The 72,089-nt window shown below is 40.4% G+C and overlaps 1 non-coding gene and 3 pseudogenes across 1 annotated transcript; 1 reads left to right on the forward strand and 3 right to left on the reverse strand.

Moving 5' to 3' along the window:
* The first annotated feature begins 17,929 nt into the window (after positions 1–17,929).
* On the forward strand, positions 17,930–41,326 carry LOC145408496 (ATP synthase subunit a-like; annotated as a pseudogene).
* Positions 41,327–43,375: 2,049 nt separating this feature from the next.
* Positions 43,376–45,001, reverse strand: LOC145408497 (NADH-ubiquinone oxidoreductase chain 4 pseudogene; annotated as a pseudogene).
* A 1,980-nt stretch (positions 45,002–46,981) lies between these two features.
* LOC145408498 (NADH-ubiquinone oxidoreductase chain 1 pseudogene) lies at positions 46,982–50,462 on the reverse strand (annotated as a pseudogene).
* On the reverse strand, positions 49,320–50,119 carry LOC145408545 (small subunit ribosomal RNA). Its single transcript, XR_013898938.1, has one exon. It is a non-coding gene; the product is annotated as a small subunit ribosomal RNA (ribosomal RNA).
* Positions 50,463–72,089: the final 21,627 nt, after the last annotated feature.

The following is a 72,089-nucleotide window of genomic DNA, read 5'->3' on the forward strand; positions in this document are numbered from 1 at the left end:
GCCTTACACTATGCTGGACCACCAAAGAGACATAGCATACTGGATTTGGGGAGGCAGGAAATCTCGCCCAAAGGTAGTACACGTGAATCGTCTGTGGCAGTACCATGGGCCAGGACAGTACAACTGGGACATCACCGAGGATTCGTGCTCATCTGCAGCCGAGGATGTTGAGGAGGACCACGGTGCTGAAGTACAAGAGGATGGGGACAGTTTCACGAGGGAAGGAGTGAATCAGGAAGAGGACCAAGACATTCCAGGAGGAATGGGCTGTGTGGAGGAGCAGGGACATCGTTGGAAGCAGTATAGGAGGGGATCTGATAAGTTGAAGGATTATTTTGTATATAATTAAATGCTTATTTTGGATTAAGGATTATGTTTGTATACATTGTGCAGTTTTGTCGGGTTGACAAAAGACTAAGGAGGGGGTAGTGTTGAAAAGCGGGATTTGCTAGTTAGGTAGTGCTGGTATAATCCCAACGATTCTCGTATTATACAGGAAGCTTGCGCAGACATGGGAAAGGGACTAAATGAGCTCTTATTTCATTTTGAATTTATATCAGCATCAATTCAATGTCAGTGCAGTTTGTGAAGATTGTATAGCTCCGGTAGTTGCGAAAACAGTGAAGTGTAGTTGGCAAGCATTAAACGTAATTATTTGGAAATTAAAGACAACGAACGTGAGAAGCTTGTTTACTTTCAACGCCTGAGCTGATCTTGTGCTGTACACAGAAAGGTTGACCAGTGGAAGAACAGCTCAGCTGGGCGAAGTCCTTCCTGTACTGTACTACTGCTGTTGGAGCCTGTGGGAGTGTGGGATGGGGACATAACAATATGTTTTATCTTCAAGTTCTTCCACCTTCAGTTCCCTAATTTCTCTGTTCCATTTTATTCTGTATCTTCTTTATCTCTTTACATTTTTCTTCCTTCGTTTCCCCCATTGCCCCTCCTTTCCTTGCTTCTCTGTCTGATTCAATAGTCCCATATTTTTTTCTTTTTTCACACTTCCCTTCTCCATTATCTTTGTCCTTTTTATAAGTAATTTTTTCCCTTTCTTGTCTCTTCGATATTCTCAGTTTCCTTGCACCCTTTTACTCCTCACACGGTTTACATTTTCCCTCCACCCTATTATTTCTTTCCATTCCTTTCTTTGATCTACTTCCTTTTTCCTTCTCTTTCCAGCCTTCTGTTGTGTTTATCCTTCTCCTTAAATTTACTCTCGTATTTCTCTTCTCACATTGTTTCCTAATCCTATCTTTCAGTTTTCTGTTTTGTCTCCTTATATTCTCATTAATTACAATATGCTTCATATTTTGCACATTTTACCGTTCTTCCTTCTCCTATTCCCTTCCACTCATCGTCTTTCTCTCCTCCTCTCCCTCCATTAAAAATATGTTCGTTCTCTCTCTCTCTCTCTCTCTCTCTCTCTCTCTCTCTCTCTCTCTCTCTCGTTCCCTTCCCCCAGCTGCGTCGGAGTGGGCTGCTAGACTGTCTGTGAATAATTAATTATTCATAGACCTGGAGCCTCTGTTTCAATGCTCTTCTACCTATAAATCTATCTATTGCCAGACGCCTCAATCCCGTTTGGGGTGGCCACAAACAAATCGCCTCCAAGTGGCCCTATCCCCCGCCATTTCACTCCCCTGCTCCCAACTCACACTCCTCTCTGTCATATACCTCTCCACCCCATCCCTCCATCTCATCCTCGGCCTCCCCCTCCCTCTTCCCCCCTCCACCTCACTCACATACACTCTCTTCGTCAGTCTTTCACCCTCCATCCTCTCCACATGGCCAAACCACCTCAGTGTGTTCCTCATAACGCTTCCTATCACATCCACATCCACACCACAACTCTCCTTTATATCCTCATTCGTCAGCCTGTCTCTCCATGTGACTCCACAGGCTCCTCTTAAATAACTCATTTCCACTGCTCTCACTCTTGGCTTGTGTCCTTCCAACAACGTCCAAGCTTCACTTCCATACGTTAGAGTTGGTATTACATTACTGTCATGTAGTAACTTTTTCACTTCCATGATCACTTCCCTGTTTCTTATCACTGCTTTCAAAGAACCAGCAACCTTTCGTCCCTGCTGTACCCTTTCAAGCACTTCACCCTCCAAACCTCCATCCTTACTCATCACACTACCCAAGTACTTAAACGTACTCACATTTTCCAATTCCTCACCATCCAACCTTGCTGTACATTCACTGACTTCACGTCTCTCAAAGACCATCACTTTACTCTTCCCTTGCTGAGTGCTTTTATCTCTCCCACAGTCTCACTCTCTTGCACTATCTCACAAGCACTCACGCTCATTTATACTCGCACTCTTAGAAGGAAGAGGGTCATTCCATATCAAATCACCAGACTGTCCCAGGTTTCCCTCTCAGATTCCCCTGAAAAAATTCGCAGGAGCTCCTACACCAAACTTAAAGAGAAATCTCAAATATATATGTCAAATTTCCTTTTATATGAATACATAAATAACAAAAAGTGCATGCAATAGGGTATGCCTAGTAATATTAGGGTCTATGTTCAACTTTTCCATTTCCATGATATACTACTTTCTGCAGATCCCATGAAATTTCTGTCAAGTTTTTTAAACCCTGCGAAGTGCTGCTGCTCACTTTTCCTGTACGGCAAAGACTGCAGGGTCTGGAGAGTGCGGGAGACATCTGCTGTACTCTCCTTTTCTCCTACTTTTGTAACTTCAGTGCTTCATTAGTGTTAAGGCCGGACCGTCTCGTAGGGAAAGTAAGGTCTGTGTGCTCTGTGTATCTATGAAACTCTCTCTCTCTCTCTCTCTCTCTCATTTCTGCACTTTTAGGCGATTGTTACTGTAGGATTCTTCTCTTTAGTGTTGCTGCTGAGCACTTCGAAAACTGCCTCGAATGCATAATATATATTCGTGGTTAAAGGTGAAGGTATTAATTTTGTGTACAACTGTTACATACCTTAAAATCTGATTTTTCCTCGATATATTACATTTATGACACGGAAAATGTGGCGAAGTATTTCCGTGGAGTTTCATGTGTGTGTGTGTGTGTGTGTGTGTGTGTGTGTGTGTGTGTGTGTGTGTGTGTGCGTGGGCGCACACACACACACACACACACACATAGAGTCAGACAGACAGACAGAAACAGACAGAGACAGAGATGGGATTTGGGGGGGGGGGTTGTACAGTCAGGGAAAGTTCCGCATTACCCACTGTTCGGAGCATTGGTGGTCGACGACCAGTCACGAAGCAGCAGCCAAACCCCACATGTCTGGTAACTGTGAGTGGGAGGGAGGGTGGCCGGGGGTGGGAGGGTTTGGTGAGTTGCTCATTTCATAGTATCAATAGCCAATGATAATGCGTCTGACATATTCTCAAAGTGCAAAAGTGTATGTTGTTTTGTATGGTAACTGTTTTGTGAGTCTGGCTACATTGTTGCATATACTATATAATACATGTTTTTTGTCAAAGGTACCGGTATGCTTCTTTGCCTTCGTTTAGTAATGTTCGATAGGAGTCATTGTTACAGAGACTGATCTCAATTAGGGCTTCCCATGTCATTCTGTCTATCGGAAAACGAGAAGTCTGTTAAATCACTCATGTAGATTTATTATATATATATATATATATATATATATATATATATATATATATATATATATATATATATATATATATATATATATACATATATATATTATACCATTACTAATATCTCCTGGGAAAATGTCTCATGTTAAAGTCGAGAGGGAATGAAACCACTGAAACCTCTGTCCGAACCCAGCAAATTTCCATAACTTTCCTGACATCACTAACTCTACAGACATCAACGTAATTTTTAAAATAACACGCTAGCATCATGTCATCATCTATCCTTTTTAAATTAACTCAAACACTCCGTCTAAGTCATACATTGCAGACTGACACGTGATTCGCAACCTATCACCAAACCCTCCTCTGTCCCCAATCCCCTGCCTCACCCGCCTTCACACTCACAGTTACCATACACATGAGGTCTGCCGCTTCACGTTCACCCATCTCACACCACTGCTTCGAGAGGTGGGTAATGCGGAACTTTCCCTGACTGTACATCTACAGTCCGATGTTTGTTCTTCACTGATGCTACGAACAGACGATTTAACGCAGCAGAAAAGAGTTAATAGCTCTGGTGGTAGTGGTCGTCTTAGTGATGGTACTTGTGATGATGGTAGTGGTATTATCTGTGCTGGTGCTGATGGTGCTGATAATAGTGGTGGTAGCAATGATGATGGTGCATGTTTGTTTTGTATTAACCATAATTTCCTTTGTTTCATGCATTTAATTTTAGATACACAAAAGTACCTGCTCAAAGAAATTGCTTGCATATTACTGCACCAACCCTCAACAGTCCCAACCAGACCTTACCAGCCGCACCAGCCTCCACCGGCTGTATCAGGCTTCATTATTTCCCACTAGCCCTCTCTAGTCCTGACCAACCGTCTCCAGCCCTTACCCAACATTTACAAACCCTTGTTCAACCCTTACGTGCCCTAACCAAACCCTTGCCGTACTATACTCGATCCTTTCCCACCCAAAATCAACCTTCGCCTTCCCTTATCCAACACTTACCAACCCATATCTGACACTTACAACATAATACCCAACATCTGGAAACATGGCAATATCATCACTATCCCTAAACCCAACAAAGACCCCACGTTACCCTCCTCACATCGCCCCATCACACTCCTCTGCACCCCCTCTAAAGTCATTGAACGACTGATACTACAACTAGTCACACCTCACATTCCCCTAGCCCAGTCACAACATGGCTTTAGGCCACTACACTCCACAAACAACTTTCTTACAGACCTTACACAGAGAGTTTTCGATGGCATGAATTCAGCTAGGCCACCACACAGAACACTCCTAGTCACACTAGACATTAGCAAAGCTTTTGATGCCAACCCCCGCCACAACCTCACAAACAATATACTCAACACAAACATGCACAATAACACAAAAAGATGGCTGGCAAACTACTTAGCAGGCAGATGTGCACACGTAACATTTGCCGGTCAGTCTTCTAACATCAGAAACTTCACATACGGCGTCCCCCAAGGATCTGTTTTGTTCCCTACACTCTTTAATCTAAACATGCATGACGTACCCACACCCCACACACCACAGATACACATAGCTTCCTATGCAGATGATATAACACTTACATGTACACACCAAAACGCAAACACAACTGCACACATCATTCAACCTTACCACAACACACTACACGAATGGTTCACCACAAACAGGCTCAAAATAGCGTCAGCCAAATCTACAGTGACTTTTCTCACAAACTGGACAGCAGAACACGGTCACATCCCACACCTTACCATAAACAACACTCCCCTACCACACACACACACACCCAAAATCCTTGGTATAACATACAATACATCAATGTCATTTAAACAACACATCACAAACATTGAAAATAAAATAACACCAAGACTCATGCTTTGAGGTCACTTGCCCATACAACATTCGGACACAACAAAGAAACCAACACCACAGTATACAAACAATACATACGTTCAGTGATGAATTATGCAAGCCCTGCCTGGGCTTCTAACCTGACCAAAACACACTACAACACTCTACAGACCATACAGAACAAGGCTCTAAAAATAATCACAGGCTGCACAGCTACTACACCCACAGACCACCTACATCAAGAAACCAAAGTCCTCAAAGTCAAGGATCACCTAGACATGAGAGGCACCCAGTTTCTTGCTGCAGCCTCCACAAATCCACAACATCCACTACAGTACATGGCAGCACATCCACCCACACCAAGGAACATCAAAACAACGCCCAGCGCACGATACCATACACAAATACTGTCATCTCTCCCCCCTCGCCCACCTCAGACCAGCTTCCAGAAGCATATCCACACTCAGATCACTCGCCACTCCATTCAGTCACTTAAAGACAACACACAGCTGCATGCACGGCCTCCTGACATCCACCCTTCTGAATCCTATCTTCCTCGTGAGGACAGGGTCCACCTGGCCAGGCTGAGATGTGGGCACCATCCAGCCCTCTTAAGCTATCAGAAGAGGCTGGATGACTCCGTCGCTGATGCCTGTCCAGGATGCAACACAGCACCCCATACTGTTAAGCACATTATGGTAGACTCCATTGCACACAATCACCTACGCCAACAACACAACATACACTCTTTGAGAGCTCTGTGGGAAAGCCCGGTCTCGGCCATGGCCTTCCTAAGGGACTAGGGGCTGTTCGGCCAGACTGCCTAGGGAACAACTACTACTACAACTTACCAGCCCCTATCCGACACTTACCATGCCCTTAACAACACTTACCAGCCCTTAACAGATGCATATCTGCCCTCATTTTGCTCTTATCAGCCGTAATCGACCCTTACCAACCCTAACCAAACCCCTATGTGCCCTAGCCCGAACCTTCCGAACCCTAACCCAACACTTGCTAGCTCTTATTTGACACATAGCCTACCATCCCTTCTTATTCGATCCTCAAAAGGGCTTACTCTTCCCTTTACAGAACTTAATCAGACATTATTAGCATTCATATAATGGCCTTCTGCAGCGGCCTACACTAGTTTGGTCTGTTGCCGTTTCTTATGTATGAATAAATAATTATGTATGCATAAACTAGTTTAAGGTCAAGCTTGAGGAAAATGGACTTGGTCCCGGTTATAGAAAACAAACTTTTGAGGGGCAACTATTATGAATTCACAAATAAAATATTTTTCGGACCCTCGAAACCAAAAAAAAAGTTTATAAAAAAATCAGAGGCCCTAGGGAGTGTTCCAGAAAAGTTTCATCAAAACTGGTCCACACATATAGGAGCAGTATCTGGATAAACTCATATAGACAGACAACGATCCATTATTACAATGCTCTGCTCCTCCTTTTACAGGATGGCATATTATTCTTTTTGCTGAAATCTTGTGGTACAATTGATAAACATTTGCCGTGACATGTGTGTAAGAAATGTATAAGTTATTTTTATTTTTGCAAACAGATGATGAATGAAAACAAGTGTCAATTATACAGGACCGTGTAGCCTACATAAAGTAACAGTACTGATTTTTTTGGCATTCATATTAAATAAAAATCAAAATGTTCTTCCCAGAAAATAACTATATGTGACATTTTCACTGAAAAGTAGAAAAATTTTTAGGCTATCTGTTCTGAGGAACACAGGTTCTTAATGTCTGGTTCTGTTATAGAAAGACTCACACGAAGTTACTCGTCTATCAACTGAAGATACAATTTTTTTCTTTATACCATACATATTCATCTTGACAGCTTAAGCAGCACAAATATGCTGCTGCAAGTGACAATGGCACATCAAGAGCACACTGTTCTGTGTAACACAGGAGTTTTCTACTACGGTATCCCTTCTAAGTTAACAGTTCATTTTCAGATTAAACTCTTATTATAATAGTACTAGAACACACCAGCAACCAATGCTCCTACATGTCCAAAAGCCTTTGGGGGCAAGTCTCATCACACTGAATGACTCAAGCATGCACTGCTAATCGATTTACCCACGTCGGAACGAAACTTCCTGGCGACGGTTTCGTGACCTACTCGTGTTACAGAATTATATGAAAATGATTAGTGAATTTTAATACATCCGTTTTTTTTTTTTTTTTTTTCGAGTGTTAAATAATATTTAGTGTGCTGATTAATTTAAAAATCATTTCTCGTAACTGTTGTAGCCTAATATTGTTATAAACGAGAGGAGGGTAATGTACTGTACCACGGCACACCAGGAAGCTTTTGGCGGCACAGCAATGTGCCGGAGCACACTGATTGTAGAGCACTGCATTATTATATACATTTACCACCATTTATAGTCTTTATCAGACCTTCCCAGCCCGCACGAGCCCTCAGTATCCTTCACCAGCACTCACCATCCCCCTTCAGCCGTCACCACCCAGCATCAGGCCTCATCAGCCCCAACCAGCCCTTATCATCCCCCACCTGCCCTCACTATCCTCACCATCACTCTCCATCCTCCACCAGCCCTCACCTTTTCTCACCAGCCCATACCATCCCCCACCAAACTTCACCACCCTATCAGCCAACATCAGCTCCCTTTACCCCTTGCCAGAACACTACCAGGCTTCACCAGTCCCCACCAGCTCTCATCAGCCCTCGTCAGCTTTCACCAGCCTCCATCAGCCCACATCAGTCCCGACAAGCCCTTACCAGTCCCCACCATCACTCGCCAACCCCCACCAGTCCTCAACAATAACCACCAGCTCTCACTTGTCCTCACCAGCCTGAACCAGGCTTCACCACATTTACCAGTCCCCACCGTTCCCCAGCAGTTCTCACCAGCCCCATCAGCTCTCACCAGCATCCACCAGTCCCTACCAACCCCCACAAGCACCCACCAGCACCAAACAGCACCCACCAGCCTTCACCAGCACCCACCGACCCCCGCCAACTCCCACCAGCAACCACCAGCACCCACCACCACATCAGGCGAGCCATCTGAGCTACTTTGTGTCTCACCTTATCGCAGGGTTGGAGGAAAAGGGGGCGGTGTGGGATGGAGATGGTTGGAGGGGAGGGTTAATGGAGGGATAAATGGAGGTGAGGGAGGTAGGAAGGGGGAGGTAGGAGGGGCAGAAGTAATGAGGGGGAGGTGAGCAGGGTGGAGGTAATGAAGAGTAGATAGGAGAGGCGGAGGTAACGAAGGGGGGGGGCGGGTTGGAGGGGTGGAGGTAGGGAAGGCAGGGTGGGAAGGGAAAAGGTTACGATGGGGAGGTGGGAGTGAAGGAACTACGGAGAGAGAAATCTTGGGGATGGTGTTTGGGGGACAGAGGTAGGGAGGTGGTGATGTCGTGAAGTAAAGGCAAAGGTAGGGGAGCTAAAGGGGATGGGGGTAAGGGGGTGGATGTAGGGAAGGCATAGTGGATAGAGGTAGGAGAGGTAGAGCGGGTAGAGGGAGAGAGAGGGCGGAGGTAAAGGAATGGAAAGGGAGAGAGGTTGTGAGTGGCGGGATTGTAAGGTTGGAGAGAATGAATATTGGCTTTAAGAGGAAGGTGTGAATGTGGAAGAATCGATTAGGCTGAGAAGAGGTAGAGGGGAAAGAAACATATGAGGGAAGGGGAAAGAAAATATCAGAAAAAATATACGAAGGCGTGGATGGAAAAGAAGGCAAAGGGTAAGAAAGAAGGTTTAGATGGAGAAGAGAAGGGTGAAGGAAAACAGGGGCGCTGTGAGGGTAAGGAGAAGGAAAGACAGTGTAAGAAACTAATTAGGCAATGTGTGAATGAGGACGAGGGGAATAGGAGGTGAGAAAACCTTGAGAGAGGAGACGAAATTTGATGGGTGAAGAGAGAGGGAAGGAAAATGCAAGGGGTGAGGAAAGAGGAAGTGTAATGTTGGCAAGAAAGAAGATGAAGCCGTAGAAAAGGAAGAGCTGGTTACGAGGAATGCAATCGAGGTGGAAGAGGTAGAAATGTAAAAGGAGAGGAAAGGAGAGATTGGAGGGAAGGGGAGGGGAAGTATTAGGGGAAAAGGAAAAGGAAATTGGAGATGAGGAGAAGGAAAAAGCTAATGGGAGAGCGAGGGAAAATCATTTGGTAGAGGGATGGGTATAGGGTGGAAGTGCGAGAGAGAAAATGTGAGAGGGGAGGGAGAGGAAATGAGAAGCATGGAAGGGGAAATGCAAGGTCGGAGGAGAATGTAAGGGCAAAGGAATGGGGAATCTTACGGTAGAGGGCTGGGTTTGTGGTGAAACCGGGGAAGGAAATATGAGAGGGGACAGGTCACAGATAGAGGAAATGCAAGGAACATGGAAGGGGAAAATTAAAGGAAGAGGTTTAGAAATGTAAAGAAGGAAGAGGAGATGTGAGGGGATAGGGTGGAAAATGTGAGGGTTGAGGGAAAGTAAATCTTAGTGGAATGGGGCTGAGAGGAGGGAAGGAAGGAAAAATTAGGGGGCTGGGGAAAGGGAAAATGAGCGAAGAGTGGGAAAGGAAGTGGCAAGAGAGAGAGACGGGAAATTAGAAGAAAGGGGAAGGATGCTCCAAAAAATGAATGGAGTTAAGTTCACGAAAAAGAGGAGAAGAGGAGGTATGGTAGAGCAAGTCGGGGGGGAGAGAGAGAGAGAGAGAGAGAGAGAGAGACAGAGACAGAGAGACAGACAGACAGACAGACAGAGAAAAGCAGAACTGTTGAGGGAGAGGCAACAGGGAATTTGAGGGGAGAGGTAAGATAGCGTAGAAGTAAAGCTGAGGTTAGGTTGTGAATGAGACAGAGGGGAATAGGAGAGGATAGTGTTTTGGAAGGAATGGGTAAATAGGAGGGAAGAGGAAGGACAGTGTACTGAAGAAGAGAATACTGAAGTAGGGAAAGAGGTGACATAAAAACGTTTAGGTTATGGAGGCCGGAGTGGCAAATACTGTAGTATTAGTACTTCATGAGTATGGTATGGATATCAGATGTAACTTGACTATAAAAGTTTATTGAATTTTTAAGATAAAATAAATATAGCATGAAATTTTAATTGTTCTAACAGAACTAAGAGATTATCTCACCCAGTATGTTTTTTTGTTTTTTTCCCTCCTCCTTTCTTCCCTTGCTCCTCTTCTCTCCATCTTTTCATTTAAGGTCTTTTTCTTCTCTTTCCTCACCGCATCCCCAGCCACTTCCCACCCTTCTTCCCCAACTCTAATCCTGTTTCCTCCCCCTCCCCCCCCTCTCTCTCTCTCTCTCTCTCGATTCCATTTTCTCATCATTTATCCAATTAATTGCCCTCTTTCCCTTTCCTCCTCCCAGTTCCCTCCTTGTCTTCCCATTTGTCTCTCCCAACAGTTATTTCTTGGCATCCATTTTCTCTTATTGCCTTCTTTCGTCTTCTTCTCCCTCCCTCAGCCCCCACTCCTCTCCTCCACTCTCTTCCTTCTTTCCCTTGCTCTCAACATTTCTGTTTTCTTCTTAGGCATCTCTTACTTCTCTTTCTTGCTTTTAAGCCTTCCCTCACCCGTACTACTCTACGTTCCATCATCTCCCCAACTTCCTTTCCCCATTCCCTCACTATAATTTCATTCCCTCCCTCACCTTCCTTCACGTACAACTTCTTCCCCTGTCTGTCATCCACACCATTCTCTCTCCCTCTCTCATCCCTTTTTATTATCCCAAGCCTCTTTCATCTCCTTTCCTCTTTCCCATCATCACCCTTCACTCCTCTGCCTACCTCTCTCCTCCTACTTTCCCCCTTTTCAATTTCTTCCCCTCCCTTTTATTCTCCTCTTTCCTCCTCTCATCCTCCACATTCTTCCTCCCTCCCTTATTTCACCTTCTACCTCTCTCGCTGTCTTCCTCCACCTACTCCGGTAGCTTCACTGGATCCCTTTATACATTCCGCACCTTTGTTGCAGGATGTGCAAACTACGTCAAAATCTGGAAGACAAGTTCACCGAGGCTACACAAATAATTAACAGCCTGATCCGAGAAATCGATGTGCTGGAGAAGTTCACTGCGAGTAACGTCGGACGCATTGTGGAGGGTAGTGTCACTGCTCGGCCAGCTTGTGCTGTCCAGGTTGACCATCCTTCTCCCACTGTAGTTACTTCTCCCCCCACCGTACATAATGAGTTCCAGCCAATGTGGAATGGTGCAAGGTTTGCGAGAAAAAGGAGCATCATTCCAGTAATCACATACAATTAATTTCAGATTCTTACAGAAGCAGACGAAGAGAGCTCCATGAGGCCCGAGTTAGGGTGGGCTCCATCACCTGTGGTCATTTGGTGGAATTTTGAGGCAGGGCACCCTCTAAACAAAAGCCTTTCTGTATTCCAGGTGCTGGAGTAGATGACGTTGTGGATGACGTTTTAAAGAATGCGGAAAATGATAGCCTTGTTATTATTCATACAGGTACTAATGATTTTGTGCGAACCTAATCAGAGTAGGTGATGGAGAAATATAAAAAGATTATCCGGTGCTACGGGGAGAAAACTAACAATATTTTAATTCAAGCATACTCCGAAGGATCGATGCAGGGAATGCCTTCTTCAGTAAAGCAGCTAGGTGTGGAGCTCATTGACACATGTAACCACTTACGAGCAGCAAAAGCTATCTATGAATGATGGACTACGCTTGAATGGCATTGGTTCCGCCCATCTTGGTCGCCTACTCAGTGATGTGCAACATTGTTCCTGGAGAAAAAGCAAGCATCATGGGAGGTGAACGTAGATATTATATGATTGGATAAATCAATAGGTAATGGAAGTTCCCTGCATCAGGAGGGTAAATACATTAAAGCTCTTCTTGCAGGTGTCATAAACTTTCTGATATAGAGACCCTTCCCTTTACTGAAGATTATGATGTAATTGGTATAACAGAATCCTGGCAAAATACTGAGCAAAGAGATTTTCTAGCAGAGTCTAATTTACCAAGCTATCACATTTTCAGTAGTGAAAGGAAGAACAGAGCAGGAGGCGGTGTGTTGTTGTGTATTAAATCAGGAATTCATCCAGTCCTAGTTACCAAGCCATGTATTGAAAACACTGACACTATCTATATTGAACTTAGAAATGAATCTTGTCATAAAATCACACCTGGGTTAATTTATCATCCACCCAGTCAGCCACTCAACATTGACAATGAAATCTACAACCTAGTCACCAAAATCTCTTGTATACAAAGCACCATAACATTTGGTGATTTTTATTTACCAGCTCCAAAATGTGGAGAAGCCCCATCCTTGCAGAGTTAGACCTATATACAAACTTACCAGAAAGTTCATTGCATCAGTTTGTAAATTATCCAACACGTGAAGCCTGCATCAGTTTGTAAATTATCCAACACGTGAAGCCAACATCCTCAATCTTGTTTTAGCCACATCAGGAAATTTAGTGAGTAACATTATTGTAGGAGAAAAATTTAGTACAAATGATCATTGCATAGATACATTTAATATTAAATTCAGTGAAGACAATGTCAAGGCCATTTATGAGGAAGTGCCCAACTATAAGTGGAGCAACTTTAATAAATTAAAGGCAACTGTAGGTGCAAGTGACTGGCATCCCATTGTTGAACATTTATATATCAATGATGCACGGAAATTTTTAACAGAAACTCTCATCAACGCTGTCAGGTTATGTATTCCAATGCACAACAGAAGGCCTGCGAAAATTCTCAGCCCAAGTGCTCGAACTCCGATGTTAAATATTGTCTGATAGCAAAAAATCTTGCAAACAAACACTGTACTACCACAAAGAGTCAAAGTGATAAAAATAACTGTGATGTTCTTTGACGAAAAGTTTAAAAAATAAACGCCGTAAGAAAAACCTTTGGGCACATATTGCCAATATCAGTAAATCAAATCCTAATGATTTTTTTATGTACATAAGAAGCCAAAGGGTAATAACTCCAACAATTGGACCTTTACTCACACATAACAGAGAGCACACTGATGATGAACTAAGATGGTGAAAATTCTTATCCCCTAAAGTACTATGACTGATGACTGGCACTTTGCAAGTTTACCATGTAGAGTCCTGTGACTGACGATCGTAGAGGGTCTGTCATAAACTGCAGAGCATTAAGCCAGCCCCTTTTATGACATAAATTGTTCCTATCCAATCAGAAGTAGGGGATGAGGTGGTGAGAACGAAGATCCCGCCCCCTCACCAGATCTGTTGGAGGACCCCCCACCATCTGCTTCTCCACCTCCCCCAGGCACATTTGATACAGCCTGCTCTGTCCCCTCCCGCCCAAACTTCTCATCACTACCACATCTACATCGTATGCTGGGGGTGTCTCATGCCTGCTCACCCCTCCCCTCCGAGCACCCCCCCTCCACCACCACTTTATATCAAGTGACATGGCAATTTCCCTGGTATGATCTCTTGGTGTGTTTTCCTCCCGCCATAATACCCCCGCACCATCCCCATACTGAGGGTGTCTCATTCCCCCCTCATCCCCACCAGAGACCGCCCCACCCCACCTTCATCCTCCTCCCTCCCTATTCTTTGTCCAGAATATAACTCGATAATTTTCCTGCCATGATCAGTCTGTGTCTGTCTACTTTCACCAAAATGTTTTTGGCCTCTTTTTTTACTCTCATGCTGGCTCCTGCACCTAGTTTAATCAGTCAAAACATATTTTTTATTATATCGATTTTGGTAAGGTTCTGTAGCGAAAATTAGAGTTTTGCTAAATTTTTTCAGTTTGGGAACAAATTTATTTGCTTTCTTTTCTTACTCATATGCTCATCCCTACACCTAGCTTCATCAACAGAAACATATTTTACATTGATTTCATTGGTTTTGCTAAGGTTCTCTAGGGAAAATTAGGTTTCAGCTGATCATGTTTTTTCTCCTCCTACCAGGGGGAACTTTTATCATCTTTGATGGGCGGTTTTACAGTAACCATTAGGCCTAGGGAACTGAAATTGGCATTTGCATTTGTGTAAATTGAAGCTCTTCAAATCTGTAAAAAAAAAAAAAAAAAAAAAAAAAAAATGAACTTCGTAGAAGTTGAAAAATCGAACCCGAACTACGGCTGGGGTGAAACATAGCTTCAGAAAAATGTGGTCTTAAGGGGTTAATACTTTCTTTGCATCAGTATTTACAGTAGAAAATACACATACAATGCCGGCAGTTTCCCCAGTTCCTATCGAAATGGGCACCGAAATCGATTATATTACAATTAGCAGTTGTGATGTACTACTTGCAATTAGCATATTAAAAGAGAAAAAAACACCGGGACTGGATAAAATATCTCCACGCGTATTACTGGAACTACAGAATGAAATATCAAAGCCATTCTCTGAACTTTTTAATTTATCAGTAAAAAGCAGTAATGTGCCACACGAATGGAAGTTTGCAAATATAACCCAGTATTCAAAAAGGGCAACAGAGCACGACCAATTAGTTTTACATCAGTAATTTGCAAATTGCTTGAAACTATTATAAGAGACAAGTTTGTGAAACACTCAGAAACAAATTATATCATCAAAGACTTGCAAACATGGTTTTAAGAAAAATTGTTCATGCCTTACAAATCTGTTGGACTTTTTCATTAGCAAAGTGAACAGTGCTGGCAAGTTCCGCACACCTTTCACACCTCCACACATCTGCACTGTGCGGAAGTGCAAAATGGTGCACAAAGGTGCAGTGTGTGGTCATCTCAGTAAAATGGTGCAGAGGTGCAGGTGTGGAAGTGAGGATTCATACGCACACTCGTTCCTGTATTTAAAAATTTTAGAAATAAAAATTAACGTAAAGAGATATTGATCACACAGCATTTGCATGACTAATCATAGATGAAAAACAGTTTAAATGCTAACTCCTAATCACTGCAATCAGTGATCATGCAGGCGTGAGACATCCCAGATGCATATTTTCCATTTTCTCCAAATTGGATGGCAAATGCACCTAGATCACTCCATCAGCCAAGTCAGTCGAATAGACGAAATTTGGTTACTTTACTGTGTATATATATATATATATATATATATATATATATATATATATATATATATACACACACAAGAAAACCCCGATTTATGATACCCCTAGATGCGATTCCCCCAAATGGTGATGGGGGTTGAAATACCACCCTACCCAACCTATCGTAGGTCTACCCCCAGTTTTGCAAAAGGTTTTTATTTTATTTTTTTTACCGATTTTGATAATATTTTATACTTAAATTTTGTGTTTAAGTTGATTTATAAACTGTTCTTAGACACAGATTAATGTTTTTGTCACAGATGGAGTGAACACTGTCTTTTGGGGTACGGATTCTAGCCCATCAGACAAGGGACAAGACAGTGTGGACAACTAGGTTACTCAACAAAGATTATTTCGTGTTTGACCATTGAACTGTCACCTAACGTATCATGGAATACATAATAATAATTCTGAATTATTATTAATGATTATGAAAGCCCTATAGAGAGTAAATATTTCATGCATTGATGAAAACTGTGACATCGATAAATCGTGTGTTTACATTCAAGCTGTTCAAGGAAAAACGCTTTGAAAATACAAAGGAATTTTTAAATAAATGTTGGAAAACAATAGAGAAGAAATTAAAGCATCTCAGCAACCAGAACAGTAAGAAAAACGACCTAAAGAGGGGCCTTTGAACAGGCTGTCCCAATCGCATCATCGATCAATTAATCATATGTTTACATTCGGGCTGTTCAAGGGAAAATGCTTTGAAAATACAAAGGAATTTCGAAATAAATGTTGGAAAATAAGAGAAGAAAATAAAGGAGCTCAGCAACCAGAAAAGTAACAAAAACGACATAAGGAGGGGCCGTTGGAAAGACTGTCTCGATTGCATCATCAATCACATTCCCAGTCAAGAAAATTCCCCGTCAAAACTGACGCTTCTCCTTCACAACAATTCGCACATTGGATGATTCTGCATCATTCATACATTATTATTATTATGCATAACAGGTGTTTATTTAATTGCCCCGGGACCATTTGATGGCGGGATTGTATACAGTGCTGCTGCTTCTTCTCTATCGAGTTTCAATACGAGTCTGAGATCGCATTTTTCAGTGACCTTGACTGGGCACAGGCAAGACAGACACTGGTTTTAGGCTTAGGTTAGCTTCTTTTACAGCTGTTACGCCATTTAGATTCACTTAATTTTTGTTTTTGTTTTACTCATTTCTGTGTGTTTAGGACTTGGTTGGGGGGAAACCCAAGACTCAAAAACGCATCCCTTTACGTTACATGTTAAATAGGCCCGATTTACGATACCCTGCTTAACAATGGATTTTTACTTAACCAATTGCATCGTTAAACCAGGGTACGCCTGTGTGTGTATATATATATATATATATATATATATATATATATATATATATATATATATATATATATATATATATATATATATATATTTGTATGCGCGCCTCCACCGCCGGACCCCAACCCGCTACGGAGCCGCAGCCCCATCCCCACCCCAGGAGGACACCATGGCGGGCCAGGTGAGTGCAGAACTGGCCCAGAGCAAGATGGGTGCCAGGTTGCCCCTACCTTGTGTCCCTCTTCTCAACCGACCCAACTGCGACGTCGCAGGAATGCGACACTTCTCGGCCGGAGCAGCCCTCACCAGGATCGGGGTGGGACTGCTCCAGATACAGTCCCAAGCAACACCGCAGTAATGGCCACCATACATACTGGGGAGGGAGCAGCCACTGTACGCCCCTCAGTTGCTTCCCCTTGTAGCTCTGCAGTAATGGCCACCATACATACCAGGGAGGGAGCGACCACCGTACGCCCCTCAGCTACAGCCACACCTGGAGACCACCTCGGTGTGCTAGCTATTGAGCACACACAGACAGGCAAAGGCAGGAAGAGTGGAACGCGATAACGGCCACTGTACTTGTCAGGAGGGAATGGCCACCGTATGTCCCTCATCCACCTCCTTCTCCTCCTACGGGAGTAGCCCCGCGGTAACGACCACCTTACGTACCAAGGAGGGAACAGCCACCATACGTCCCTCACCTACTTCCTGTTGGGCAGGGTGACCCGCACCAATGGCCACCGTATGTGCCGGGGAGGGAACGGCCACCGTAGTCCCTCATCTACCTCTTCCTCTTTCAGGAGCAGCTCCACGGTAATGCCCACCGTACATACTGGGGAAGGAACGGCCACCATACATCCTTCTGCTGCTGCTCTTAGAGACTGTGGAACTGCAACAACAGCCATCATACATGTTGGGGAAGCGACAGCCACCGTACGCCCTTTGTCTCTCGAGGGTTCTCCCGGAGAGGAAGGCCCTTTGTGCGGCCAGCTCACTACCTCTCGAATGTGCGGGATGCCCTTTTCTCTCTCTCTCCAGGTGTGGTTCCCCGGGGGTGCTGCTGTTCCAGGAGTGGTGGCGAGGTCCTGTTCCTGCCCTGCAGCCGGTCCCTGGATGATGCCGGCCCCTGACGGACACCCTGCAGAAGAGGTGCCTCAGCCAGCCCCTGACGGCACCCCACTCTGTAGGCGACTGCAGCACCAGGCCTCCCAGGGCCAGCCTGCGAACCCCAAGGCGGGACCACTCAGGCCCCACTCCCAGTCAGCCCTCCGCCCGGAGCAAAAGGCGGCAGGCCCGACTCCTGACATTGTTTGGCCCCAGTCCCGAGGGCCACCTATCAGGTCGAGGCCCCCAGGTGGAAGGGCCTCCCTGCACCCCAGCTACGAAACATGCCCGGGCAGTGACGCCCCCGAGAGCTGTCCATTGCCTCCTACAGGAGAGCTCTCTCGAGGGGCCCTCTCCCACTCCTGGGTGCCACCTCTGCTAACCCCAGGAATAAGCGGTCCAGTGACGACCACGTCCACCTCTCGAGTCGTGTCAGAGACTTAGCAAACGTGACAGTGGTGAATGTGACCAGTAAGGCAGAAACAATACACTAGAAAGTGATGGTCAGTGAATATGAACAGTGAGACAGAAACTATACACAAGGAAATAACGGTCAGTGAATGTGGGTAACAAGACAAAAATGATATACCAAGATTCCTATCCTAACTGACCCAAGGTACAATGTCTATACCCAAGCCCTACAGAACCAGGGAAATGTATCAGTGGAGGCCCAAGACTAACTAAGAACAGTCAATAAAGACAGACACTGTAAACAGTGTCGCCACGGCTAAGTGACGTTCCCGCGCGTCGTGACTCAGGTACAGACATTGCACCTATGTGATATGTATGGTAGTACGGATTAACCTGGAGCTCCACTTCCTCCATATGTAGTGTATCCTGACGAGTATATTGAATGGAAATTGTGCCTTAACTCTAACACCTACATTGTGCCCTAGTGACCTGTCATATCTATGTGTATTAAAGAAAGTTGTATATTGCCCCTGACATCATTGCTGTGCGTGTGGACACATTATACCAATAGTAACAACTCTGTCACCTTGTCCCTTCCATATTCAGTGTATCTTTGTTCATGTATTGTAAGGAGTTTGGATTAAGACAATATATGTGTTAAGGTATACTGCCGAGTTTTTATATATATATATGGTGTAGCAACAGGTGCGGTTGTGCAGAAGTGCGAAAACTTAGATGTGTGCAGAAGTGCGAGTGTGGAAGAGGCCAAAGTGCGGGTGCGGAAGTTCGGGTATGGACCTATCATTAGGTGTGCGGTTGCCCAGTACTGATAGTGAACATTTAGCCTACACTGATACACATACCACAAACTCAGCCAGGAGACAGGGCGTGTGTGCTGGGCAATCCCCAGCCCCTTTCTTCCCCCTTACTCCACTGAAGCCAACCACCACCAACCGGGCTACAGCAAGGCCCGGTCTCCTTTAATGAGGAGAGAATCAAAACAACAAAATAGCCTACACTGATATCAAATCTGTCGACGTTGTCTACCTCCATTTTCAACAAGCTTTTGACAAAGTTCCATACTCCTTCAGAAGCTAAAAGCACAGAGTTTCAGTGGCAGTGTGTTCAGGTGGGTAGATGATTAGCTCACTGGACAAAAGTTGTAATAAAAAGAAAATAGTCAGACTGGATTAGCATTACAAGTGGAGCACCACAAGGTTCAGTGTTAGGTCCCATTCTTTTTATAATATACATAAATTATATTATGAAATATTATGCTCTAAGATTTCAAATTTTGCTGCCGATACTAAAATAGGTAACAGAGCATGCTCGATACAGCACTGCACAGGTAGGCAGTTCAGAGATCTTGATCAACTGTCTCCCTAGGCCAAAACATGGCAAATGGATTTCAGAATTAAATGTAAAGTACTAAACACTGACAGTAAAAATTTAAGAACTATTAATAACATGAATAGGGTCCAACTTGATAGGGTAAACCATGAAAAAGACTTAGGAGATATAATAACAAATGCTTTGAAACGAAGCAAACTATGTACAGAAGTTGTAAAGAAAAAATAGAAGCCAATGAACTGATTGGATTCATAGGAAGAACATTAGAAAATAAATCCGATAATAATTATCATCCTCACTTGTACAATTCCTTAGTACGCCAGCGCTTGCAGTATTGCGTTGTTTCGGTCACTATATTTTAAAAAGGGTATGGAGAAACTTGAAACAGTAGCTTACAGCGAAGGGTGACAAAGATGATACCTAGACTGAGAAATAAATCATACATGGAATGTTTAGAAGCCCTAAATCTTACTAAATGCAGGTTACAAGATTTAATTTAAATATTCTCCATATTCAAAGGACATGATAATATGGTCATCGATAAATACTGTATTTCTCAGTTGATCGCTCAAACTATACTAGAGGTAATGGACGTAAAATTATTTGCAAACGATTTCAGTCACATGAAGCTAAGAATTTTTTCTTTAACTGAGTTGTAATATATGGAACATATTGCCCTGTAATGTAGTAAACTGTGATACATTACTAACCTTTAAAAATCGTTTGAGTAAGTATCTGTCATCTGACCCCCAGCTAAATATGTTCACCCTTTAACAACACATTTCTGTGGTGTGTGTTAGTTTTCTTTTTCAGACCGTGGAGGAATCAACTGCTGAACAACATCGATACATACTGCTGATTTAATGTTAACCTCCCTTTCAGATAGATAGTGTAGAATAATATTTCCTTTCCCTCGTTCCTACGAAATTTCCATCACAGTCTGTCTATGCTGCAAGGTGGTCCTTCTCACTATTTCCTGCCGGCTTCGGCTGAAGGGTTTGGTGGGTGGGTGGGGTCCTTCCATCGTTTCTATCCTTGTCTTTAGCTGATAGAATAGTTTTGTTAGTTATAACCTTCTTTATACCAAACAGCCAAGAAAGGGCAAACAGGTCCGTTGCTGTTTGCTTTCCTTTGTACTCTCTTTCTCCCTCTTTGCCCGTCCCCCTTTCTCCCACCCTCTCTCCCACATTATTTCTTCTGTTCTCTCTCACACCCCTTCTCCCTCCAGCTCGAATCATCTTCCATCTTACCTACTGCTCTCTTCCCCCCCCCCCATCCCATCTCCCGTCCTCTCTCACCCTTCTTCCTTTTTTCTTCCTCCCTTCTTTCCTCTCTTCTTTTCCTCCTCCCTCGTTTATGAGCACCCATAAAAATTTAAGCTTTAAATTCGCGTCTGCCTTAAAGCTAATTATTCAAGGCACACGCAAGCCAGCAAAATAAGTGTCCCGGCCTTGTTAAAATCGGACAACACGATCAAGCTAGGATGAGGAGACTGATATGGCTCGGGAAGAAGGGGCGGCAGTGAACGTAGCTCAAAACGTAATGTCCTTTTCCGCAACGCTTTGCTTCATATTAGCACTTATTTAGAAAGTAATGAAACTGAGAAGCTTCCCACTACCCCTCCCAGTCCCTAATGACTCTCCTTTGTTTCATCCTCATCCCCACAACCATGCTTTTCTCACCTTTCTCATTCCCAACCTTCTCTCTCTCTGATAGCCTCCTCCTTCTCCTCTACCCCTCCAAATCCTTGTATCTCTCTCCCAGTTCCCCCTGCCCCATCCCTTTTTCTCCTCTCGTTTCTCACCCCCATCATCTCTTCCTCCCACACACACACACACACACACACACACACACACACACACACACACACACACACACACACACTTTTTTTTTCTTCATTTCGTAAGTGCCCTCACTAATTTAATTTTGCTCGGACACATTTCCATATTTTTGCCGCCACGATATTCCACCTTCATTAAGCACACGTCACACTTCCCTGCAAAACACCGCCTTCCTCCCTCTTATCTCGCCCACATCCATTTTAGTCCTTCACCCATTCAGCCCAAGGATTTTGTTTATTCCTGAAACCACAAACGACTTTTCACTGACGTCATATATATATATATATATATATATATATATATATATATATATATATATATATATATATATATATATGTGTATATATATATATATATATATATATATATATATATATATATATATATATATATATATATATATATATATATATATATATATATATATATATATATATATATATATATATATATATATATATATATATATATATATATATATTACATCGATAACCATTTCATTGTTAGCTACACTGAGTCGGATGGGTTGACGGATTTGTGGGGTAGGCAGGAGAGTTGGAGGGTTGATGGGAGTGTCGCTAATGGGAAACTAGGTCCTGAGTAGGCAAATATCATGAGGAATATATCCCTGGGGATATAGGCCCAAGGAGGAACATAGGGTCAGTGTGTAAGATGGGACCCCAGTGGTCTTCCACAGGTTAGTAGCCATCCAGGGCCGGTATGGAAGAACACAGGGTTTTACCCAGGCACCACCGAACATCCCAGTTACAGTAGATTCTCTCTCTCTCTCTCTCTCTCTCTCTCTCTCTCTCTCTCTCTCTCTCTCTCTCTCTCTCTCTTCGTCTTAGAATATATTGTATAGATAGATGAACAGATCGGCGCCTGGTGGTTTAGTGGGTAGTTACGATGCTCCAAGCGGACTGAGCTGGTGACGGTTTATAACCAAGGGATGGTTGGGGTTTACTGCTCACGTAATGCCACTCAGGGATGAGTGAGGTTGGTCACTTTCATCTTAAATGTCAGGACCAACTTGCCTAGCCCCGGGCTGCTACGTTTCCCATGGGGCGACATAAGATTAGATGATGGATGGATGGATGGAGATGGATAGATGATAGATAGACGGAGAGATGGACGGATAGATAGATAGACAGACAGATAGATAAACAGACAGATAAGAGAGATAAATACAATCAGTGAATTGGAATGAAATGGATCTGGACAACTTATGGAATGCATGTAAGGACTGCTTTGTTAGGAATGCTAGTGCAGTGTGTCGTTTTGCAAGAGTAACAATGAAGAAGAAAGGTGCGGCATCGTGGGAGGAAGGAGTGGAAGAAAAGAAGAAGTGGCTTGAGTGGATATAGACAGGGGTTCAACTGAAATAAGAACTGAATATACTGAGAGGAAGAAGCAATTAAAGATTCTAGTGAAGAGGAAAAAGAAGGAGGTCAATGATGATGTAGGAAGAAAAATGAATCCAAATTACTCTAAAAATAGGAAGTTATTCCGGAAAGAGGTGCAGAAATGAAGAAGCGACAGTGGAAAGAAATGAGAAAGCGTGATGGATGTAAGTGGTAGATTATTAACCCATTGTGATGAAGTAACGACCAGATGGAAAAAATATTTTCAAAGTCTGATGAATGGAAATGAAACGAGCAGAGAGGCTGTAAACATGACTGGTCTTGGGGGTGTGCAGAGAAGGAATGTACTGCCAGGAAACGTGACACTGGCAGAAGTGGAGAAATGTGAAACGGCTGAATAATGGGAAAGCAGCTGTGTTGATGAGGTGTATACAGAAACGATTAAGTGTGGTGGACAGAGTGGAATGAAAAGCTTGTTGGAGATATGCAAGAAGGCATAGATGAGTGAAACTGTGCCAGAAGAGTGGAAAAAGGCTGTGATTGTACCTATGTACAAGAATAAAGGTGAGTGATGTGAGTGCAAGAATTATCGTGGCATAAGTTTACTGAGTGTGGTAGGGAAGGTATATGGAAGAATTATTACAGAGAAAGTAAGAGATATATCAGAAGGCTTAGTGAGTGACGAACAGGGTGGCTTTAGGAGTGACAGAGGATGTGTGGATCAAATATTTGAAGTGAGACAGATAGTGCAGAAGGCTTGCAAGAAGGACTATAAGGTGTTTATGGCATTTATGGATCTGGAAAAAACATACTACAAAGTAAACAGAGAAGGATTGTTGAAGGCTTTACATATATGCGGTGTACATAGTAAGCTGCTAGTTGTATTTAAGAGATTTTTGTAGATGGGCATCTAAGTGAATGGTTCGCGATCAATGTTGGTGTGTGACAAGGTCATGTGATGTCCCTGTTATTGTTCAATATATATATATATATATATATATATATATATATAGATGGATGGATGGGGTGATGAGAGAAGTAACAACATGAGTAATGGAGAGAGGGATGGCGTTGGTAATGAACGGTGATGGATGGACTATCTCAAATTTGACGTATGCTGATGATGCAGTACTGCTTGCAAATACCGGACAAGAGCTTGGTAGACTAGTTCAGAGTTTTGTAGATGTCTGTGAGCGTCGTCCCTTGAGAGTAAATGTAAAAAGGAGTAAAGTGATGATTATTCAGAGGGAAGGTGACTCTCAGTGTGATGTTAGAGTGACTGGAGAGAGACTGATAGTGGTGTGAGAGTTCAGTTACCTGGATACAGTGACAGAAATGAGGAAATGTGCAAAGAAGTGGAAAGTAATGTGACACAACGACAGAAAGTACCGTACCTTGTGCTATGAAGGCCTTGATGAGAAACAGAGGCTTGTGTGTTGCAGCTGCGCGAGGCTTACATGAAGGAATGTTAGTAGCAAATTTAACATACGGGTATGAGACTATGATGTGGCATGAAAATGAAAAGTCAAGAGTAAGAGCAGTGGAGCTGGGACTATCGAGGAATATATGTGGAGTACAGTGAGTGGACAGTATACGGAATATGGTGATTCGAGAAAGATGTGGAGTGGGGAAGTCTGTGGACACCAAAATCAAAGAGAGTGTACTAAGATGGTATGGTCATATGGAGACAATGCGTGACAACAGAGTGGTGAAAAAGTATATATGAGCGAATTTGAAGGAGGAAGGAGGCGAGGTAGGCCAAGAAGAAGGTGGAGAGATGTGGTGGATGAGTGTGTGTGGAAAGGAGGTATGGAAGTCGATGAGGCTACGAGCCTGACAAAATATCGAGCTGGCTGGATGTATTGTGCGGAGAAAGATATGACCAGGGATTTGACACCCCTTTTTAACGTGACAGCGGTCGGACTGACTGGATCAGATAGGTATATGTGAAGCTCCGGCACGTGGTGGAAACCTTTTGTCTTATCAGATGGAGCCAGGATTCCGTGGGCTTGAATGGTGAATGAATAGAAGCGTGGCCCATTGAACTGGGCAAACTTTGGCTATCTTGACGCTGCTACTCCTCACCCCGCCCAAGGGTGGACACGGAGGCCTGGATGATGATGATTTCTTTATACATACATACATATATTTTGTTTAATTATATATAGGTATTTATTCATTCCCAAAAGGTTTAAAACAATTTATAACATATCTTGCTGCTGCTTGATTTTATTCCTTCTAGGAGACACTTTTCGAACTCGAGGTTAGATATGGTCATCATTAACCCGTTCACGACAAGGCGGCTTCCCTAAGTTAATGAAATCGCCGGGAGTTAACAGGAACAAATGTAAGATATCATCGTACTAAAAGGGATCGTCATAAATTATTAAGCATTTCAAATATGCTGTATTTCTAGCACAAGCCTTTTGCTATCACGGCTATGATATATATTTTCTGTGAGATTAAATAAGATCAGCAAAACACGTCAGTTACTTATATATCTTTTACATGCCTTTGTAGAAGTGTTCTTTAAAAGTTTGAAGGTTGTTCTAATCACCCATTATCCTATTTCCGAATCAGATCATTCCTGTATCTATGCTTATTTCGCCTCCTGTCCAATTTCCATGTATTATCTCCTACTGGTTTTATCCACTCTTTAATGTATTCATTTTCTAATTAATGTCCGTCCGCAAATTTTCTGGTCACATAGATAATTTGCGTAGGTCTTCCCTATAATCATGGTATACTCTGGCATATGATTTATGTTCACCTGCCGACTCACACACTTGGTAGTAAAATCACAGAAGTTTTGCGAGGCCGGAGAACCTATAGGAAACTATGCTGAACATTATTTTACAATGAAACTTGGCTGAATGTTCCCAAGTATTAATTATTAGTATTAGAAGAAACGGGCTATAAAAAGCGAAACGGCCAACAATTTAGGGCAACTGTTTATCTTCCTTTTTAAGTTTGAAGATTTAATTAACGAACTCCCATGCCTCTCACTTTTACTGAATTATTGAGAAGAGTTGGTTATATGCTACTATAGTCTCCGTAATAATCCAGCTATACTCTCTTATATATTTCGTCATGACCAGAAGGCTCTGCGGCTTTAATTTAGGTTTCCTGTCGGTCATCTACCTTATTAATAGTAATTCCACTACTGTAATAAGGTTATTACCACCAGCACTGAATATGTTTTCGATCTGGAGCTAATAACTCTGTTTACCTTTGTAATTACTTATAATGTTTCCCTATTTAAATAATACTCATTTCTTTGCCATCAACATAATGTTGTAGGTGGCTATTCGCCAAGGGAGGAAAGATTAAAAGAGGAAACTGGAGAGAGAGAGAGAGAGAGAGAGAGAGAGAGAGAGTAATTTCCCTCACCCCTGACTCCACCTTCATTATTTCCTCCTCCTCCTTTCTCCTGTTTCTTCTTGTTCTTCCTGAGGTACCGCCCCGTGCCAGTCAGACCAGAGACGTGTGGGAAAACTCTGGAAAACTTCCCTCTCATAAAAGCACGTCTTTAATTCAGGGAAAAGTGAGTGAGGGGGAGAGCGGGAGAAGTGATGGGAGTGCGTGGACGTGTCTCGGTATTTTACCACGGACGATTTTTTTTTTTTTTTTTTTTAGTTGTGGAAAATCCTATCGATCGTGTATATCAATTTACCTTGATTATTTCTTTTCCATCTTTATGAAGACACCAAGTAGTTATTATTTTAATACAAGAATTATTTCTTTTACATTGTTTTCACTTTCTTCTTCTTCTTCTTCTTGTGCTTCTGCTTCTTCGTGTTCTTCTTGCTTATTTCATTCCTAAGACAAATCCGAGCAAAGTTGATCTCTGATAAACTTTTCACTACTAAACGCGCACCTACTTAATTTATTAAACTTCTGACGATTTTTTTCTTACAGGATCCAAACGTTCAAACGGAAATGAAAATTACCTTCTGACCTACTTCTTGTAGTGACTGCACTTCAGTATTTTTCCACCTTGCATAAATTATTTTTCGGGTATCTGTCCATTACAGAGTACACTGCCACTTTTCTCCCTCCTGCATTAAATAAGTAGGAACGAGAAGAAACACAGTGGTCGGTGGAGTAGCCAATCATCCACTCACTCAGTGTAGTTGTGCTCTATTTCGTCGAACCCTACATTGAGTGACAAGCCAAATGTTTTCCTGTAAATCAGGAAATAATTTGATACGCTGGGTGGGCACCTTATAGCCAACCAACACGTGTTCCCTACTGGTCAACAAGTGGGTTGGCGGAGGGTTAGGGCCCATCCCCGGAAAGCAGCTAACTAAAAATTCAAACAAGAAGCCAGGTATTAGGACACACCAACAGGTGGCCACAAAGGACAGGACAAAGAAAATGGTACGGACTGAAACATGGAAGATGAGGGGTGTGAATGATGAGGTGAAAGAAAGATTGTCCAGGTGCCTGAGGGTGCAAAAGTGGGCATATGTGGATTAACTGAAACTAAATGGTGTGAGTGACAATTTGAGAAAGTGGGAGTATGGATGGGGTATATGCTCGGGAGTAGGTGAGAATGATACGGCAAAAGAGGGTGAATGTATTGTTGTGTGCAAGAGATGGGAGGAGAATTTCAGAGAGTATGGACCAGTTGGTTCAAGAATTGCGTGGGTAGGATTGAAAATGGGAATACAAGCATGGGCGATTGTGTGTGTGTGTGTGTGTGTGTGTGTGTGTGTGTTCTTACCTAATTGTTCTTACCTAATTGTATCTTTACAGGAATAAGTAAAGCTCGTACTGTCCCGTGTCTTAAACCGTATTTATCGTACATATCCTTAAATTTGTGAATTGTTTTGGCACACACTATTTCAGTCGGTAGTGCATTCCATTGATCAGTTGCTCTGTTTGGGAAACTGAATTTCCTTACGTCTTTATCACCTCTCTTCTTATGCATTTTTTTCCAGTGTCCTCTTGCTGATGCTTCTCCATATGTTAAGTAATCATTTATGTCTATTTTCTCCTTTCCTGATATGCACTTATATAGCATTATCATGTCACCTCATTTCCTTCTCTCCTGTAGTGTTGGTAGATTCAGTTTATTTAGTCTTTCCTGGTAACTTAGGTCCCTGAAGCTTGGTATTCATCTTGTAGTGGCCCTTTGAACTTTTTCAATCTTGTCTATATGCTTTTTGAGATGAGGACTCCAGACTACTGATGCATATTCCGGGGTTGGTCTAATGAATGATGTTATTATCCTTCTTAGCATGTCTACATTTATGTATGAGAATGCTATTCTCATATTTGCAAGCAGTGTATACATGTTCCGTACCTTCTCGCTGATGTGGTCAGCTGGAGATAGTCTGTTATTGATAATCACACCTAGGTCTTTCTCTCTTTCTGATGTGTATAGGGTTTTATTTCCTAACTTATAATCCCAATCAGGTCTTTTTCCACTTTTACCAAACTTGATCACATGACACTTGTCCACATTGAATTCCATTTGCCATGTACTACTCCATTCATGAAGTTCATTTAATTCTTCTTGTAGCTCTTTACAAGAGTCTGTGTTAGTAATTCTCCTTTGTATTTTTGCATCATCTGCAAACATATTCAGATAGCTCTCATTTCCAGTGTTACTGTTTATATCACTTATATACACTAAAAACATGATTGGTGCCAACACTGAACCCTGTGGTACTCCACTAGTCACTTCTTTCCATGATGAGTAGTTTCCTCTTAGTAGGCTACTGTCCTCATTTGTCTTTTTATGAGAAAGTCTTACATCCAACAAAACAGTTTGCCTCGAATTCCTCCTTGATGGTACAGTTTCCATAAAAGTCTTTGGTGTGGTACTGTGTCAAACGCTTTCTTGAAATCTAAATAGATACTGTCCACCCATCCTTCCCTTTCTTGTATTGTGTTTGTTACTCTGTCATAGTAGCTCAACAATTTAGTAACACATGATTTTCCTTTTCTGAAACCAAACTGTCTTTCTGTTATCATACTGTGTTCTTCTAGATGATTTACCCAAGCTTTTCTTATAAATTTTTCTAATACCTTGCTTACAACACTGGTCAGTGATACTGGTCGGTAGTTGAGTGGATTTTGTCTATTTCCTTTCTTGAATAAGGGGACAATATTTGCTTTTTTCCAAATATCAGGTAGTTTACCTTGACTCAAGGATTTCTTGAAAATTAAAAATAATGGTTTACTTAACTCTTTTGCACATTCTCGTAATACCCAACATGAAATTTCATCAGGACCACTTGCTTTTCCTCTGTCTAATCTACTTAACTCCTCCTGTATTACTTTTTCTGCTATTTGTATATCTGGTAGTATGTGTGGACATGCGTGTTCCACATAGTCCCTCTCAAAAAATTTTTTCTTCTGTAAAAACTAATTGGAAATTCTTATTTAGTGCTTCACAAATATCTTTCTCTTGTGTATAAGTGATTCCCTCGTCCGTAATGGATTGTATTATATCTTTTACTTTGGTTTTGCTTCTGATATAGCTGTAAAACAGCTTTGGTTGATCACTACTTTTATTTATTATATCCTCCTCAAACTGTTTTGGGGCTTCCCTCCTTATTCTTGTATAGTCATTTCTTGCCTGTTTGTAATTATTATACGCCCTTTCACTATTGTGTCTTCTGTATCTATTCCACAACAAATCTCTTCTTTCTTTTTATTTTTTACATTCTGTATTGAACCATTTCTGTATTTTCTTATCTGTTTCTTTGTGCTGTGGGATGTACTTCTGGACTCCAATTTCATAAAATTCACAAAAATTTTTATATACAGCATTTAAATCTTGTCCTCTAAGCTCATTTTCCCAATCAACTTCTAAGAAATACTTCTTTAGATCTTGATAATTTCCCTTTTTATAGTTTAGGCTCTTTTTGTAACTGTCATTGCTGTTTACTATGTCATATGCTATCCTGAAGTTATAATTTAGTACTGCATGATCGCTTTTGCGAGTGGAGGGTGATATATTAAACTGTCAATATCATTTTCTTGCCTAGTAAATATTAGATCTAGCACTGAAGGTACATCAAGTCCTCTTTTTCTAGTGGTTTCCCTCACATGTTGCGTTAAGAAAAACTCTTGTACGAGATCCAGGAGCTTTTGGTCCCAACAGCTTTCTTGGCTATTTATACCTAGAGTATTCCAATTTATATTTGTATTGAAGTCCCCAGTTAGTATAATTCTTTCCGATTTCTCTTCCAATTTATGTAGTAATGATCTTATACTCTGAATTGTACTCTCTGCCAGGTCCTCATATTCGTCTCTTTCCCATGTGTTTGATCTGGGTGGCATGTACAAATTGGCTACAATTACATTACCTTCAGATGTGTCGATCTCTACTTCAATCAGTTCTACTTGTGAGGGTATATCTAGTTCTATTTCTTTGACTTTTAGATTTTTCTTAGTTAATATTATAATTCCTCCTCCTTTTTTTAAATTTCTGTCTCTTCTCCATATATTGTATTCCTCTAAGTTTAGTATGTCATTGGATATCCTTGGTGTTAATTTTGTTTCAGTTAGGCATATTATTTGTGGTTCATTTTCTCTGACATAATCATTCATCTCTAGTAATTTAGATATCATTCCATCCACATTTGAGTACATCAACTTTATCATCTTGTTTATATATTTGTCATGACATGATTCTACTACCTTCCTCCTTTTTCTTCCATCCTGTTTGTGTACCACTTTCGTACCTGCAATCCTATTACTTTGTAAAAAAATTTCTTCTTCTCCTCTTCTGATCTTCCCTCATTTTTTGTTTTTGCTTGCTCCCTTTTCTCTTTCAGTAATTCCAGTTCCTCTTGTGTTAGGCATCTTTTTATCCATACATTTTTGAACTCCTCTTTTTCCATAAGATTCTTTGCATTTTTTAGTATCTCTTCCACAGTGTTTACACTCTGGAAAGTCACCTTTAGAGGTCTTGTCTTGCTTTTCTCGTATTTCCCTAACCTTTTGTGTTCCTCTATGTCTTTACTACAGATTGTGTGTGTGTGTGTGTGTGTGTGTGTGTAAGCTCCAACGCAAGATTGTGCAAGCAGAGTGAATGAAGAGTTCTGGGCGGATGTGGAAGCGTGCATGAAAAAGTTTGAGAGGAATTAGAGAGTGTTTTTGACTGGATATATAAATGGAAAAGTAGAGAATGTGAAGATGGATGGAGTAATTGGTGAGTGAGCTGTGCCTGCAGAAGTAGAAGAGAATGGCGGCGCTCTAACGGACATCTGTGTAGGGAGGGGGTTGGTGATGACCAATACCCTCTTCAGACACAAAATGATCCACAGGTATACGTAGCTAGTGACGAGAAGGGTGGGTGGTAAACTGAATGAACGGCAGTGATTGAATATGTGTGTGTGGATAACAGAGTGAGAAGATATGTAATGGATGAAAGGCACACAGAGGCTGAGGTAGTGGATTTTCTGACAACCACTTGGTGGTGGTGAGAGTCAAGGTTCAGATGCAATTGGGGAATAGAAGGAGGAAAGGACAGTGGGAATTAGTCTATATAAGCATGGTAGAAAGGTTGCAAGAGGATGGAAAAAAGGCTGAATATTAGAGAGATGTGGAGGAGTGATTGAGTAAATATGATTTGGAGCAGATTGAGGAGGTGAAAAGTGTGTGCTGGATTTTCACAGAAGAAATCTGTGCAGCATGTGAGGTGGTGTGAGGGATAAAGAGGAGACGAAAGGGGGTGCAAGAAACAATATGGTGAGGCAAGCTATGGTGCAAAAGAAGAAAAAATATAGAGTGGATGGGAAGTAGAGGCATGGAGAAAGTTAAATGATGCAAGAGAGAGTTATATGTAGAGAGGAAGAGCGAGTTGTATGTAGAGAGGAAACAAGAGATGAAAAGATCAGTAAGAGAATGTAGAGAGAGTCGATGAGGAATCTGGAAGGAATTTGAGTGTAACGTGGAGGGAATGTAAGAAAATGTTCTGGAAGGAGGTAGAGTTAGACAAGGTGATAAAGAAGTTAGTAGGGGAGTAAGAGATAAATATGGTAGATTGATTGTGAAGAAGGGAGAAAAAGCTAGCAGATGCAGTGAACACTTTAAGGAACTGTTAAACATAGAAAATGAAAGTAATGCCAGGATAAGTTGCAGGGAAATGGCTGGGAGAAGGAGGGTCTTGAGGAGGGAGGAAGAGATCAGTAGGATGGAAGTAGTGGAAGCATTGAAGAATGCCTAAATGGGGAAAGCCCCAGGAATTGATGAAGCGTGTGGTGAAGTGCTGAACCATGGTGGAGAGAAAGTAGTAGATTGGATATGGAAAATGTTCAGATTATCCTGGGAGGAAGGTAAAGTCCCAGAGGATTGGAAGTCAGGTATAATTATTCCCCTGTGCAACGGTAAATGGGAAAAAGTAGTGTGGTAATCATAGGGGCATTTCCCTTCTTAGTGTAACAGGAAAAGTATAGGGTAGGATACATATTGACAGAGTTAGAGGAATAACAGAGGAATCATTTGGAGAAGAACAGGGAGGTTTTAGGAAGGGATGAGGTTGAGTAGATCAGATGTTCATTCTCAGGTCTTTAGTGCGAAAAGTTTCTAGAAAGAGGAAAGAAGTTGTATGCGGCCTTCATGGAGTTGAAGAAAGCACATGGCAGAGTGGATAGACAATGAACGTGGAAAACATTGAGGTTATGAGTAAATGGGAAGTTGTTGAATGCTGTGAAGAATATGTATGAGGGTGCTAAGGCTGCAGTGCATGTCGATAGTGAACTTAATGAATTTCTCTGTCTGAATGTTGGACTGAAACAGTGATGTGTAGTGTCTCCATGATTGTTCAATCGGTATATGGATGGGGTTATGAAAGAGATACAAGGTTGAACACTGGATGTTGGAGTGGCCCTTATGAGTGAGGGCAGTGTTTGGAAGCTTCGTATATTGTTTGCAAACTATACTGTATTGTCAAGTGAAGACGATGGGAAACTGCAAAGCTTGGTGAATGAATTTGGAAGACCGTAAGAAAAGAAATATAAAGGTGAATGAAGGGAAGAGTAAAGGTATGGTCTTCGAGAGAAATGAAATCACTGAATGTACAAATGCACAATGAGGTTGGATGATGATGAGATAAAAAATGTGAGTACATTTAAGTACTTGGGTAGTGTGATGAGTAAGGATGGAAGTATGGAAAATGAAGTGCTTGAAAGGGTACAACATGGAAGAAAGTTTGTTGGTGATGTTGTTGTTGTTGTTGTTGTTTTTAAGCAGTGCAAAGATATAGAGAGGTGAGCATGGACTTTTAAAAATCGTTACTTGATAGTACTGTGATACCAACTCTATGGTATGAAGTGAAGCTTGGACCTTGTTGGAAGGACACAAGTCAGGAGTGTGGGCAATGGAAATGAGCTATTTGAGAGGTGCATGTTGTGTTAATGGAGACAGACTGACAGATGAGTAACTGAAGGAGCGTTATGGTGTGGATGTGGATGTGACAGTAAGCGTTGGGAGAAATACAGTGAGGTGGTTCGGCAATATGGAGAGGATTGACAGCGAGCGACTAACGAGGAGATTGTATGTGAGTGAGGTGGAGGGGGGAGAGAGGGAGGGGGAGGCAAGGATGAGATGGAGGGATGGAGTGGAGAGGTATATGAGAGAAGGGTGTGTGAGCTGGGGGGAGGGCAGTCAAATTGCGGGGGACAGGGTGATATGGAGGCGATTTCTTTGTCGCCAGCCCTTGCAGGATTAAGGCGTCTGGCAACAGACAGATATATAGATAGAGAAGAAACGTTTTTGCATATATTTGTCTTCATCATTTACATCATAAAATTTATACTCATTTTTTTGTAAAAATTTGCACCGGTACCTCTTTCCAGCCTCTGCATTAATAAAATTATTCACACACACACACACACACACACACACACACACACACACACACACACACACACACACACACACCGCTCGCTGGTGCAGTGGTAATGTTCCCGCTTGCCAACTGGTGGACGGGAGTTCGCGCCTCGCTCAGGTTGCGAAAAGTTTCACTGACGAAGTGGGTGGTTACTGTCCCCCTTGAGCAAGGGGACGGGTGTGTGCGTGTGTGAAGGTCACAGCCTTGCCCTTAGATCGGACTATATGAGCTCTCAGCTCCCTTCCGGGAGGGTAAAAGCTGACAATCACGACCATCAAGTGATCCTGACCGACCCGGTGAATTACACACAGCCACTCGCGATACCATTATTGTTATGTGACCTTACATATCTTTTTTCCCGACATTTTATAATTTAGTCCCATTTCTTCCCTGTTTTTCAAAATAAGCACCCAAGAAATGGTGGTAAAGCAGTGGCGACCATCATCCACTCACTTGATGTAGCACTACCTACTTCTTCCTTCATCTGTTTCATTGTTTTTCTGTGTCTGCCCTCCTCTGTTCCTCTTTCTCCCATCTTTCCTGTCAGCTTTATTTTTCTTTCTCCCTTTTCAGGTGCCCTTACATTGAGTGACAAGTTCAATGGTTTCCTGTAAGCCTGGAAGCCATTTACAACGCTGGGTGGTAACCATATTACCAACCCATATGTGTTCCCTACGTGTAAACAAGTCGGTTGACGGAGGGTTAATGACCCTCCCTGTAAAACAACAAATTCAAAGACAAACGGCCACCCTGTACGAGATAATGGCGTCTTGCTTTGGAGAGATAGAAAGATCCACGCTTGTTAGTTTTTACTTTAATTTCATTTGCCCGTATTTCATATGCTGGCCATTATCAAGACTTTTTACTATCTGTTAACCGATTATTTCCAAGCAGGTAAAGGACTGTTATAGTATCTGTAGCAGGCTTGAAGGAGTGTTGGTGCCAACTTCAACATACGGATGTGAGACTATGGTGTGGCGTGAAAATGAAAAGTCAAGAGTAAAAGCAGTGGAGATGGGATTGCTGAGGAATGTATGTGGAGTACAGAGGGTGGATAGGATTCGAAATAATGCGATACGTGAAAGATGTGGAGTGAGGAAGTCTGTGGACACCAAAATAGAAGAGAATGTACTGAGATGGTATGGTCATGTGGAGAGAATGGATAACAATAGAGTGGTGAAAAAGGTATATATGAGCGACTCTGAAGGTGGGAGGAGGCGAGGTAAGCCAAGAAGATGGAGGGATATGGTGGATGTGTGTGTAAGGAAGAGAGGTATGGAACTTGGTGAGGCTAAGGGTCTGACAAGAGACTGAGCTGGCTGGATGAATTTTGTGAGGAGAATTGTATGACCAGGGATTTGGCTGAACGGGACAGCTTTCGTATTGGCTCCATCAGATAGATATATGTGAAGCTACGGAACATTGCGAACTTTTATGTAGCCTATCTGATGGAGCCAGGATTTCCAGGGCTTGAATGATAAGTGAATCGAAGAGTGGCACATTGTATTGGGGCAAACTTTGGCTGTCTGGATGATGCTACTCCTCACCCTGCCCTAGGGTGGGAAAGGAGGTCCGGATGACAATGATGATGAGGAGAAGGTTTGTCCTCGTTTGGACATCAGTCAGGTCCCAGCCAATTGCTGCGGTGAATAAGGTGAGATCAGTGATCCAGCCTGATATTGGGGCAGACAAGTGCCGAACCCCAGACAGAAAAGAGCTCCAGATACGCTTCAGTAACTTCTGGCCTGGACTTGCTGAAAGGGGAATGTGTGTCTGAAGAGGACTTATAAAGTACTGAGATTCAGAAACTCCAAGGCGGGACAGGGCTCGACTAGGTGGAGTATATGAGCTACTGCGTGAACCATGATTATTTACATGAAAATTGTGTACTAATTAAATGATGCAAGAAGTGTGATTTTTCATTGGAAACGAGACTCACAAGTGGACTGGGATCATGAAGAGCAAAGTAAGATGTTGCTGTTAAATTCTTCGAATATAAATATATATATATATATATATATATATAGATATATATATATATATATATATATATATATATTGTTACATAGCATATGATTTCATCATCCTTTGTGTAATTTTAACGCATAGTTGCTGCATGTTTGATCACGAGCGTGTTCTGCCTCAGTCCCCCCCTTCTACCGTTATAGTAGAGTAAGTCGTTCTCTCTGTTATACTTTGCGGGATTTTCAGCTCTCTGTCCCCATGGCTTCATTTGCGCGTCCTTCTTACAAGTTGTATCAAGCTCTCCTGGCCCCTATATAATGAGCTGAGTCTCTGCATCATTGCCACTTAGATCTGCTCCTCATTTTGTTCACATCTCTGTCCTCCCCTGTACAGTTATTATTGTTGTGAGTGCTCAAGAAGTCTCCAACCATCTAGCAGCTGTGTGTAATTTGAGTATAACTGTTGTTGCATTTTTTCTTGTACTGTATAGCATAAGTTTAATTTGTAGGCCTAGTGAAGTTTTTGTAATTCATGTAGGGTTCTTTATGTCATTTTTGATAATAGTTTGTATCTGTAATTATTTATCTGGCATTCACTGAGTATTATCTGGTATCTCATTTTATCAGGGCTGACTTAGATAAATTTACTCTTGCTAATTTCGTGTTAATAGAGGCTATTGCAGTTAACCATATATTTAACCTGTTTTTGCCATTACATTATCCTTATGAGTCCCGAATGTTTTGTTGTTAGTTTGTGCATTAAACTTTAACTTGTAATTTTACCTAACTCTTTTGTTTTGAACCTGGAACTTTACGGGACAGTAGTGATTTTTAGTATTCTCACTTAAAGTGTACATTATCTTTCTCTGTTCCGTAACATAAATTTGGCGACCTCTCATCAGTATATTCAGGATATTATCATAAGGATATTGTTTGATACTTTGTGACTGTGATATATTCATGATGGCTACTATTTCTACACTTGATGAAGCCAAAGATTTTTTGTCAAATGTGCAAACAGTGTGTGATATAGAAAACAGAACAAAGAATGAACTTAAACTTGTTGCTCAACAATTGGGAATTGCAGTTCGCTCTCATCATTCTAAAGATCAAATTGTTGGCATGATTAATAAAAGCTTGTTTAATGTAACTCCTCCAAATGAGCAAACGCAGATTGAATTAGCTAAGTTACAGCTAGCCCTGCAGGAGGCTCGTGTGAAGGAAGCTGAATTTCAAGCACAGGCTAAGGAGGCTGAGTTTCACGCACAAGTTGAACTTGCTAGGATTCAGGCAGACCATGAGTATCGCAGGAAACAAGGTGGAACTGGATCATCTTGCTCTGATGATTTTGATGTGGCTAAAAATGTTAAACTTGTCCCTCCTTTTAATGAATCTGATTTAACAAAGTATTTTCAGTTGTTTGAGAGGGTAGCTACAGGTTTTAATTGGCCTAAGGAGTATTGGCCAGTACTCCTTCAAACTGCTCTCACCGGTAAAGCTCAAGTAACTTATGCATCTTTGCCTCAGGATCAGTCTGATAATTATGATGTAGTAAAGAGCTTGATTCTTAAGGCCTATGAGCTTGTTCCTGAAGCCTATAGAGTAAAATTTAGGACAACTTACAAGCAAGATAAGCAATCCCATGTTGAGTATGCAAAAATCAAAGAAGATCTGTTAGAGCAGTGGTTAAATTCTAAGAATGTGGATTCTGATTTTGACAAATTTAAGCAGATGATTTTGCTGGAGGACTTCAAGAGGTGTATTTATAAAGATGTAAGCCTATATCTTGATGAGAAAAGAATAGATAATTTGTCTGATGCTGCAGTTTTAGCTGATGAGTATGTTCTCACTCACAAGAGATATTCTAGAGAAAAAGGGAAAGCTGAGAGTAAGTACGTTGCCTCCACTCAGAGTACAGGTAACAGGAAAGAGAATAAAGATGATGTTTCTCAGGAAGTAAATACCAGCTTCACCTCTAGATTTCAGAAAAGTAAATGTACTTATTGTAGTAAGCTTGGTCATACTACGGAGAGATGTTTCAGGAGACAGCGTGATGTGAACAAAAAGGAGTCTTTAAATATTCAGTCAATTGGTCTAGTGTCCACTCTTGAGAGTTCCCAGAATTCTTTAACTGAGTTAACTGAACCTGCTTTGAGGGGTAACTTAAATTCTCATGATGGAGCTCCTCTTTTGAGCAGTAACGTGGGTGACACTCTCAAGAGTTCATGTGCTAATTTCCTGTCTGATGGTTTTGTCAGTCCTCTGGACAGTAATGACAGGAAATCGGTTCAAATATATCGTGATACAGGTGCTTGCCAATCCCTTATGCTGACCAGTGTTCTAGGCTCTAATGTTAATTCCTCTGATGAAACTGTAATCTTACAAGGTGTAGGGAATAATTACTTCTCTGTCCCTCTGTGCAGAGTGAATTTAGAGTCTGGTTTTGTTAATGGTTCCGTTATGGTTGGGTTGGTTGAGACACTCCCAGTGTCAGGTGTAACTTTCTTACTTGGAAATGATATTGGTGGAAGTCAAGTGTGTCCAGCTCCTCAGTTGTCTAGTGAGCCAGTGGCTGCGTCCCAGGATTGTGATGTCCCTGATGTGTTCCCTGCATGTGCTGTCACTAGGGCTAAGTCTAAAGTTACTGGTGATTTAGAGGATAATGATGATGATGATGTTATCCTAGCTGACACTTTTCTTGCTAATTTGGACCACTCACCAGATGAGGCAGTACCCCGTAGTGTTGATAATTTGTCTCGTCAAGAGTTGGTTGAGTTGCAGGTTGCTGACCCTGAGTTGAAAGGTCTAGCTAACTCTGCTTACAGTGAAGAAGAGTCAGCCGGTGCTTCTACTTGTTATTATGTAAAGTCAGGAGTACTTATGAGGAAGTGGAGACCCCCAACAGCATCAGCCGACTGTGAATGGGAGGTTGTACATCAAGTTGTCATCCCTCGTGTTTGTAGGCAGGATATCATTAGAGTGGCTCATGATTCCAGTTTGGCAGGACACCTTGGAGTGAGGAAGACTGTGGCACGCATTTTGAAACACTTCTACTGGCCAGGTATCTTCAGGGATGTTTCCTGGTATTGTAAGTCTTGTCACACCTGTCAAGTTGTGGGGAAGTGTAATCGGACAGAAAAGGTTGCACCTCTAGTTCCCATTCCTCCTTTTGAGGCGCCTTTCACCCGTGTGTTGGTGGATATTGTGGGCCCTCTTCCTAAGACTTCTTCAGGATTTTCTTATGTGTTGACCATGATTGATATGGCTACTCGTTATCCTGAAGCCATTCCACTTAGAAATATCTCAGCAAAGAACGTGGTTAAGGAAATGCTAGGGTTCTTCACAAAGTTTGGTCTGCCCAAGGAGGTACAGTCAGACCGAGGAAGTAATTTCATGTCAAATGTTTTCAAGCAGTCTCAGAAAGAGTTGGGCATCACCCAGATCACGTCTTCAGCTTACCATCCCCAGACCCAAGGAGCATTGGAGAGATATCATCAAACACTCAAATCGATGCTCAAGAAATACTGTTTGGAACATCATAAAGACTGGGATAAAGGTCTTCCATTCGTTGTGTTTGCTGCAAGAGAATCTCCAAATGAATCACTGGGCTTCTCACCTTTTGAACTACTGTTTGGCCATGAAGTAAGAGGACCCTTTAAGTTACTCAAGGAATGCTGGCTGGGTTTGTTCCTAAGTGGTTAGTCATTCAGGAGTTGGTAGGGGCAGGTAATTTTGTTTTGCTGGTTGTGCTTCTTGGGTCTGCTCTTGTGACTTTGTATTTTTATCTTCGAGTATCAATTATGTCTTTGACTATCAGGACTCCTAGGTTGGTAATTTCTTTTGCGGATCAGCAGAGGTTCAAATGGGTTATGCCATGCTGTATGTTTGTTAATTTTTTTGGACTTTTAATTCCGTTTGTGATTATAATTGTTTGGTTGATTAGTTAAAAAATAACGTAAGTTTGTCAGGCTTAAGTTATCCTGTGAGGATATCATCCGATCCCTCAGATGGCTCCTATTTTGTGGCTGAATTTGGTTATTATGTTTTTAATTACGTTTATTGTTTTTATTGTAATGAATTATTATATTAGAGTTCCAAAAAAAATTGAATCTAGATCGGTGGAGATTGGGATTGTAGAAAAGATCTGAAAGTGATAGCAAGGTTATTTTCTATTTTTGAACCTTCTTCTGGTTTAATGGAGTTGGAATTAAATTGACTTTCTACTTTTTTGGGGTTGGTATTTTTGCCTTATATTTATTGGGTTTCTCCTTCTCGGTGGTCTGTTGTATGATATAAGTTGAATATAGTATTACATCAAGAGTTTAGGAATATTCTTGGGCCTAAATTACAAAGTAGAACTATTATTTTTGTTTCTCTGTTTTCGTTTATTGTTTTTAATAATTTTTTGGGTCTTTTACCTTATGTTTTTACTAGATCTAGGCATTTAGTTATGACTTTGGGGTTAGCTCTTCCTCTTTGGTTGACTTTTATGATTTATGGTTGGTTTAATCATACTCAGCATATGTTTGCTCATTTAGTTCCTCAGGGAACGCCTGTGGTTTTAATACCTTTTATGGTACTAATTGAGAGTATTAGAAATATTATTCGGCCCGGGACTTTGGCGGTTCGGCTTATGGCTAATATGATGGCTGGACATTTGCTGTTAACTCTTTTAGGGGGGACTGGTCCTTCACTAACTTCTTATTTTTTAGTTCTTTTATTTGTTGCTCAGGTTTTACTTCTTTTGCTTGAATTTGCTGTTGCAGTTATTCAATCTTATGTTTTTGCCGTTTTAAGAACTTTGTTTGCGAGAGAAATTAACTAATGGCATCATCACATGGACATCATGCTTATCATTTGGTAGAAATAAGACCGTGGCCTTTAACTGGGTCTATTAGAGCGATAATATTGACTACTGGGTTAGTTAAATGATTTCATCAGTTTAATATAGACCTTCTTGTTTTGAGGTTTGTTGCTGTTGTTTTGACTATAATTCAGTGGTGACGGGATGTAGTACGTGAAAGGACTTATCAAGGATTACATACTAGAGTTGTGGTTGCTGGATTGCGGTGGGGGATGATTTTGTTTATTGTCTCGGAAGTTTTCTTCTTTTTTTCGTTTTTTTGGGCTTTTTTCCATAGAAGGTTGGCTCCTGCTGTGGAAATTGGTATAACTTGGCCTCCTAAGGGAATTGTCCCGTTTAATCCGTTTCAAATTCCTCTTTTGAATACTATTATTCTTTTGTCTTCAGGAGCTACGGTGACTTGGGCCCATCATGCTATTATGGGGTCTAATCACAATGAAGCTCTTCAGAGTCTCGGTATTACTGTGTTTTTAGGTGTTTATTTTACGGCTCTTCAGGCTTTTGAGTATTTTGAGGCTCCGTTTACTATTGCTGATTCGGTTTTTGGGTCTTGTTTTTTTGTAGCTACGGGTTTCCATGGTTTACATGTGATTATTGGTACTACTTTTTTGATGGTATGTTTATATCGTCTTTATATGTGTCATTTTTCTCCGACCCATCATTTTGGCTTTGAGGCTGCTGCATGATATTGGCATTTTGTTGATGTAGTTTGATTGTTTCTTTATATTTTTATTTATTGATGAGGTGGTTAAGAAATAAGTAAGTAGATTAGAAAGCGAAGTTTTGCACTTAGTTTCGGCCTAAGCTTTGACTATGTAGTCTCTAATTTTGGTAGAAGCCAAAGGAGAGGCTAATCACTGTTAATGATTGAAATGAAGTTATCTTCCTATCAAGAGAGGGCTTCTGTGGTGTAAGTATAACACGATACGTTTTCGCTGTATAGTTAAAATATTTTTTTAGAAGCTAGTCACTTTTAGATGTAATCATCTCTTTCGCAACTTCAACGCGATATTCTACAAATAAATTATAAAAGTAAATATTAAAGAATGAAAGTATGAGGGTTAAAATAAGGAAGATTTTTATAAAGGATTTAAAGTTTCTATCACTAATTATTTGATGTAGTTTAGACGAGTTTATTAATGTTTGGAAGATTCCTTGGCCTCCTCTGATTTCGGATCATCCTTTATCGATTGTTTTAGAGTAGTTTTGACCTATATTAAGGCTATATTTTGATAGGTTGAAGGTGGATAGGAATGGTAGGAATCATATGGAACCTGAAAATACTACTAGAGGATAGAGGTTGAGTGAGTTTAGTTTAAAGTTTACGTTTATAATATTGAGTAGATAGCCTATTAGTCCCCCTAGGATTCTGATTGTTAGTACTAGGTTTTTTATAAGGGGAGAAAGGCAAATAGTGTAGGATTCTGGAAAAATTAGCCAAGATAATAGTGCTCCCCTGAGGATTGCTCCTCTTCTAAGAGCTAATATGGGTGAAGTTATGATGGAGGATGAGTCGTCAATGTTTCTAAATCTAGCTAAGTTAAATTCTCTGGTTATAGAGTAAAAGATCAGGCGGAAAGTGTAGCATACTGCAAAGATGTAGAGAAATAGGATTACAGTATTGATCCATCTTATAAAGGCGATTTCTAGGATAAGGTCTTTTGAGTAGAATCCTGCTAGAAATGGGGTTCCGCATAATGCTAGATTTGCAAGGTTTATACATATGCAGGTTAAGGGCATGGAGGTTACTAGTCTTCCTATTAGTCGGATATCTTGGTATTCTTTTACATTATGAATTATGGCTCCGGCGCACATGAATAAGAGAGCTTTGAATAATGCATGGGTGAGAAGATGGAAGAATGCGAGGTCTTTAAATCCTAGGGCTAGGATCCTTAACATTACCCCTAGTTGTCTAAGGGTTGATAGGGCAATGATTTTTTTTAAGTCGTATTCGAAATTAGCTCCTAGGCCTGATATAAATATTGTTAGAGATCTGAATAGTAGAAGGGTTGGTAAAGTTGTTTCTGATAATGCGGGCCTGAATCGGATGAGGAGATAGACTCCAGCTGTAACAAGGGTTGAGGAGTGAACTAGAGCAGATACCGGTGTTGGGGCTGCCATGGCAGCTGGAAGCCAGGCAGAGAATGGGATTTGGGCTCTTTTAGTTATTGCTGCTGTAATAATAAGTCTTTTTATTAATAGTGCGGAGTTGTCATCCAGGTAAAGTACGTGGAAAATGAAATTTCATCCTCCTTCAACGAATATTAAGGCAATTCTTAAGAGAATTGCTACGTCTCCGACTCGATTGGATAAGACGGTTAGTATCCCGGCGTTTGCGGATTTCTCGTTTTGATAGTAAATTACTAGAGCATATGATACTAATCCTAAGCCGTCCCACCCTAAAAGAATCCTAATTAAATTAGGGCTGATGATTAAAAAGATTATTGATAGAACAAAAGCTAAGACTAAGTATATAAATCGGTTTATGTTGGGGTCTCCTTCTATGTATCTCCCTCTATAAAAAAGTACTATTGCTGAAATAAATATAACGAATCCTATGAATATTAGAGATATTCAGTCGAAAATGTATGTAGCAACGATAGAGGATGAGTTAATTCTTAGAATTTCTCATTCAATAACATAGCATGTTTTGTCGAATAGGCATAGGAGGGATGTGAATAGTGAGATTAGGGAGAAGAATATTAAGAAGACTATCCTTGTTAAGTGTATCGAAATTTTTCAAATCATGGTTCAGGATAAGATTTTTATTTTTTTAGCGCCACAAACTAACGTTTTAGTAATAAACTACCCGAACGAGCTGAGTTGAAATATAGTTAGAATATAGGAAGGTGATAAGGTTTGATTAGATGTTGGGTATAATCAGGTTCCTTTTTAGAATTAGAATATTTAGGGGAATTCAATGAAGTCTTAAAACTAGGTATTCTCGTACTTTTCCCGAGCAACAGGAGTATAGTGATCTAGAGAATACACCGTGTTGTCTGAGTGAATAAAGATAGAGAGTATAAGCTGCTCTAAAGAAAGATAGTAATCTAATCCTTAGGGCAGTTAATTTGTTTCACCTAATGACTCTTATGATTAGGTTGATTTCTCCTAGTAAATTAATGGAGGGGGGCGCTGCCATATTGCTGATTCTTAGTAAGAATCATCATAGCGCTATTCTTGGTATAAAGTTTAATAGGCCTTTATTAATTAGAAGGCTTCGTCTTCCGATTCGTTCGTACACTATGTTTGCAAGGCAGAATAGCCCTGAAGAACATAGGCCGTGGCCTACTATTACTACAACAGCACCGTTTATTCCCCATCACCCAAAGGTCAAAAGCCCGCAAAGTACTAGTCTTATGTGGGCTACGGAAGAGTAGGCGATGAGTGATTTTATGTCTACTTGTCGTAGACAGATAATACTAACGAAGAATCCTCCTAAGATTCTCAATCTAACTCATAGTCATCTTAAGTTCTTGTTTATTTCAGTAAATAGAGGTAGGATCCGGATTAAGCCATAACCTCCCAGTTTTAGTAAGACTCCAGCTAGGATCATTGATCCTGCTACGGGAGCTTCGACATGTGCTTTGGGTAGTCAGAGGTGAAATAAGTATATAGGTAGTTTTACGACGAAGGCTATAATAGAGGAGACGAATCAAATAAGGGATAGTATTCTTAGGCTGATTCTTTGGTAAATGGCTCCGATAGTAAGTGTCCCGTTTGTTCTGTAGATGTAAAGTAAGGAGGCTAGGAGTGGCAGGGATGCAAATAGGGTATAGAATAGTATGTAAACTCCTGCTTGGATTCGTTCTGGTTGGTATCCCCAGCCTAAGATAAGGATTAGAGTTGGGATTAGGGAAGCTTCAAATGTAATATAAAATAGTAGGTAGTTTATAGATCTAAAAGTTAGTACTAGGAAGATTAATAAGGTTAAGTTAACTAGTAGAAATAGTCTAGGAAAGTTCGAGGTGAATGTAATTTTTACTCTGGATATAATAATGAGTGCTATAATTCAAATGCTTAGCAGGATTAAAATGTAGCTTAGGTAGTCCGTACCCAGTCTAAATCCTAGGTTATATATGAAGAAGTCGTGATTGTATAAAATGGCGAATAAAAACGATACAGTTAGGATTCCTGTTTGAATTAGAGATCAGTCCCTTACGAATGTTATTAATATGAGAAGTATGAGTAAGTATTTTAGCATTCTAAACTATTGAAGGTTCTGAAGTAGTCATTTCCGTGGGAACGAACAATGGAGACTAGTAGGGCTAGACCTAGGGCGCCTTCGCAGGCTGCTAGGACTAGGAAAAAGAGCGAGAAAAATAATTCGTTTCCGATTGAGGAAAGGCAATTGGATATTAAGAAGAAAATTCCAAGCATAATGAATTCTAATCTTAGGAGAGTATTTAATAGGTGTTTTCGATTTGAAGCGAAAGCCCATAGTCCCCTGAAAATTATAGTGAATGCAATAAATAAGAACAAGTTATTTAAAGTTAACATTAGTTTTGATAGTTTAAATAAAAACTCTGGTCTTGTAAACCAGTAATGAAATTTTTTTCTTAAAACACCAAGAGATTGGAGTGATAATGTATGGTCTTCCTTTTATTATTTTGTTTTCCTTGATTTTTATGCGTTTAATTCATCCTTTGTCAACGGGTCTTGTGCTATTAATTCAAACGGTTTTGATTTCAATTACTACCGGATTGTTTGCTAAGAGTTACTGGTTTTCGTATATTTTATTTTTGATTTTTTTGGGTGGAATGTTGGTATTGTTTATTTATGTTGCGTCTTTAGCGGCCAATGAGCAATTCAAGGTTAGAAGGGAATTCTTTTTTATCTTTTTTTTAGCATTGATTATGAGATTTTTTCTGATTTTTGTGGATCCTGTAATAGTGGCAAATAAGATTGGAGAGTCGACTACGACTTTTTTATCTAAGTATTCTGATATTAGAAATTCTGCTATGAATGTGAGGACTATTTATAATGAACCTAGGGCTATGTTTACGATGTTTATTATTAGCTATTTGTTATTGACGCTGTTTGTAGTTGTTAAGGTGATAAGTTCGTCTTCTAGTCCTTTGCGGTTAATAACTTATGATAACACCATTGCGTAAGTTTCATCCATTGTTAAAAATTGCTAATGGGGCATTAGTTGATATGCCTATTCCGAGAAATATCTCTATTTTTGGAATTTTGGTTCATTGCTTGGTTTGTGTTTGGTTGTCCAAATTGTTACTGGTCTGTTTCTTGCTATGCATTATGTTGCGCATATTGATTTGGCATTTTCTAGGGTAGCTCATATTCAACGAGATGTTAATTATGGGTGGTTATTACGGACTTTGCATGCTAATGGGGCGTCTTTTTTCTTTATTTGTCTATACCTTCATATTGGTCGGGGGATGTATTTTGGTTCTTATATGATTTTTCATGCTTGAATAGTAGGTGTTGTGATTCTTTTTTTAGTGATGGCGACGGCTTTTTTAGGTTATGTTTTACCGTGAGGTCAAATGTCTTTTTGAGGTGCAACTGTGATTACTAATTTGTTTTCAGCAATTCCTTATATTGGTACTTCTTTGGTTCAGTGGATTTGAGGTGGATTTGCTGTAGAGAATGCTACTTTAACTCGTTTTTTCACTTTTCATTTTTTGTTTCCATTTGTTGTTGCTGCTGCTACTTTGGTCCATATCTTGTTTCTTCATCAGGCTGGGGCGAATAATCCTTTGGGTGTTTTAAGGCAAGTGGACAAGGTTCCTTTCCATCCTTATTTCACTTTCAAGGATATTGTTGGGTTTTTGGTTATGTTAATGGCGCTTGTGTTGCTTACTTTGCTTCATCCTTATCTTTTAGGGGACCCAGACAATTTTATTCCTGCAAATCCTTTGGTAACTCCGGCTCATATTCAGCCGGAGTGGTATTTTTTATTTGCTTATGCGATTTTGCGATCTATTCCTAATAAGTTGGGGGGTGTAATTGCTTTGGTGCTCTCAGTGGCAATTCTTATAATTCTTCCTTTTACTCATTTCTCGAAATTTCGAAGTCTTAGATTTTATCCGTTAAATCAAGTTTTGTTTTGGTTTTTGGTTTCTACAGTTGTTTTACTAACTTGAATTGGGGCTCGTCCTGTTGAAGATCCTTACATTATTACGGGTCAGGTTTTAACGATTTCTTATTTTAGGTTTTATTTGGTTATACCTTTGGCAGCAATGTGGTGAGATAAAATGTTAGATTGGTTGCTTAGTTTAAAAGAAAACAAGTGTTTTGAAAGCATTAGATAAGATTGGTTCTTAGTAATCTTAGGGAGAAGGTGTTTACCTTGTCTTTAATTCCCAAAACTAAAATTTTTATTAAACTACTCCCTAGTTAGATTATTAAAGAAAAACAAAATAGTTTAATTCCTATAAAAAAGATTAAGTAGTTAGGGAAACTGGAAGGAATCTTTTTCAGGCTAAGTATATCAGCTTGTCGTACCGTAACCGTGGTAGAGTTCCTCGGACTCAAATGAAAACGAAAGCTATGAAAACTAATTTGAAATAAAATAGCAGGCTACATGGATTGGCTCCTAGGAAAATTAATACGAATAGTATTCTTATAAATAGAATTCTTGCGTATTCAGCTATGAAAATTAAAGCAAATCCTCCTCTTCTGTACTCGGTATTAAATCCTGAGACTAGCTCTGACTCACCTTCGGCAAAATCAAACGGGGTACGGTTTGTTTCTGCTAGACAGGAGGCTAGTCATATTAGGGATAGGGGGAGTGTGAATCAAATTATTCACATGTCTTTTTGGAATCGAGTGAAAAGTTCTATATTGAATCCGCCAATTAAAAAGATAAAGGATAAAAGAATGAGAGCAAGTCTGACTTCGTACGAAATTGTTTGGGCTACGGCTCGGAGTCTTCCAAGCATTGAGTATTTACAGTTTGAAGCTCACCCGGCTCTTATGGTTGAATAGACTCCCAGACTTAGACAGCATAAAAAAAATAAAACTCCTGTGTTAAAATTTACTAGTCCGGTTTGATAAGGTAAAATAGCTCAGACTAGGAGAGAAATAAATAGCCTGAACACGGGAGATAGGTAATATGGTAAAAAGTTGGATATAGTTGGTATTGTTTGTTCTTTGGTGAATAATTTTACGGCGTCGGCAAATGGTTGGAGTAGCCCTAGGAATCCTACGATATTGGGTCCTTTACGAATTTGAATGTAACCTAGAATTTTTCGTTCTAAAAGTGTTACAAAAGCAACTCCAATTAGAACGCAGATAATTAAGACTAGGTAGTTTACAACGATAACTGCGAACACAAAATAGTTAGCTTGAACTATTTATAAACCTGTTTATGAGTTTCATAAAATTGAAGCACAAAATATTGTTTAGGCAAAAGTGATGTTCATATTTAGTAAAATTATTTTAACTACCTAATCCTTTCGTACTAAGGTAGTTTAATTTTTTTTAGAAGATAGAAACCGACCTGGCTCACGCCGGTCTGAACTCAAATCATGTAAAATTTTAAAAGTCGAACAGACTTTCTTTCATAACTGCTGCATTATGTAGAGATTTTAATTCAACATCGAGGTCGCAAACTTTTCTTTCGATGGGAACTCTCAAGAAAAATGACGCTGTTATCCCTAAAGTAACTTAATCTTTTAATCTTTAGAAAGGATCAAATTTATTATCAAAAATCTTTGTTTAGAAGTAAAAACAGTTAGTTTATTTATATCTTTGTTGCCCCAACAAAACATTTTTTAGTATTTTTCCTTACACTAACAAATTGGCTTAATACTAAGTGTGATGTAAAGATTTATAGGGTCTTATCGTCTTTCTAAAATATTAAAGCCTTTTCACTTTAAAGTTAAATTCAATTTTTTTGTTAAGACAGTATATCTCTCGTTCGACCTTTCATACGAGCCTTTAATTAAAAGACTAATGATTATGCTACCTTCGCACGGTCAGAAATACCGCGGCCCTTTAATAATTCAGTGGGCAGGCCAGACTGTGTAAATCTTCACAAAGACATGTTTTTGTTAAACAGGCGGAAATAATATTTGCCGAGTTCCTTAAATAAATTTTTAATATTTAAAAGATTTTATTTATAATAAAAAATATTATAACATATAAATTTTACTAATGATTTCATAGTAACTAAACGAGTTAAGTTGAAGTTAATTTTCTAATACTTGATAAAAAGAACCTGTAAAATTTAAAATATTTTGTTATATTGGTTGAAAAACCTGGAAAAGATGGCTACTTTTAAGCCTACTTTTATAAATGCCTATTTATTGGTTCTATGATTTTTCATTTTGGAAGAAAAAGCTCTACCTTATCTTCTTAGTTGCATAGCTAAGTAGCTAAGCACGTAAATTAAATTTATTTCTTAGAAAACCAGATATAAAAGCTCGATTGGCATATCACCTCTAATGTTAAGTTTAAAATTTTATTGCTACAAAAACTTTTTCTTAAAATTAGCTATCTTTTTTTTCGGGATGATTATTTGCAGATCTAATTTTGAAAACCTATTATACACAAGATACAATTTTTTATATTTACTTTTGAGAATTTTAAGTGTTATTTCTACTTTCTTTCACAATACTTTTTACTTTCACTATATTTATGTTTCGATAAAATCTACTATTTAGAAAAGTGCAAAATTAGTTTTCTTATAATGCTGACGTTCTTATAACAAAAGTAAGATTACTGATTTCAAGATAACCTAGACCATAGGTACTCTTCTCGGTGTAAACGAGCTGCTTATTTCAAGCTCTATCTTGCTTTCCAGGTACACTTTCCAGTACACCTACTATGTTACGACTTATCTCATCTTAGGTTAATGAAAGCGACGGGCGATATGTGCACATTTTAGAGCTAAAATCAGGCTGTCTTATTAAAGCAAACCTTACTTTTAAGTCCACCTTCAAAATTTGTATTCTAAAGTTTGTTCGTGATAATATAAATTTTATTGTAACCCATCTTAGCCTATATATTTGCTGCACCTTGATCTAATATTTTAACGTAATTATTTCAATAACTTGTTCTGTAAAAGTTATCTTAATGACGGTATACAAACTATGTAATATAGGTAAGATTTTTCGTGGTTTATCGTTTAAAAGACAGGTTCCCCTAATTAGACTAAAATACCGCCAAATTCTTTGAATTTAGAGCACATAGCTGTTACTAATCAGATATAAATTTTTCTTAAAGGTATAGGAGGGTATCTAATCCTTGTTTATTTCCTTTATTTGTTAACTTATTAATTGAGACGGGTTGATTTGTTTATCTTTGAAAAATTGATTTCACCCTTTATAAAATTAAAAAAATCATTGCTTGTTGGCATAAGAGTTAAATATCGACTTGTATTCACTCTCCCTTCGAGTATAACCGCGACTGCTGGCACAAGATTTAGCCGGAGATAATTCAATTTACTTTTTCCAGTTTTCACTGATATGAAAATAATACACACTGAGATCTATTAGAGCTTGGAGTTTTGAACCTGTTAGCCTGGGAGTACTAGATTTTTCATATGTTATTAATTGAAAAGCGAACATTTAAAGCAAGAATCAAACTTATATTTATATTGGTGAAATAAATGGTGTTTGATTGTGTATAACTTAAAAACATGAAAAGTAGATTTTTAGGTATAGTAAATTTTCTCTAAATTCTCTATTGTTATATATATACATCAAACTAAAACTTAAACACATAATTATACAAACACTCTACGCAAACACAAAAGGCACACCTACACGCTCCTCTCCTCAGACAGTCGCAACACCACGATTCATTCCGAGCAAACTCTAAATACCCGACGCAATATATGAGAAGTCCTATCTTGATCTTATAAGGCACTGACTCATGCGGCCATATCCTTGATGGAACGGGGTTCGGCTTCGCTCGGGAGACCCTTCCCTCATGTGCTAAAGCATCCATTCCTACAGGGCTCCAAGAGCCTCACCTCAAGATCCCCCTCATAATTTTTATTCTAAAATGGGTCTAATGCCACTCGTTAACTCTATATATTCAGGAGGTCTGAGTCAAGTCTCTCTCATGAATATATAGTGGCCCTTTATTGAACAGATTAGGGTATTGGAAAGCCTAGCTTGGTCTTACTTGATTTTGCTTTTTAGTTAAAATAAAGCGTTGTATTACTATAATTTTTTATAGTATGTTTAATCAGGAAGGAAAGCAAATTTAAAAATTTTTCTAAAAAGATTGTTCCTGCACGGAACGGGGTTGGAACAAAAAAATAATAAAATGTTTTGTGGAGCTCAAAATTTCTTCTAGATTGGAATTGCTGTTAAGTTTTTGCTGTTAGTTTGACTACAATTTAAAAAAGAGATTATACTCGGTAGAGTAAAATTTAATTTTCCAATACCCTAATCTGTTCAATAAAGGGCCACTATATATTCATGAGAGAGACTTGACTCAGACCTCCTGGATGTACAGAGTTAACGAGTGGCATTAGACCCATTTTAGAATAAAAATTATGGGGCCGATCTTGAGGTGATGGCTACATGAGGACCCTGGGAACACTGCCGTTGAGAGCGTGTGTGAAAGGGTCCTCAGGCGAAGCCGAACCCCGTTCCATCAAGGATATGGCCGCATCGAGCTCTACTACATAAGGGCGTGGCCCCATTCGATATGTATGTTTATTTGACCCCAGATTGTGTATATATCCTAACTTAGATAAGCAGGACCGATGGTGGAGTGTTCCTCGCCTGGCTCTTTTACAGTTGTATATGGCTGTCGCTCTACATTGTCTTTATTTTCCTGTATAAGCTAGTACATAAGGCGATTTGATATATATAACCATAACAAGGTGATATTTGAGGGTGTGTTTACTATGTTAAGAATTTTACTTTTTATGAAAAATTTAGTGGGGCTGGGGGGAGACTGTATGTTGAGAGCTGGTAAACTCTTTATGAGTTGGAGCTAATAATTTTGTGTGAGAGAAGTAAACGGAGTTTAACCGCTTTAAGTAGAGGTTAGAAGCCTCTCTTCTGGCTTAAATCTCTGTGGTTAAGCTAGTCCAGGGGGACATCTTTTGAGTGCAAATCAAAAATTTTTATTAAACTATAGCCTAGAGTAGGGTTAGTGTGTTATCTTCATTCGAGTGCTCCTTGGGCTCATTCATAGTAGAGGCCTAGGAGGAGGATTAAAATGAAGAATAGTCCTACTATTCTTCAGGAGTAGACATTAGAAATTTCTAAGATGTAGGCGACTGGGAGGATTAAAGTGATTTCTACGTCAAAAATTAGAAAGATGACAGCAATTAGGAAGAATCGTAGGGAGAAGGGTAAGCGGGCGGATCCTTTCGGGTCAAAGCCACATTCATATGGTGAGTTTTTTTCTCGGTCTATAATTGTTTTTTTGGCTAAAATGGAAGCTAGGATTATAACAATGCATCTGATTGAGAGGGTTAGAATTGTAATAAATGACAGAATGATCATTGTTTTTTCTAGAAGTTTCTAGTCCTCGTGATTGGAAGTCACGTATACTGTGTATACTAAAAAAACGTGTTCTAAAAGGAAATCTAACTTCCATGATAAGAGCTTAAATCTTAGGCATTTATCTGCCATTTTAGAATGAAGTGGCCGAAATTTGAAGGTATTAGACTGTAAATCTAAAGGTGAGCTATTGCTCTTTCATTAGTTTGCAAGGTTTAAAAGGTTTTTACTTTTATTGAAAGCTTTGAAGGCTTTTAGTTTGGTTAACTTAAAACCTTTAGTTGGGTTAAGAAATATATGGTAGGGAATTTCACCTTATCTTAGAAGATCAAAACTTCTTGTGCTTATACACTAACATATATGTTAAATCTCAGTGAATACTCACATTTTTAGATTTGCAATCTAACGTCTTAACAATTCCACTATGAGATTTATAATGCAACGGTGGTTTTTCTCAACAAATCATAAGGATATTGGAACTTTATATTTTGTCTTGGGGGCTTGGGCTGGAATGGTCGGGACTTCTTTAAGATTGGTAATTCGGGCTGAATTGGGTCAGCCGGGAAGCTTGATTGGGGATGATCAGATTTATAATGTAGTAGTGACTGCTCATGCTTTTATTATGATTTTCTTTATAGTTATGCCTATTATAATTGGTGGTTTTGGGAATTGATTGGTTCCTTTGATGTTAGGTGCGCCGGATATGGCATTTCCTCGTATGAATAATATGAGGTTTTGGTTGTTGCCTCCTTCTTTGACTTTGCTTTTAATGAGGGGAATGGTAGAGAGTGGAGTTGGTACAGGTTGGACTGTGTATCCTCCATTGTCTGCGGCTATTGCTCATGCTGGGGCATCTGTTGACTTGGGGATTTTTTCCTTGCATTTGGCTGGGGTTTCTTCTATTTTAGGTGCTATCAATTTTATGACTACTGTTATTAATATGCGTCCGCGGGGTATGACGATGGATCGTATACCTTTGTTTGCTTGGTCGGTATTTATTACGGCTATTTTGCTTTTAATTTCTTTGCCTGTTTTGGCCGGTGCTATTACTATGCTATTAACAGATCGTAATTTGAATACCAACTGGAGTATGTGATGAAGTTCAAAGAACGGCTGTCCACTGCTTTACAGCTGGCGAGAGAGAATTTAGGAGCTGCTCAGGAGAAGATGAAGACTTGGTATGATAAGAAGTCCAGGTTACGCCACTTTCAGCCAGGAGATCAGGTTTTGATTCTGCTACCAGTTCATGGGCAACCTCTTCAAGCCAAGTTTAGTGGCCCTTATTTCATGGAGAAGAAACTCAGTGATGTCAACTATGTCATCGCCACGCCAGATCGTAGAAAGAGCAAGCAACTATGTCACATCAGCATGCTAAAGTTATATCACAGGCGGGACGAAAATAATCCAGTCTGCACTGTAGCTGTTCCACCCGAGTCTGCAAGTGAAGTTCTCCCATGCAGTATGAGCCTGAGTGATAGTTTGGGGAAGAATCCTGATATCATGAATGATCTCCAGACTAAGCTTTCTCATCTACCTCCCAAGGAAAGGCAGGAGTTTTCGGCATTACTGCAGGAGTACCCGCAAGTGTTCCGTGCTACTCCAGGAAGAACCACTGTGTTGATGCATGATGTCGATGTTGGAGACGCAAAGCCAATTAAATTGCCTCCTTACCGTGTGAACCCAGTGAAAGTTCCTCTCATCCAGAAGGAGCTTGGCTACCTGTTGGACCACAAGATGATTGAGCCCTGTCAGTGCGAGTGGAGTTCTCCTGTCACTCTAGTCCCTAAGCCGGGTGGGTCACAGCGGCTTTGCATTGACTACAGACGTGTTAATCAGATAACCAAAACAGACACTTACCCTCTCCCTCGCGTGGAAGATTGCATAGACAAGATCGGAAAGGCTAGGTACATAAGTAAGTTTGATTTGTTAAAGGGATACTGGCAAGTACCTATGACTGAACGTGCTAGGGAGATCTCATGTTTTGTAACACTAGGAAAGGCTTTTGCATGTTCTGTAATGCCGTATGGTATGAAGAATGCACCAGCCACATTTCAGAAGCTCATGAATGTTGTAACAGAGGGTTTGGCAGGGTGTGTTGTTTATATTGATGATGTATTAATCTTCAGTGACAACTGGAAAGATCACCTATGCCATGTCAGTAAATTTCTTGACCGTTTGGTTCATGCTAATCTTGTAGCTAATTTATCAAAGTGTGAGTTTGGTCAAGCTAAAGTTCAGTACCTTGGGTATGTAATTGGTGATGGACATGTTGCACCACCAGGAGCTAAGGTTCAGGCTATAAGTGATCTTCCCAGACCTAAAAGTAGGAAGGAGCTACAAAGATTTTTTGGGAATGGTAGGTTATTACACGAGATTTGTTCTTAACTTTTCTATTCTTGTATTACCACTTACAGACCTACTGAAAAAGGGAATTAAATTTGTCTGGACTGATAACTGTGAATCCTCTTTCAACAAACTTAAAGCTATTCTATTAAGTCAGCCAGTGCTCGCTACTCCAAATTTTGCTAAGCCTTTTAAGATGGCTGTTGATGCAAGTGATACAGGAGCTGGGGCTGTTTTGCTGCAAGAGGATGATCAGGGTATTGAACATCCTGTATCTTATTACAGTAAGAAGTTCACTCCACCTCAAAAGAACTACTCAACTATTGAGAAAGAGCTTTTGGCCTTGATTTTGGGTTTACAGCAGTTTTCATTTTATTTGTGTTCTGGTTTTGACCCCATAGTCATTTATACCGATCATAACCCACTGAAATTCCTTAGTAAGTTTAAAGATAAAAATCAGAGATTGACAAGATGGAGTCTACTTCTTCAGGAGTATTCATTAGACATACAACATGTCAAGGGGAAAGAAAATGTTATTGCAGATTGCTTATCTAGACTTTAGACAGATTGTTTTAGAGTAATAAGAAATTTCCTTTGTAAATTTCTTTTTTCTTTGTGGGGAGGTGTTACATAGCCTATGATTTCATCATCCTTTGTGTAATTTTAACGCATAGTTGCTGCATGTTTGATCACGAGCGTGTTCTGCCTCAGTCCCCCCCTTCTACCGTTATAGTAGAGTAAGTCGTTCTCTCTGTTATACTTTGCGGGATTTTCAGCTCTCTGTCCCCATGGCTTCATTTGCGCGTCCTTCTTACAAGTTGTATCAAGCTCTGCTGGCCCCTATATAATGAGCTCAGTCTCTGCATCATTGCCACTTAGATCTGCTCCTCATTTTGTTCACATCTCTGTCCTCCCCTGTACAGTTATTATTGTTGTGAGTGCTCAAGAAGTCTCCAACCATCTAGCAGCTGTGTGTAATTTGAGTATAACTGTTGTTGCATTTTTTCTTGTACTGTATAGCATAAGTTTAATTTGTAGGCCTAGTGAAGTTTTTGTAATTCATGTAGGGTTCTTTATGTCATTTTTGATAATAGTTTGTATCTGTAATTATTTATCTGGCATTCACTGAGTATTATCTGGTATCTCATTTTATCAGGGCTGACTTAGATAAATTTACTCTTGCTAATTTCGTGTTAATAGAGGCTATTGCAGTTAACCATATATTTAACCTGTTTTTGCCATTACATTATCCTTATGAGTCCTGAATGTTTTGTTGTTAGTTTGTGCATTAAACTTTAACTTGTAATTTTACCTAACTCTTTTGTTTTGAACCTGGAACTTTACGGGACAGTAGTGATTTTTAGTATTCTCACTTAAAGTGTACATTATCTTTCTCTGTTCCGTAACAATATATATAGATATATATATATATATATATATATATATATATATATATATATATATATATATATATATATATATATATATATATATATATATATATATATATATATAGCAGATATGAAGTTGTTTCCATAACTCCTTACCAGCGCACGTTTATCATGTCCCGTGAACTTTGACATCCTACAGTTTCTTCCATTCATTCAGTTCTTCACATCATTTACAGATGGAGAGAACACTTTCAGGAATTGTTGAACATAGAGGATGGAAGTAATGCGAGTATAAGTGGCTGGGGAATGGCTTGGAGAAGGAGAGAGGTGAGAAGACAGAAAGAAATCAGTAGGATAGAAGTTGTCGAAGCAATGAAGAAAGTTAAATTGGGGAAAGCCCCAGGAATTGATGGAGTGTGTGGTGAAATGCTGAAGCATGGGGGAGAGATAGTAGTAGAATGGATGTGGAAAATGTGCAGACTGGCCTGGGAGGAAGGTACTGTAGAGTCCCGGAGGATTGGAAGTCAGGTATAATTATTCCCTTGTACAAAGGAAAAGGGGAAAAAGAAGTGTGTGGTAATCATAGGGGCATTTGTTTTCTTACTATAATAAGAAAAGTGTATGGGAGGATACTTATTGACAGATTTAGAGAAAGAACAGAGGAATTAGTTGGAGAAGAACAGGGAGGCTTTAGGAAGGGAAGAGGTTGTGTTGATCAGATATTCATTCTTAGATCTTTAGTGGAAAAGTTTCTAGAGAAGGGAAAGAAGTTGTATGTGGCTTTCATGGATTTGGAGAAAGCATATGACAGGGTGGATAGACAAGGATTGTGGAAAGTATTAAGAATATATGGAGTAGACGGGAAGTTGTTGAATGCTGTGAAGAGTATGTATGATGGTGCTAAGGCTGCAGTGCGTGTGGATAGTGAACTGAGTGAATTTTTCTCTTTGAAGGTTGGGTTGAAACAGGGATGTGTCATGTCTCCATGGTTGTTCAATCTGTACATGGATGGGGTAATAAAAGAGGTACAAGGTAGGATACTGGATGTTGGAGTGGCCCTGGTGAGAGAGGGTAGTGTTTAGAAACTCCCTGTACTGCTGTTTGCAGATGATACACTGTTGTTGACTGAAGATGAAGGGGAGCTGCAAGGCTTGGTGGATGAATTTGGGAGAGTGTGTAAGAAACGGAATCTAAAGGTGAATGTAGGGAAGAGTAAAGTGATGGTCTTTGAGAGAGGTGAAGTCAGTGAATGTACAGCGAGGTTGGATGGTGAGGAATTGGAAAATGTGAGTACGTTTAAGTACTTGGGTAGTGCGATGAGTAAGGATGGAGGTTTGGAGGGTGAAATGCTTGAAAGGGTACAGCAGGGAAGAAAGGTTGGTGGTTCCTTGAAAGCAATGATAAGAAGCAGGGAAGTGAGCATGGAAGTGAAAAAGTTACTACATGACAGTATTGTGATACCAACTCTAGCGTATGGAAGTGAAGCTTGGACGTTGCTGGAAGGACAGAAGTCAAGAGTGAGAGCAGTGGAAATGAGTTACTTAAGAGGAGCCTATGGAGTCACATGGAGAGACAGGCTGACAAATGAGGATATAAAGGAGCGTTGTGGTGTGGATGTGGATGTGATAGGAAGCGTTAGGAGGAATACACTGAGGTGGTTTGGCCATGTGGAGAGGATGGAGGGTGAAAGACGAAGAGAGTGTATGTGAGTGAGGTGGGGGGGGGAAGAGGGAGGGGGAGGCCGAGGATGAGATGGAGGGATGGGGTGGAGAGGTATATGAGAAAGGGAGGATGTGAGTTGGGAGCAGGGCAGTGAAATGGCGGGGGACAGGGCGACTTGGAGGCGATTTGTTTGTGGCCACCCCGAAAGGGATTGAGGCGTCTGGCAATAGATAGATAGATAGACAGATTTACACCACCATTTTTCCAGTCATTTCCATTCAATTGTAAGGAAAAACGAAGCCAATAAAAGTAAAGAACCTTCAAATATATTTCCTATAGTAGCCGCAGCGAGAAATGGACGCTGTGGTGGGGCAACCGGGATGACCGGGGATTCCCCCACTGTAGCCATATCCACATGTCACCGACCATCGGCCACCGCTGCAGCCCCGCTCCATGATCCTTACCCTGTGTCTCTGGCTTTCTCTTTCTCTCTCGGTGTCTATATAAACTGGTGTATTTCCGAAACTAATTATGAAATTATTATGACTTTTGTTCCACACCACCACTGAGGTAAAATCAAGGAGAGTTTTCTGTATAAAGGTTTTCCCCCCCTCCTAAATGTGGCATATGAGTGGGGGAGTGCGGCCTTGCCGATACCTCCGCCTGACCTATAATTATACACTCGCCAGAACTGACCTGCCCTCAGACAAGGGGGGAGAAACCTTTATACAGAAAACTCTCCTTGATTTTTACCTCAGTGGTGGTGTGGAACAAAAGTCATAATAATTTCATAATTAGTTTTGGAAATACACCAGTTTATATAGAAACCGAGAGAGAAAGAGAAAGCCAGAGACACAGGGTAAGGATCATGGAGCGGGGCTGCAGCGGTGGCCGATGGTTGGTGACATCCTACCTCTATGGTCGGTGACATGTGGATATGGCTACAGTGGGGGAATCTCCGGTCATCCCGGCTGCCCCACCACAGCGTTCATTTCTCGCTGCGGCTACTATAGTTCAGGGATGCTGTGAATCATGGCGTTAACTGGTCGAGCTGCTGAGAATTTATGGACCTAATCTAATAAATACTTCATGAGGCTCGGGATTATAATAACCTGCACTTCATTATTCTCTCACCCAAATTTGCATTTGCCTGACCACTGGGTCCATACCGTCTAAATTGGTGCTTTCGGGTCTCCTATTCGAGATTCCATATGCCTATTTGGAAAGGTAGGATAATGGTCATGAAACGACGACAATGAACGATGATGATGAAGACGATGACGACGACGATCATGGTGATGTTGACAATGGCATAGACGATTAACATGAAAATGAAACAAAAATGATGCAAATCAGATTAAAACCACTCAAGCTGACCTTGCCGTGTGACCTTGAAGCTTGACCTATAGTTCTCAAAAAAAAAAAAAAAAAAATTGAGACCTTCAATCCTTTCACTAAAACAATCTAATCGAATCCAAACTTTCAGAGCTACTTTTTCACACACTAGTAAGCATGGAAAGAAAAAAAAAAAAAACTCATCGGACAAGACAACACCTGCCGCACTATTCTATAAAAGGTTGTAATAATATCACTAATGGCTACGAGGACGATGTACACTGTTAGCGTATTATGTTGTTAAGATTTGTACTTGGGATATACTATTTGATTAACTCCTACCTATTCCCAATTTTTACGCTAGAGATACAACAGTTACTTAACCACTGAATTATGATCCAACAGTGCATACATCAGTGATACACCATTTACTTCATCAGCGTGCCACGTCGCCACAATGTTTACGCAAGCCATACAACTGTCCCTTATTGCCAACTCGTCATCCATTATCAAGGCTTATTTCCAAGCATCTAGGATCCAGGCACTTCCGTGCTGGGTGGAAGGCTTATATTTATTCACCACTCGGGCAAAATAGCTGCCAGCTTTCTCTAGCCTTAATACTCAATTCTGAACTGCGTTATTGCTTCTCCTATAGGTACTGATATCTACTTTGTACGTACAGTAATTCCTATATTCACATTCATAATAGTCTGCTTACGTCTTATTATTTTCATACTTTAAAAGATAGTCACTCCATACCTTGTCACATGGTGTATAGTTTCTCTATATCGTTTCTAGTATTGGCACTGGTTTTTCTTACCTTGAAATTGAAACCTTAAATCTGTGTTGATTCCCACTTCGCAGATTGGGCATTGCACAGTCTTTTTCCAAAGGATGAGGAAAAGGAGGAGAAGGAGATTATAAGAGCAAGAGTTGCCTAGCAAAGGGAAGGGTTAAAGAAAACGGGTTTAGGGCTGATTATGATAGTTTTAGGGCTACCTATGGTATTCTTTGCATATGTTGTGAGCCTATAAGCTTCAGTGTGTCTTAATGTGGAGTGTAATTGCACATTGTTGATGTGCTTCTTTTCCTAGTTACAGCACACAAAAATCTTTTTTCATTAGGTGTACCATTATTATTATGTTCAGTCTAATTACTTATTATTCATATCAAAATAATGAAGCCAACGATGTGCATTCATTTACAAAGATATAAGAGATTTCAATGGCCAGTTTTACATACTTTCCAAGTTTGGCCTGTCATATCATAATGGATTAACATACATTCATGAATTTTAGTAACAGGAAAAAACAACTTACTATCTGGTTGAGGTAGAGTATTTTCCAGTCTTAAAATTATTTTTCTTCCTCACGCTAAATGTAATAAACGCTGAGAAGAGAACGCAACGAGAGGAATTAACTTTCATGTTCAGAATAGTTCCTAATATTCAATGCCATTCTAAATATGATGAATCTACATTATATTTTCCTTAAACTAAACAGATACAGTGCTTATTTTCGAAACAATTTTCCTTCAGTAATATACTGTATTATTAGTTGTATCCACAGGTTCATGCGAAACGGAAGCCCGCTAAACTCGAAGCTTAAGATGCGTATCTGCCGCACTCCTTCATTCATTTTGTTAAGTCATCCACTTAAGTCATCCAGTTAAGTCATCCAGTCATAGCGGTGCCACCACGCGCAGGCTTCCCATTACAGCATCATTAGCGAAATATTTTGTCTAATGCTCCTTGAATCCGGGTTACATTTTTTTTGTTTTTGTTTATACTTGCAACTTTTGGACGATTTTCTTCATGTTAAAAAACGCGCCTGGCATTGATTTGGTTTATAATGGATTTATTGAACACTTCAGTTCATTAAGGGTATCGCAAGATGATAAACTGGCAGGCGATGGCAAGACTAATTATTTTAATATTCCCGACCTCAGAGGGTTAATGGCCTCTTATATGCCAATAAGGCAAACAAATTCGACTTCAGTTTCTTCAGTCCGCTGACATCTTTTTCGTTTTATTCTTCCTACCTCATGAGATTTTTCATATTCTATTATTTAGTACTTGTTTTCGGAGTGAAGGTAGAAGGGACAAGTGGAGGAAGACTGTATGAGGAAGGATGGTTTGGGTTCGGAGAGAGAGAGAGAGAGAGAGAGAGAGAGAGAGAGAGAGAGAGAGAGAGAGAGAGAGAGAGAGAGAATTTTTTTTCACTCAGGGATTTCTTTTTTGTTGCGACTATTGTGAGATAAACTTTGCTATTAGCTGTCTGGAAATGAGCTTAACGATCCAGAAAATAGTAAGAAATGATAGGAGCTACCCCCAAATATATGCCTATATATATATATATATGGAGCCTCTGTGGTACAGTGGTAGAGTGTGCGTTTCGTACACGGGTGAACCAGGGTTCCCGCCCCGACAGGGTAATAAACTTTGGGAGTGTTCACCCGGCCACGTACTGCCACGTACTGCATTAGCGGACACAAGGGGTGCTGTGGTTGAACCAGTATAGCTTACTATAAAGTATGCTTGCACCCAGTCGGCTTGCGCGGACCGATTACACTTGGTTCACAGACTACGCACACATCCAAAGCCACTCCAACACTACAAATATACTTACAAGCACTTCTCACCCTACATACAATCTCTACTAGACAGCCTAAGCCACTTGGTAAAGATACATTGGCTGTATCGTCCCCACTTCGGTCGGGATATGCCGGTCCTGCGGTGGATACTCAAACGGCTGATGATGATGATGATATATATATATATATATATATATATATATATATATATATATATATATATATATATATATATATATATATATATATATATATATGGTCTGGGGTTATAGGATAAGAAATAAAACGAAGCTCAAATAGAAGGTATCTGCCTCTGCAAGAGTAAGTGCTTCATCAAAACACGAGAAAGTTGAGAAAAAATAACTGCAACGAAAACAGCTAAAAAGCAGCTTGAGAAAACAAGCACTGGATTAAGGAAAACAACTACGAAACACACTGAAACATATAATGTATGTACGAAATAACAAATCTAAGGAAAAGGATCAAGGAAAAGGCAAAGCAAACGAACAGAGAAAAAAAAATCTAAAGATCTCAGGAAGCAGACAATCCTGGTAAAATGCAAAAAAATATATTTGGGAAAAGTAGGCTAAATTTCGGTGCCAGATAAGATGGGCGGAGATTTGGGCAGAATACGGTGCTCGGGGTTGGAGTCGGGGTGTCTGAGGGTTGCAGATGGGAGTAGGACTTGAAGGCATTAAGGGGGTGGGGGATTTATTTGCTCATATAAATACGGCACATGAAATATGATATTGGCCAAACACACCCGGCTGAGGAAATGGATGAAAAATGGTGTGTATCTACAAACAAGCGATTCCAAGTCATGGTGTAAAACTGGAACCAAACTATTCGATATACTGGAAAAGAGATCGGGTCCTCGGCAGTAATTTACTGGCTTGGCTTAATAATGAGAGAGAACACACACACACACACACACACACACACACACACACACACACACAAACACAGCAAAGAGGACCACAACGGTGACATAAGTATGCACCAAGATCGTTTTGGTTATAGCTTAGCGGTTTGCCATTAAAAAGAAAAAAAAAATCTAGAAAAGAACTCACGTGGTAGAGCTAAATCCGCTATCCATGGTGATCCAGAGGAATATCTATTCCAGTGTATCTGTCAACCAATCTACCCTAATCGGTCCACCTATCTAAAGTTATACTCGTGTGTGTGTGTGTGTGTGTGTATATATATATATATATATATATATATATATATATATAAGCGCCTCGCAGACATACAGAGCCGCTCGACACTTGACCAAATGAGAGCTGCTTCTACATCACGCTTCGCTCTGGAGTGAATGCTTTGCGGTCGGTCCTACCGGATCGCAAAGCACTTACCCTAATGAGAAATCATATCTGAACAGCTATCACCACCACCACGAAAACAGCTACCATCACCACATCATTATAACTACTACCACCATCACCATGATCATAGCTACCACCACCACAACTACCAACTTGTTTTGCAGAATGAAATCATCTGTTCGCAACATCCATGAAGTGACAGATATCAGACTGTCGACGTGCATTCCCCCCCCCCCCTCTCTTCTCTCTCATGAAATTCCACGGAATTTTCCCACATTTTGTATTCGTGCACAGGATATGTAACACCAATGGGGACAATTATTATGGGCCAAAAAGCCCCTTTAGAAAAGTTCAGTCAACATGAAACTGAATGTAGTCCGCCCGTGACCCAATAAGAACCATCTTGCCGAATTTCATCAAAATCCTTTTTTCAGTTTTGATTACATTCCACACACAGACACACACTCACCCAGGATTACTGTAGTGTCGTACAGTACATAATAAGCGCTTTTGCAATCCAATAGGGCCGCTCATCGATTACCCAAATCCTAGCCATTTCTGAATTGCACTTGCTCCTGTGGAGACGCATGGAACCCCATGGAAATGTACTGCTGCATTTTTCGCGTAATGTAACACCAATTAGGGACAAATATTTGAAACTAAAACATCCCTTTGGAATATTTTAAACAACATGAAACTGCAAGGGGCCCTTTTGTGGTCCAGTTCCAACCATCTGGTCAAGTTTCACCGAAACTTTTTCCAGTCTCAGTTGTGGTACACACACCCACACATAAACACAGACACACATCTAGGACTATTGTGATTATATATATATATATATATATATATATATATATATATATATATATATATATATATATATATATATATATATATATATATATATATATATTATTTCGGGCCTTCTGCAGGAAAAAGTGCGAGAGGGCCCGAAGGGCCCAGGGGCACTTGTTAATCTATTAATTCATATGATAATACATGCTTTAACTCCCAACACTTCTAACTATGTCATTAATGTATACCCACCTATTGTATCTAAGTGCATGCAAACATCTCGTAATTAAACCTATCTCTTTGCGCTACTAGTATGCCTATAACTCCCAAGGATAGGTCGAAATCACACCAGCATTTCCCATTCACTTGCTTCTCCTCCATACACTCAATCTTTATCTCTCTCTCACCATCCGTCCCTGTCTGCAACTACCCTCTCCTGCTGACACCTCCTCCAACGTCTTCTACTTACCCTACAGCCCATTCCCCCTACGGTTATTATTCCCTAGGTGGAAAGTCCAGGATGGGGGGAATAACCAGATTACCTTTTTCTCTCCAGCCCTCACTCACTGCTACTCTGTCCCACCCCTTCTCCTTGATTTCTCTTGTCCTCCAAGTCTTTCTCTCTCTCTCTCTCTCTCTCTCTCTCTCTCTCTCTCTCTCTCTCTCCATTTTCCCCGGTGGCAGATTAAGGAGGGGATGAACCCACTAACCAGGTTACACCCGCTGAGTACCAGAATATATATATATATATATATATATATATATATATATATATATATATATATATATATATATATATATATATATATTTTCTGCCTGTGGTTGACTCTACACTGAGTGACAAGCCAAATGGTTTCCTGTACACCAGGAAACCATCTACTAGGCTGGGTGGTAACCATGTAACCAGATTTTGGCGCCAGGTGGTTTAGTGGGTAATTATTGCGCTCCAGTCGCATTGAGCCGGTGAAGGTTTATATCGAAGGGGTGGTTGCAGTTGACTGCTCATGTACCAAGTAATGCCACTCAGGGATGAGTGAGGCTGGTCACTCTCATCTTAAATGTCGGGACCAACTGCCTAGCCCCGGGCTCCTACGCTCATCATGGCGCAATGTAGGATTGGATGATGGCTGGGTGATATATATATATATATATATATATATATATATATATATATATATATATATATATATATATATATATATATATATATATATATATTGTTACGGAACAGAGAAAGATAATGTACACTTTAAGTGAGAATACGTAGAGTCACTACTGTCCCGTAAAGTTCCAGGTTCAAAACAAAAGAGTTAGGTAAAATTACAGGTTAAAGTTTAATGCACAAACTAACAACAAAACATTCAGGACTCATAAGGATAATGTAATGGCAAAAACAGGTTAAATATATGGTTAACTGCAATAGCCTCTATTAACACGAAATTAGCAAGAGTAAATTTATCTAAGTCAGCCCTGACAAAACGAGATACCAGATAATACTCAGTGAATGCCAGATAAATTATTACAGACACAAACTATTATCAAAAATGACTGACATAAAACCCAACATTAATAAAAAACCTCACTAGGCCTAAGAATTAACCTTATGCTACACAGTACAAGAAAAAATGCAATAACACTTATACTCAAATTACACACAGCTGCTAGATGTTTGGAGATTTCTTGAGCACTCACAATAATAATAACTGTACAGGGGAGGACAGAGATGTGAACAAAATGAGGAGCAGATCTAAGTGGCAATGATGCAGAGACTGAGCTCATTATATAGGGGCCAGCAGAGCTTCATACAACTTGTAAGAAGGACGCGCAAATGAAGCCATGGGGACAGAGAGCTGAAAATCCCGCTCTGAATAACAGAGAGAACGACTTACTCTACTATAACGGTAGTAGGGGGGGACTGAGGCAGAACACGCTCGTGATCAAACATGCAGCAACTGTGCGTTAAAATTACACAAAGGATGATGAAATCATAGGCTATGTAACACCTCCCCACAAAGAAAAAAGAAATTTACAAAGGAAATTTCTTATTACTCTAAAACAATCTGTCTAAAGTCTAGATAAGCAATCTGCAATAACATTTTCTTTCCCCTTGACATGTTGTATGTCTAATGAATACTCCTGAAGAAGTAGACTCCATCTTGTCAATCTCTGATTTTTATCTTTAAACTTACTAAGGAATTTCAGTGGGTTATGATCGGTATAAATGACTATGGGGTCAAAACCAGAACACAAATAAAATGAAAACTGCTGTAAACCCAAAATCAAGGCCAAAAAGCTCTTTCTCAATAGTGGAGTAGTTCTTTTGAGGTGGAGTGAACTTCTTACTGTAATAAGATACAGGATGTTCAATACCCTGATCATCCTCTTGCAGCAAAACAGCCCCAGCTCCTGTATCACTTGCATCAACAGCCATCTTAAAAGGCTTAGCAAAATTTGGAGTAGCGAGCACTGGCTGACTTAATAGAATAGCTTTAAGTTTGTTGAAAGAGGATTCACAGTTATCGGTCCAGACAAATTCAACTCCCTTTTTCAGTAGGTCTGTAAGTGGTGATACAAGAATAGAAAAGTTAAGAACAAATCTCATGTAATAACCTACCATTCCCAAAAATCTTTGTAGCTCTTTCCTACTTTTAGGTCTGGGAAGATCACTTATAACCTGAACCTTAGCTCCTGGTGGTGCAACATGTCCATCACCAATTACATACCCAAGGTACTGAACTTTAGCTTGACCAAACTCACACTTTGATAAATTAGCTACAAGATTAGCCTGAACCAAACGCTCAAGAAATTTACTGACATGGCATAGGTGATCTTTCCAGTTGTCACTGAAGATTAATACATCATCAATATAAACAACACACCCTGCCAAACCCTCTGTTACAACATTCATGAGCTTCTGAAATGTGGCTGGTGCATTCTTCATACCATACGGCATTACAGAACATGCAAAAGCCTTTCCTAGTGTTACAAAACCTGAGATCTCCCTAGCACGTTCAGTCATAGGTACTTGCCAGTATCCCTTTAACAAATCAAACTTACTTATGTACCTAGCCTTTCCGATCTTGTCTATGCAATCTTCCACACGAGGGAGAGGGTAAGTGTCTGTTTTAGTTATCTGATTAACACGTCTGTAGTCGATGCAAAACCTCTGTGACCCACCTGGCTTAGGGACTAGAGTGACAGGAGAACTCCACTCGCACTGACAGGGCTCAATCATCTTGTGGTCCAACAGGTAGCCAAGCTTCTTCTCGATGAGAGGAACTTTCACTGGGTTCACACGGTAAGGAGGCAGTTTAATTGACTTTGCGTCTCCAACATCGACATCATGCATCAACACAGTGGTTCTTCCTGGAGTGGCATGGAACACTTGCGGGTACTCCTGCAGTAATGCCGAAAACTCCTGCCTTTCCTTGGGAGGTAGATGAGAAAGCTTAGTCTGGAGATCATTCATGATATCAGGATTCTTCCCCAAACTATCACTCAGGCTCATACTGCATGGGAGAGCTTCACTTGCAGACTCGGGTGGAACAGCTACAGTGCAGACTGGATTATTTTCGTCCCGCCTGTGATATAACTTTAGCATGTTGATGTGACATAGTTGCTTGCTCTTTCTACGATCTGGTGTGGCGATGACATAGTTGACATCACTGAGTTTCTTCTCCACGAAATAAGGGCCACTAAACTTGGCTTGAAGAGGTTGCCCATGAACTGGTAGCAGAATCAAAACCTGATCTCCTGGCTGAAAGTGGCGTAACCTGGACTTCTTATCATACCAAGTCTTCATCTTCTCCTGAGCAGCTCCTAAATTCTCTCTCGCCAGCTGTAAAGCAGTGGACAGCCGTTCTTTGAACTTCATCACATACTCCAGTTGGTTGACGTCATCTTCCTCCGACAGCCAGCATTCCTTGAGTAACTTAAGGGGTCCTCTTACTTCATGGCCAAACAGTAGTTCAAAAGGTGAGAAGCCCAGTGATTCATTTGGAGATTCTCTTGCAGCAAACACAACGAATGGAAGACCTTTATCCCAGTCTTTCTGATGTTCCAAACAGTATTTCTTGAGCATCGATTTGAGTGTTTGATGATATCTCTCCAACGCTCCTTGGGTCTGGGGATGGTAAGCTGAAGACGTGATCTGGGTGATGCCCAACTCTTTCAGAGACTGCTTGAAAACGTTTGACATGAAATTACTTCCCCGGTCTGACTGTACTTCCCTGGGCAGACCAAACTTTGTGAAGAACCCTAGCATTTCCTTAACCACGTTCTTTGCTGAGATGTTTCTAAGTGGAATGGCTTCAGGATAACGAGTAGCCATATCAATCATGGTCAACACATAAGAAAGTCCTGAAGAAGTCTTAGGAAGAGGGCCCACAATATCCACCAACACACGGGTGCAAGGCGCCTCAAAAGGAGGAATGGGAACTAGAGGTGCAACCTTTTCGGTCTGATTACACTTCCCCACAACTTGACAGGTGTGACAAGACTTACAATACCAGGAAACATCCCTGAAGATACCTGGCCAGTAGAAGTGTTTCAAAATGCGTGCCACAGTCTTCCTCACTCCAAGGTGTCCTGCCAAACTGGAATCATGAGCCACTCTAATGATATCCTGCCTACAAACACGAGGGCTGACAACTTGATGTACAACCTCCCATTCACAGTCGGCTGATGCTGTTGGGGGTCTCCACTTCCTCATAAGTACTCCTGACTTTACATAATAACAAGTAGAAGCACCGGCTGACTCTTCTTCACTGTAAGCAGAGTTAGCTAGACCTTTCAACTCAGGGTCAGCAACCTGCAACTCAACCAACTCTTGACGAGACAAATTATCAACACTACGGGGTACTGCCTCATCTGGTGAGTGGTCCAAATTAGCAAGAAAAGTGTCAGCTAGGATAACATCATCATCATCATTATCCTCTAAATCACCAGTAACTTTAGACTTAGCCCTAGTGACAGCACATGCAGGGAACACATCAGGGACATCACAATCCTGGGACGCAGCCACTGGCTCACTAGACAACTGAGGAGCTGGACACACTTGACTTCCACCAATATCATTTCCAAGTAAGAAAGTTACACCTGACATTGGGAGTGTCTCAACCAACCCAACCATAACGGAACCATTAACAAAACCAGACTCTAAATTCACTCTGCACAGAGGGACAGAGAAGTAATTATTCCCAACACCTTGTAAGATTACAGTTTCATCAGAGGAATTAACATTAGAGCCTAGAACACTGGTCAGCATAAGGGATTGGCAAGCACCTGTATCACGATATATTTGAACTGATTTCCTGTCATTACTGTCCAGAGGACTGACAAAACCATCAGACAGGAAATTAGCACATGAACTCTTGAGAGTGTCACCCACGTTACTGCTCAAAAGGGGAGCTCCATCATGAGAATTTAAGTTACCCCTCAAAGCAGGTTCAGTTAACTCAGTTAAAGAATTCTGGGAACTCTCAAGAGTGGACACTAGACCAACTGACTGAATAATTAAAGACTCCTTTTTGTTCACATCACGCTGTCTCCTGAAACATCTCTCCGTAGTATGACCAAGCTTACTACAATAAGTACATTTACTTTTCTGAAATCTAGAGGTGAAGCTGGTATTTACTTCCTGAGAAACATCATCCTTATTCTCTTTCCTGTTACCTGTACTCTGAGTAGAGGCAACGTACTTACTCTCAGCTTTCCCTTTTTCTCTAGAATATCTCTTGTGAGTGAGAACATACTCATCAGCTAAAACTGCAGCATCAGACAAATTATCTATTCTTTTCTCATCAAGATATAGGCTTACATCTTTACTAATACACCTTTTGAAGTCCTCCAGCAAAATCATCTGCTTAAATTTACCAAAATCAGAATCCACATTCTTAGAATTTAACCACTACTCTAACAGATCTTCTTTGATTTTTGCATACTCAACATGGGATTGCTTATCTTGCTTGTAAGTTGTCCTAAATTTTACTCTATAAGCTTCAGGAACAAGCTCATAGGCCTTAAGAATCAAGCTCTTAACTACATCATAATTATCAGATTGATCCTGAGGCAAAGATGCATAAGTTACTTGAGCTTTACCGGTGAGAACAGTTTGAAGGAGTACTGGCCAATACTCCTTAGGCCAATTAAAACCTGTAGCTACCCTCTCAAACAACTGAAAATACTTTGTTAAATCAGATTCATTAAAAGGAGGGACAAGTTTAACATTTTTAGCCACGTCAAAATCATCAGAGCTAGATGATCCAGTTCCACCTTGTTTCATGCCATACTCATGGTCTGCCTGAATCCTAGCAAGTTCAATTTGTGCCTGAAACTCAGCCTCCTTAGCACGAGCCTGAAACTCAGCCTCCTTAGCATTTGCCTGAAACTCAACCTCTTGAATACGAGCTTTTGCCTGAAATTCAGCCTCCTTAGCACGGGCCTCCAGCAGGGCTAGCTGTAACTTAGCTAATTCAATCTGCGTTTGCTCATTTCGAGGAGTTACATTAAACAAGCTTTCATTAATCATGTCAACAATTTGATCTTTAGAATGATGAGAGCGAACAGCAATTCCCAATTGTTGAGCAACAAGTTTAAGTTCATTCTTTGTTCTGTTTTCTATATCACACACTGTTTGCACATTTGACAAAAAATCTTTGGCTTCATCAAGAGTAGTAATAGTAGACATAATGAATAAGTAACAGTCACAAAATATCAAGCAATATCCTTATGATAATATCCTGAATATCCTGATATGAGGTCGCCAAATTTATGTTACGGAACAGAGAAAGATAATGTACACTTTAAGTGAGAATACGAAGAGTCACTACTGTCCCGTAAAGTTCCAGGTTCAAAACAAAAGAGTTAGGTAAAATTACAAGTTAAAGTTTAATGCACAAACTAACAACAAAACATTCAGGACTCATAAGGATAATGTAATGGCAAAAACAGGTTAAATATATGGTTAACTGCAATAGCCTCTATTAACACGAAATTAGCAAGAGTAAATTTATCTAAGTCAGCCCTGACAAAACGAGATACCAGATAATACTCAGTGAATGCCAGATAAATTATTACAGATACAAACTATTATCAAAAATGACTGACATAAAACCCAACATTAATCAAAAAACCTCACTAGGCCTAAGAATTAACCTTATGCTACACAGTACAAGAAAAAATGCAATAACACTTATACTCAAATTACACACAGCTGCTAGATGTTTGGAGATTTCTTGAGCACTCACAATAATAATAACTGTACAGGGGAGGACAGAGATGTGAACAAAATGAGGAGCAGATCTAAGTGGCAACGATGCAGAGACTGAGCTCATTATATAGGGGCCAGCAGAGCTTGATACAACTTGTAAGAAGGACGCGCAAATGAAGCCATGGGGACAGAGAGCTGAAAATCCCGCTCTGAATAACAGAGAGAACGACTTACTCTACTATAACGGTAGAAGGGGGGGACTGAGGCAGAACACGCTCGTGATCAAACATGCAGCAACTGTGCGTTAAAATTACACAAAGGATGATGAAATCATAGGCTATGTAACAATATATATATATATATATATATATATATATATATATATATATATATATATATATATATATATATACATATATATATATATATGGAGCCTCTGTGGTACAGTGGTAGAGTGTGCGTTTCGTACACGGGTGAACCAGGGTTCGGGCCCCACCAGGGTAATAAACTTTGGGAGTGTTCACCCGGCCACGTACTGCGTTGGCGGACACAAGGGGTGCTGTGGTTGAACCAATGTCGCTTACTATAAAGTATGCTTGCACCCAATCGGCTTGCGCGGGCCGATTACAGTTGGTTCACAGACTACACACACATCCAAAACCACTCCAACACTACAATTACACTCACAAGCACTTCTCACTCTACATTCAATCTCTACCAGACAGGCTAAGCCACTTGGTGGAGATACATTGGCTGTATCGTCCCGACTTCGGGCGGGATAGGCCGGTCCTGCAGTGGATACTCACGGCTGATGATATATATATATATATATATATATATATATATATATATATTGTATACTGGAGGGAAGGACATAAGTTTAGGAAATGGTAGATAAGGGAATTCTAAGAAAAAAATATTATATCATCATGAGTCCAAATATCAACTGATGCGAAGCTATAGTTTCAGATTCCCTAATGGGGAAAAAAATGGTCTCCCTCATAATTCCCTCACAAGGTCATCAGAATTTTAGCTTCATAATGGTGAAGATGTCGATGAATGTTTATATAGCATACCTACATGTCACGACTGTTGGCCTCATACCTGCGCAGGAATGACAAGGACTAAACTGACCGGAGTCTTACATGTCACCTACAGAACGGTTCGATAAAAAAGTCACTACAGAACTAGTCAAAAAACCTCCCTCACCCGTCAGCACCTCGAAAAACGTACTGAAATAATTGACCGTGAAAATGAGTCACGTAGGCTCACGTTTCTGAAAGCACTTTAAATTTCCGAACTGAAACCTGCAGTTAACGCACAATTAGTGGATTTACAAATCCTTCCAACATGCAAAAGATCACAAACCTCGATGTGCTAGCTAATTCCGCCGATGGAATAGCCACACACCTTCACTCGCAGACCACCTCCCGTCCCGTCG

Source organism: Coenobita brevimanus, chromosome 77, assembly GCF_032717465.1.
Source record: "Coenobita brevimanus isolate Jiangsu-jjx chromosome 77, ASM3271746v2, whole genome shotgun sequence".
Lineage (NCBI taxonomy): Eukaryota > Metazoa > Arthropoda > Malacostraca > Decapoda > Coenobitidae > Coenobita > Coenobita brevimanus.